Below are 68,064 nucleotides of genomic sequence, written 5' to 3' on the forward strand. Positions count from 1 at the left end.
GCAGCGCACGGAGGGCTTCTCGGTGTGGGAGCTGCTGCAGCTCAGCCAGCACGCGCTCTCCTCGGCGTCCTCCCCGGCCGGAGCCATGCACGCCCTCGCCGCCTCGTCCAAGCCCCCGGACTTCACGGACTTTGAGAATGCCTTCTGCAAGGTGCGGCCACACGCCACCACAAAGGAACTGGACACTTGTACAGAGTGGAGCAAGATGTACAGCCACTGAGGACGCAGCCGGTCCCGACACTCGGACTGCACTACGCCCCGTCTTCGACTTTGACACGGCGAGCCTCGGGAATGTGTTGTTAATTAAATGCAGATTATGCAGCCAAAAGAGCCAGAGGAGAGCTGACGACGGTCTTTCACTGGCAGAAGCATGCCGCGGCGTGCTGTTTTTGTTTCGCTATGAATACCCACACCATTATTTTTCCCAAAGAAGACAGCGACGAGTCGGCCTTGCGGAGTGAGGTAGTGCATTAGTGGTTTGGCCAATGGGAAAATCAGATAGCTATTGGGAGACTCTCAGAGATCCTGATTAGCCTTGGTCCAGGACAAAATCAATTATTTGTTGCTAGGTGACGTGGTCCAAGATTATGGATAATCAGGGTTTGGAAAATCCCCCCTTTGGCTGCTACTCTCAGGATCCTATTTATTACCATGTTATCCTCAATGTCGGTTCGCTCATTGGTTTGCCACTAATCATCCAGTTCAAAGGGCTCGGGATCAGCGGCGTCTCAGCAAACTGCAGTTTCTTTTTGACCAAATAAAAAAAAAAAAAGAAAAAATTGTCAAACCAAATACAAGAAGCATTGCTCCAGTTGTGTGAAACAAAAAAACGGACCGGTCCTCAATAAAAAAAATTTAAAAAATCACAACACGTTAATGTTGCTGATAGCTTGTCACCAAATCGAAACACAAACCCGCACAGGACTTTGGTTTGTTTCCACCTGCAGAAACTAACTCTCACTTCACACGGTACGCCCATAACCTCTAATAATCTCTATTATTCACATTCCACACCAACCGCCGACGGATCCACTCGTCATCCAGCTCCCACGGCATGCCCCCCCCCCCCCCCCCCCCCCCCACGCCTTCACCCCACCCCCACCTCCCCGCCCCCACCCCCACCGTCACACCTCCTCTTTTTGTTCTCATAGTGTGTAGTCTTGTTTGAAATGCTCAGGAAGAATTTCTTTACCTCAGAAATATGAAATAAAGAATGTATGTAATCTTAGGGTCTTAGTAGAGAGTTGCGCGGAGCGAGATGTAGGCGCGAGGAGAAAACCCGACAAGTCTCGTAACGCCCGCCGCAGCCGGGCGTTCGCTTCGGGAGAGAAACTTGAATATGCTACAAAGAGTAACATTGAATGTAATTCAGGTATTTCAAAGGATATTTGATGCCATAAATCCATGTATTATTATATATGAATATATAAATAAGTTTTTTTTTCTGTTCTTTTACCCTTTATTTTTATTGTAGTTTATGGTGGAGTGATGATTGTCTTCAAGAAATGCTATGTAGATTACAGAAAATATTCCTCTTTTGTTGGACAAACTGCTTGCGAATCTCTGTATCATGTGGTGTTTACATATCCTGTTGTTTGCATGTCTGGTCTTTATGGTTTTACCGCTGCGAGAATAACATTTGATGAAAGAAAATGTTGTTTTTTTAAAAAAATGTAAATATACACAATCACGGTGGATATTTGAGCACAAAGTACAAAAAAGTTTAAGAAGTTTTCACGTGTAGCTTTTTAACAAACTCCCAAAGTCGACGTGTACATAGTGTGGATGAACCCAACATGGAGACAATCCAACAACAACAACAACAACAACAACAACAAAAGAGACGTGTGTTTTCCATCAGTGCTGCATTAACGAGTTGGAAAAATCTCGTCACACTGAGGCTGTTTCCACGGTCACACACACACACACACACACACACACACACACACACACACACACACACACACACACACACACACACACACACACACACACACACACACACACACACAGTGATGTAATATTTCCTCTCTCTCTCGGCTGCCCTCATCATTCTTTTTCTCTTTTTCTCTCTCCCCAATGCAATCTCATTAGATTGGATTGCCTCCTGGCCACAAGCCCCAGCGGCCACATGGCGTTGGATCCCCCCCCCTACCCCCCCACCCCACCCCCGCCCCCCCTTCACATTTTTTTTTTTTTCTTTCCTCCTCCCCCCTCTTTATACCGACTCCTCTGGAGTGGAAGTGGTCTGATTGATGTCCAGCAATCCTCCGTCGCAGCGCAGCCTTTCCTCTCCAGCTGGTGGCTTCAGTCACGCCGTACAGCCAGATCAATCAGAGTGACCCCCCCTCCCCTCCAACCCCCCCACCCCCGTATCCCCCCCACCCCGCTGTGCACACTGATCACAAGCCCAATTTATTCACCTGAAATTACACAACCTGCGCCGTGTCGATTCCTCCTTTCTGACAGTTTGTCCAACAAAACAAGTTTTTTGGGGTTTTTTTGTTTGTTTTTTTTTCTTTTGTACGTTTCGATCTGTTCTCACAGTAACTTTGTTCTTCGGTTATTGTACATTTTCTGTAACCATTTCTACCTCATTTTTGCGGCATATTGTACATGAAAGTATTTATTTCATGTCTTTTTTGATGTCTGTTTTAAAAATGATAATGTTCTTGAACTGTAATAGTCTACCTCAGAAGAGACTGTATTTTAAGAGAAGAGTATCACAATATTAAACAAAATTTGTCAATATTGCACTGTGGTTGTTTGGGTCTGTTAACCAAATCTCTAGTGCACAAGGAGACGTGATAATATAGGTTTCTTTCTTTTTCTTGCAACAGTTTTGCTTCAATTGATATTAAATTGTGTTTTTAGGTTGCATCTATAAAAAAATGTGATCATTTCTACGTTCAAAACATATAAACCCCCTAAAAAATCTGTTTAATTGTAGAAATTTTACCCTCGAGTTACAATAATTGTAAAAAATAATATCCTTTAAAATACTCAAATTCAGCAACTTTAATCAAAATACCTTCATCTTCATTAGCAGGTTGCCAAATTATGACATTTATGAGATTAATGTCATCTAATGAAAATTAATGATCATATAATAGATTTAAATTGATATACATGCACTGGATAGTTTCCCCCGTGAAATAAACTCAATAATGGAGTTTTTGCATTAATTTCAAGTGATACTAGGATCAAATGTGCTTAGAATGACCAGTATTCTCGAATAACCTGTGAACCCAAGCAATAGTACTCAATAGTTGAGGTCTGTGTGAATGCAGGGCCTCGTGTCTGCTTTTAAAAAAATTAACTATATCTTGAGTTTTCATGACGTATGAGCTGAAATCAGAGAATCATTATTAAAAACTACAAAACTGAATCAGTTGCTATTGCTGTTTTTGTTGTTTTTAACAGTGATGATAATAAAGATGATTCTGACAAACAATGAAAATATATATATTTTTTAAATATTTCAGTTTGTGTGTAAAAAATAAATCAAGAGTGAATCAACTGACTTATGACATTTGAACTTTATGAGATGTGTTTTATAGATAAAATCAAAGACGTGCAACATCCTGTGTGTGTGTGTGTGTGTGTGTGTGTGTGTGTGTGTGTGTGTGTGTGTGTGTGTGTGTGTGTGTGTGTGTGTGTGTGTGTGTGTGTGTGTGTGTGTGTGTGTGTGTGTGTGTTGCAGTGAGCAGAACAGGCCCCTGAGGCTGCAGACCCGCAGAACCAGAGCACAGAGGTCCTTCATCCCTGTCACTGTCTGTAAACAACAGGCCGTCCCAGCGGCCCGCCCGCCGCTATTTATGGCTTCTCCTGACATCTTTCAGAGTCGCAACCAACCCCGAGAAACTTCAGTCCAGAGAGAAGAGAAAGTTTCTGTGAAGCCCGTAACAACATCCGCAGCTCCAACGCTTCTAAACGTGGAGTTGGAAACATCTGGACCCGAATCCCAGCAGAACAATGTGCTGCTGCTGCTGCTGCTGCTGCTGCTGCTGCTGCTGCTGCTGTTAATGACCAGAGTAATTAATGTCTAATAATGATGCATCGCTCTGTTGGAAGCTCTGCCCGCCCTTCATCCTCCGCTGAAGGTTCGTGAATAATTTCACCCCGAAACAAACGAGACTCACAAATTCAAACACGCGGAGCGTCACAGGAGATCACCTAATGCCTGCATGCTGTTTAAAACTAAAGATGTTTCTCTTTAAAATACACTGAGAAAACTAAATAGTTGGACCAACTTCAATGAATTGCTTCAATCGGTAACATGTAATTACTAATTTTGTAATTCTTCATTTCATTCAGAAGTTAAAATAAAATAAGCAGCAACAAAACTTCCACTTCAACCCATTTGGAATGAAAAGGAGCAGAAGAGAAGATTAACTCTTATAATATCTGCCCCCTAGTCGCCTTTCAATACCTTTACCTCATGTCTATTACACAATGTTCAACGGTCTAGATATTTACAGAAGTTTTCAAGCATTCTATGTGCAGTATTTACAATATACACAAAAAAGAAAGATAACCATAATTTTCATATTTGCTCAAATCAAATATCTAACGTCTCATATTATTTATATTCAAATCTAAATGAGTCAAGTTCTTTCACACTAGATTGAGTTCAAAGAACTTGGTTAATTTAGATTTTACCAACTGAAGCAATTCAATGAAGTTGTGTCAGCTATTTTCTTTTTTCAGTGTTTACACGTCTATAGATGCCATTATTCTCATAAAACCTTTGTATGAGAGAGAATGAGTTTACAGCCATCACACGGATACAAAATATTCTACTAAATCTACTTTAAAAACAAAATAACGGGAACTTTTTGTATAATAAATTTATGTTAATCACATTAATCAAGCAACATTTATCTTTGTTTAAACACCTTGCTAATTGTTTTTACATAAAAAATGAAAGTAAAGTGAACTTAACTTTTATTTGTGTATATCTTCATTCTATCTGTGGTATTTGGGAACACAGATGTAGTACTATAGTGTTTTGAAATACTAAATCACACACAGTAAAGATAGAATTGTTATTTGTTTTGTGCATGAATTTTAAAAGATTGGCTCAGATTATTAAATTATTCATGTTCCTAAAAGAAAAAGGGGCTTGTATTTTGAACAAATATTTTTGACTTTAAAAGATACTTGATTTTTCAGATTGAGTGAAGTTAACTTTACTCCTCCTCACATTTATTGGTGGGAAAAGGCTCAAACTGTGTATTTGTGTACAAACTGAAGTGACTCCACCTCCGTCTCGTTTCCGCAGTCGGCCTCTGCGTGAACGACCGAAAAACACTTTGTCCTTCGAGTCCTGCAGTGAGTCCTGCAGTGAGTCCTGTCCTGCAGTGAGTCCTGTCCTGCAGTGAGTCCTGCAGTGAGTCCTGCAGTGAGTCCTGTCCTGCAGTGAGTCCTGTCCTGCAGTGAGTCCTGCAGTGAGTCCTGTCCTGCAGTGAGTCCTGTCCTGCAGTGAGTCCTGCAGCGAGTCCTGCAGCGAGTCCTGCAGTGAGTCCTGTCCTGCAGTGAGTCCTGCAGTGAGTCCTGCAGTGAGTCCTGCAGTGAGTCCTGTCCTGCAGTGAGTCCTGCAGTGAGTCCTGCAGCGAGTCCTGCAGCGAGTCCTGCAGTGAGTCCTGTCCTGCAGTGAGTCCTGCAGTGAGTCCTGCAGTGAGTCCTGCAGTGAGTCCTGCAGTGAGTGCTGCAGTGGGTCCTGCAGTGGGTCCTGCAGTGAGTCCTGCAGTGAGTCCTGTCCTGCAGTGAGTCCTGCAGTGAGTCCTGCAGCGAGTCCTGCAGCGAGTCCTGCAGTGAGTCCTGTCCTGCAGTGAGTCCTGCAGTGAGTCCTGCAGTGAGTCCTGTCCTGCAGTGAGTCCTGCAGTGAGTCCTGCAGTGAGTCCTGCAGTGAGTGCTGCAGTGGGTCCTGCAGTGGGTCCTGCAGTGAGTCCTGCAGTGAGTCCTGTCCTGCAGTGAGTCCTGCAGTGAGTCCTGCAGTGAGTGCTGCAGTGAGTCCTGCAGTGGGTCCTGTAGTGAGTCCTGCAGTGGGTCCTGCAGTGGGTCCTGTCCTCCAGGAAGTCAATCATTTTCCGTCTCCCTGCTGATTGGAGGTAATTGGGCGAGCAGAGGTTGTAATTGGATAATAAAAGATGCTAATGAGTCGCTGTCCTATTTACTCACACTGAGGTGGTGGATGGGTGCAGGTACTTCATGCACACACACACATACACACACACACACACACACACCCACACCCACACACACACACACACACACACACACACACACACACACACACACACACACACACACACACACACACACACACACACACACAACCAATGACAGAGTGATATTGAAAGTACCTTTCAGAATAATTAAAAGACATACATGTTAATTATCTCGATATTAACATTATTTATTAGGGTCTTAAAGGACTCAGAGTTATATGAGATTAACTGGACCTGTAATGTATTTTAGAAAATGCTTTTATGGGATTAATTATGTTGGAGGTGAATTGTTATTCTAAGAATCGGGTGTTTGATTTATTTATTTATTTTTATGGTTGTTTCTTTTAAATTTTTTACCTTTAATCCTTTGTTGGAAACTTACAGAAGTACTTGGAAATGTTAAATCTTGAGTTTTGCTCAGTGTTGGAAACTGAGTGAAACAACATTACTTTAACATTTATATGCTCTATTGCCTGTTTAACAGAGTAAAAATCACATGTTTCTAAATAATACAGGGCTTTCAAAAGACCAAACCCGGCCCATAAGAGGCTCAAATCCACCAAACAAATTGAAAAACTTTAAAAGAAAACATTGATTTAAAAAGAACTAACGTTTTAAGAGTAGCAGAAAAAGCACAAGTCTGAGCTCCCAGCTGAGATATCAGTTATTCTGCTGTGAAAGATAAGAAACCAGCATTCGCCTCAAAGTCCAGCCCAGTCAGAATGAAATTGGACCGGACGCTGCCTCTGAACTAAAATGCGTTTGAGACCAATATATTGTATAAATATTGTATTCTTTACTTAAAATCAAATAATGTCCGTGTGTAAATGCTTTGGGATTATGTTCAACTGCTTAGCAACTGTTGCTGTGACTTCTACTTGCATTCAGAATGGAGCCGAGATTGTTTAGGTAGCATATATATATATATATATATATATATATATATATAAATATATATATTTATATTCAATGTGTACCTTATATAAGGTACACATTGAATATGTGTACCTTTTACCAAGTACTGGTCCATGGGTCCATGGAGAAACCCACTCTGGTTTCTCCATGGACCGACCGGAGTGGGACTTAAATATGATTCATGGACCCTAAACCCAACCCCAACCCCAACCCCAACCCCAACTCCAACTCCAACTCCAACTCCAACTCCAAACCTAAACCTAAACCTAAACCTAAACCTAAACCTAAACCTAAACCTAAACCTAATCCTAAACCTAACCCTAACCCTAACCCTAACCCTAACCCTAACCCTAACCCTAACCCTAAACCTAAACCTAAACCTAACACGAACCCAACCTTGACTCTAACTCAAATCCTAACCCGAACCCAACCCCCGATCCCAAACCCAAACCCCGACCCTCCTCACCCTGTGCCTGAATAAAAATGTGATTCATGGACCCTAAACCTAACCCCAACCCTTAACCCCTAAACCCTAAACCCAACCCCAACCCCAACCCCAACCCCAACCCCAACCCCAACCCCAACTCCAACTCCAACTCCAACTCCAAACCTAAACCTAAACCTAAACCTAACACGAACCCAACCTTGACTCTAACTCAAATCCTAACCCGAACCCAACCCCCGATCCCAAACCCAAACCCTGACCCTCCTCACCCTGTGCCTGAATAAAAACAACATTTGCTTTCCTGTATTCCAAGAGTCAGGATCTAATCTGTCGGGAGAAAGGTTGTGTGTACACCGTTGGTTTGAGATCATGTTGTCGTCAGTCTCTAGTTGGTGTTACAGTCTAAATAGTTTTTATACTAGTAATAGTAGTAGTAATAGTTTAATTTCAGTGCACTAACCCTATAACCTAAATGTTTAATGTACATTACGCGCTGTAGACAAATTAACAATCTCCACTCAATTTAGCAGCAGCTTGAAATCTAAAACACAAATAATTAGTATTTTCATATAATGGTGAGTAAATTCAGGAGTCAAGGAGTTAAAAAAAAATGCTTTGTATCTCAGCAGTTTCTAATTTTTCTTTTCATATTAGGCTACAGTTAACCTTCAAATTCACAACAGCTATAAAATAAATATTAGGAAATTCTAAGTGTGGAGCAGTAAGTTTAAAATAAAAATAATTATACAAAAATCACCTCCAATCATATTTAGAGTGCACGTATTGATTCCTATTGATTGTTCTGGAACAACCTGGAACAAAGTTATCAGATGAAAGTGGTTAAAGGCAAAACATTTCTAAAGCTGCCGTGACAAAATCCTGGAATGTATTTATGGAAATAACCTGAAGAAGAAGAAGAAGAAGAAGAAGAAGAAGAAGAAGAAGAAGAAGAAGAAGAAGAAGAAGAAGAAGAAGAAGAAGAAGAAGAAGAAGAAGAAGAAGAAGAAGAAGAAGAAGAAGAAGAAGAAGAAGGTGTGTTTAGTGAATCTCATTTGGCTGCCGGCCTTCCATCGTCCGGGCCTTGATACTGACAAGGTTGACATCAGAGGAGAGCTCTGACACCGGGTGAGTTAGGACTGCCAGCTGTTAGCAATCAAGTCTATTTTGAAGTCAGGGACACGCAGACCCCCGGGGCCAAAGTAGCAACAAGCCCAGCCCCTCCAACCCCCCTCCACCACCTCCACCACCACCACCACCACCCCCACCCACTATCCACCCTGCAACCTCCAAGCCCCACAGATAGCCGGCACATCTGTATTGGTTCCAGATGTCTCCAATGGGGAGTCCTTTACCTCGGAGAACCCTGAGAACGATGACGGGCCTGAAGACAGAGAAACACAGTGTGGATGTGGAGGAGCTAGTTTCAGTTCAGACTTTCTACATATTGTGAGAAGTGAAGCAACAAAGCTGCAAATAAATAAATAAATGAATAAAGAATCCTGCCGATGAATGAATGAATCTAAAACCTGCATCAAATACGAACGAACATGAGTCACAATGGAGGCGCTCAGGTTCCCTGGGAGGAGAATCAAACCAGTGCGGCTGCATTGTTTCTGCGCAAGTCAATCGAGAAGTGGCAGGAAATTGGACGTGACAGGAGGAATGTCCCGGTAAAACATCTTAACCTGACACCCCCCCCACCCACACACACACACACACACACACACACACACCACTCAAACCAGATCGCTGGGTAAATAAATAGATAATAATATAAACACTGATCGGTCTTAACAGACAAATAAAAGTTGCTGTGAGTTCAGCAGCAGAAGGTGATGTGAACAGAAGCAGGAGAGGAGGATTAACACCTCCTCGCTCTCTGGATGTTGATCTGGAGATGAGCTGGGGTCTGTTCATGGGCCCTAATTTCAAACAGACCCTGAACAAGGCGAGGACTCGCAGGTCGATACTTCCCCCATGTGGTCGCTGCGCGACTGTACCATGAAGCCATAAAAACAACATCCACATGGAGGTTCACGTCAGTGCACTCTGTAGGAAAACTCCAATGTTTAACATTTCTTTGAGTCTTTATGTCACATGATGTCGTATCAGCAGGAAGCGACTGAGCCGCAGAGAGAGCAGGTTTAGAAATGATTAAATAGAGAAACTGAATACAATTCTATGCACCTTCCTTCTTAGTTATTCTATTTATTCTGCTCTTTAAGCATTTTATTTCTTTTTTAGTGAATATCTCTGCTACCGACTGGCTGTCACCAACGAAGTTTCATTGTTTTTATCACAATGACAAATAAAGTTCTATTCTATTCTATTCTATTCTATTCTATTCTATTCTATTCTATTCTATCAATAATTGAAACAAAAGAGCTTTCAGGGGCAAGAAAACGCACACATTTTACACATAAATCCTCACATGGCAAAAAGGAAGAGGCTCTGAAACATCTCCAACACATTTCTGACCCCTGGCGGTCACACCTGGAATAACACCCACCCCCAAAAGAAACTCAAATGTTTGTTTATATTTAACAGTGACAGGTTCATGGAGCCATACAGAAAAGCCAAACAGCCACATATGGCTGCAGAACTAGTGGGTGGAGAAGAGAAGTGGGAGTTTGGAGGTTTGAATCCCGCAGCGATCAGGTGTGAGCCCCTGAACAAGACCCAAGAGTTAGTTATGTAGTCTTTACAGCATGTGATATGTAATATTCTGTCTTTAAACACACTGTTGTAGAGGTCACACCGCTCTGACCTGTGTGAGGCTGAGAGGAGTCATAAACTCTGATCTGAAAAAGCCCCAGATGTTATTCTGGTGGTTGTTGTTCCCACAGAAACTGAGGAAAACTAAGAAAATGAGAGCGATCGGTGAGAGTTCTGATTTCCCCTCGGCCCAGTGACTTGTGTTTGCACCCTTTGTCCTCCTGTGCATGATGAAACCATGACTCATCATCTGTGGCTCATGTACAGTAGTAGAGAGTCAGTAGAGACTGAGTCGCCTGGTTTAGGCCCAAACCGGTGAACAGTCCATTGACTCACGCGCTGTAACTTTCACTCTAAAAGAAATGTGGTGTCAAGATGCTGAGGAGTTTGTTTGGGCTTATTTTATTACCATTATCTTAACAAAGCAGGTTTTACTTTCTTTAGTCTCCTTTTTAAGATGTCTTATAATCCCTGTGTTTTAATCTTAATCGGTCGAGATCAAGATTCTTATAATCACTTCGTTTTCGTATTTCTTTGTAAAACCCTGTGATTTGCCTTGTTGTGGGCCATATGTTAATAATAATAATAATAATAATAATAATAATAATAATAATAATAATTAAAAAAATAAGAAGAATAAAAATAAAAATAAGAAGAATACGAATAAGAATTTAGAAAAGTATTGATGTCAAAAACATTTTTGTCAGTTTAAGTAAAACAAACCACATAAACCACCAATATTGAATTTGTTAAACTTTCTATTCTCTTTGTTGGAAATGCTTCAGGAGAAACATCGCAGACTATTATTGTCATACTGAGACCACTTTGGACCAGGTCCAGATCGAAATCCACTCCACCTGAATTTCTCCAATCTGGAGCAGATTATCCTACAGAGGCTAAACATTCACAGAAACACAGTTTCGGTTTTGTGGACGAGTTTTTCTCCTGGTGAAAGCTTTCGGGAAGTTGGATCGGAAGCTCGCTGGTGGTCGCCCTGAGGAGCGCCGTTGCCGCTGCCATAAGCAGATATCATATCACCAGCCTTCTTCAAACTTACTGGAAGTTACTCTGCTGAAATGACTCAACATTACTCCGCCTACAGCTATTTTCTGCGGAATTGTACTCAAACCCGCCTCCCGTACGTCTGCTTATAGTTCGGAGGCGCGCGCGCCACGGACACTTTACGCGCAGTTCACTTTGCGTCCATCCGATTTGTTTCAGTCGCTCAGCAGAACAGCCGGCAGCCGGGCTGGGGGACACTTCGCTGCGACCCGTTACGTTATTTCAGTTTTTGCTCAGTAACGTTGCCACGTTACTCCGGGTCATGTGCGGACCTGAACGCGCTGACAGGAAATAACGCGCCGCGCGCAACAGGGAAGTGAGTCTGCGAGGTTCGAGCCGTTCGCCGCCCGCTGCGCCTCTTCAACTTCACTTTCCTCGACTGGACAAGCTCCTGCAGCCTCCTCAGGACTCGAGACGTCACTCGGTACCGTGTCGCGCGATGGGGGCGGGAAGTGACCAGTAGGATGGCTGGACGGACGCGCAAGTGCTGAGGAGGAAGAGGAGGCGCACGGAGCGCAGCGTCCCTTCATGTTTTGATCTCTTTCGTCAACCAAAAGGTAAACTGAGAGTTTTTCTGTTCTTATATTTTTCTTTTTGCGCCGTTGTGTTTAAATTTCTGGTCGTAGTTTTGCGAGGCCTCGTCGAGTTGTGAGGTTGTTGCGCAATGGCTGATGTTTGTTGTGTTTGGTTCAGTTAAAGGATGTTGGCCTTCAACTTGTCACCACATATTGCCTTCTGTTGCTTCCTCCTCTCGCTTTGATTGTAAAAACTACTTCATTGCTTCTAAAAACAACAACAACAACAACAACAACAATTAAAGCTGCAAGCAGCCTTGAATCCAATATATATTTCAAAATTGCGGACTTCCTGTTCTGTTTTTCGTTTGTATATAAGATACTTTTTTTTGTGCGTCTTGGGGTGTTACATATGTGTACCGACTTTTGTAGGTCTAGGTGAACCGGATCCGGGAGGTGAATCTTTTAAATTTCCCAGGTGGCGCCTTTGAGTCTTTTTTCTGGTCACATGTTTGATTCCTCCAATTTTTCGACTGTGCAAAGTGTCGCAAAAAGTTCTGTATGTTTAGGCCCTCTGTACGCGTTTTCCCAAAGTTTTCCCAAGTTAATATTAATAATCTTTACAATTTCAATAGGGTCCTTCTACACTTTCAGTGCTCGGACCCTAAATATTACACTTTTGTTTGTTTAATAGGGTCAGTTTCTCCAAACATGTATTTATTATTCATCTCAGCAGCTTCACCAGCCATATCAGATTTGTGTTGGTATATAACATGATGTAAGAGTGTGTGATCATTGCCCCCTGAGCAACAGGATTATTTTAAATGTAAAGAAAGTGTTTGACTTTTTAAAGTTTTAAGAGGAAAATATTCTCTCATATGAGTGTTGACTTCATAAAAAAACAACAAGAAATCCCAGAAACAAGAAATTATCGTCAAAGCAATGCTGTCAAGGTGAGTCGGTAAAAACACCCATGATGCAACAGCGTCGCAAGAAGTTTTTTCTACTACATTTACTCCTCATGTACTACTTCATTTTTGGGACCAATTGCTCGGTTTACTGAAAATACAAAAAAAACCAATCCTTTAAAGTTTAAATTTCAAGGTTATTATGACACTCTTGTACCGGCGACCCACTCAGGATGAAACTGCAAACTACAGTCACATTAAAGCTGCACCCAAAATTAGCAGGTTGCCTGGTCAGTGTGAAAATAGCTTTTTTAAGTCAGTGTCAGTGTGTTTGGGTTTTTGGGGTTTTTTTTTTATTCATGGGTGTAGATTTATATCAGTAAGTTCAGTTCCTGTGGTTTAGTCATGCTGTCAGTCTGTAAAAACGTGCATAATGCAACAGTTATAGAAGTTTTCATCACGTTTCACTGTTTATTTTTTTTGTTTTTTTTGCAAAATGATCAACATTTTAATCACATATTACAATATAAAGTAAAAATTTAAAGATTATTATGACACTATTTTACCAGGCCAGATTCATTTGCATATCGATTAATCTGTAGATTATTTCCACAGTTATTTGATGGACGCGGCAGCGTAGTGGTCTGATTGAACTTTTACTGTGGAACTTGAAAACTTTAAGTTCGAGTTGAAGTTGGACAATGGTTTTGTTATTAGAAACTTTTTGAAGACAAAATATTTTGACTTTTCAAGCTGATTTGAACCCGGTTGAGACCGTCTCACTCATCAGGTCCACGACAAAGTTTTTAAAAAGGTGTAGTTTTCATTTTGGGCCACTAGTGGGTGCTGTTGTTTGTTTTGGTAACACAAACAGTCAAAGTGTTATCTTGAACAGGCTGGACTGGTAAGATAATAGCGCGATAAAGTTTTTCTTTTCTTATATGTAATGAAAATGTTGATATTTTCGCCAGAAACAACCAATTAAACAGCGACGTGTCAAGAAAACCTCTCCGATAGCTGTTGCATTCTGCATGTTTTCACAGACTCACCCCGACAGTGAGATGAGCTCAGTGTTGCTTCTGCTACTTGTGGGAAATTTGCTTGAGAAAATATAATCAATGTTTTCTTTGAGGTTTTTCCAATTTGCTCGGCGGTTTGCAGGATTGGAGCCTCTAGGCAGGCCGAATGAAAAAAGACGTTTACAATGACATTCTCCTCTTCTGGTTCCTGAGAATGAACCAGGAACCAAAGATCTTCTTTGGTTTGGCTCTTAATCAGGATGTGTTTTTCCCAGTTTACCTGTTATTCTTCTTTTGAGACACAAGTTTTCTTCCTGTCGGTTTATTGTCAGTCCGGGACCGTTTAAATTAAACTGAGAGGCTTTGGCTGCTTGTTTGGGAGTCTGGCCTGATGTCACATCCGGACTCCAGCTGCTCCAACAGTTTTATTTGTTTGTTTGTTTTCAAGAAAGCTTTGCCAACGAGCAGATAAAATATGTGACAGTGTCCTGTGTTGATGATATTTAAACATGCCTCAGCTGTCCAAACCATCCGTCAGAGGATGAGAAAAGTCGTTTGAAAGTGAAGAGAAACTCCAGATTAAAGTTCTGATAGTTCTTACAAGCGTGTGTCATAGTGAAATGTTTGCTTTAAGTCACTTTCTCGGATTAGTCTTGAAAGTTGCAGCATAATGTCTGAAAAACGAGTCAATTCTCTGGAGTCTTGACGTATGACCCACTGTAAAGGGGAAGAGCGGGACACTTTCCAGAACCTTCATGAAGAGATCTATTGTTCGCTCATAAACCTCATTGTGTTTGTTATAGAAAGCAGTGCACTCACTTTTCACTGCAGATTCTTGTGAGGTTTCTTTTTGGGCGGTGGGGGGGGGGGTTACTTTACATTCTGACCTGGATCCAGATCTCACACCGGTACTTTGTTCCCCCTTTGATGAATCGTCCGCCTGACTTTCAGCCTGTGTCCGGCAGAAACAGACTGTAAACACGTGGAGACCGAAGACTTTAAATAACTGAACACGTCGCAGCTTTCCCTTATGTTTGTGGAGTGAATTCCAGAAGGCTTTTAAATCCTGAACTATTATCCAGGGGGATGATTTTGGCAGACGACGTTCTTGTTCTCCCAGAAGATAAATGAATGTCCTTGACTCTGGAGTACAGAGAGTCAGCAGAGGGGAGCTGGGGACACAATCCTTTCCAAATCTATTACACTTTTTTTTTTTTTTTTTTCCAGTAACAGTTACACACAAACATGAGATTCATGCCGAGCGCTGGAGAACTGATGATTGATTTGCAGTCGGGGATACAGGAACGTTCAGTCCTGGTCCTGGACGAGTCCCGTCCTGCAGGTTTTAGGTCCCTGCAGCAACACAACCGCTTGTAATGTGGGCTCTTTCTTTTTCTTTTTTTTCTTGACAAATATGACAATTGGCAAATTGGTTAGCAACTATGGTGATGTTGTCATAGCTTTATATTTTGCCAAGGAGTCTATAAAAGGTTGCCAGATCTCAGTAAATTTGTCACGTTTGTCTGCAACAGTAAACCGAATCCTCTCCATACGCAAAATATTTTCCTTCCTTAGGAGCTGGGAGACATTGTCAACTTGTGTTCAAAACCATGAACACAAGTTGTTTTTTTTGGAGTTTTCTTTTTTTGTTCTCTTGCCGAAGTGTCCTTGAGCAAGACACTGAACCCCAATTTGCATCCATCGGTGTGATAGCGCCTTGCATGGCCGCAGCCTCTATTGGTGTGTGAATGTGAATGGGTGAATGTGGTTAACGATGTAAAGTGCTTTGGCAACTGCTCGCGCAGTTTACTTGAAAACAATAGCTGTGGTTACATGGACCAAAAGTAATCTGAGTAAATATCGACCAGATAAATTTTGCACCATATAAACATTTCAGTGTGATTACATTTGCAGCATTGAAATTAGGATGCGATCGTAGGGGGTGGTGGAATCCCGTTTTTGATCCAACAGTAGTCCCATGTAAACGGCACATCAGTTGACTTCCTACAGTCGGAGCTTTGCTTTGTGTTTTCGTGCCTGTGATGTCATGACGTGACCGCGTACACATGCCGGGCAGTGGGAAAGGTAGCAGAGGAATCCGTGCCCCATCACGCAACCCTGGCTTGTTTCAGTTTTTAAAAAGTGTGTTGCTCCAACCAGCCAATCAGAGATCAAACCCTATATGGTGTCATTGGGGGTTTAGCCAATCCCAATCAAGGTAGGCCCTCCCTTTGACTCCTCCCACAATTAGGAAGCTCTGCTCTGGCACATGGCACCATGAGAGGAAGTACTTCCCCCTCTTCTCAAGATGGGTATGTGTGGGAGGAGCCAGTCCAGCTCACACAGACACAGCAGATTCTGAATGCAGCTCCTATGATCCAATATCAAATGGAGGAAAATCAAGGAAAAGCTGGATTTGGTGCAAGAAACTTTGAATACAACATTTTTGGACCAACAAGAAACCAGTTCTCAGTTTCAAATGAGAGTTTGTTTTAAACCCAGATATCGAGATTCTTGTGGTGACATGATCCATCTCCGAGCCTTTCTGCACTCTAAACCTGTGGTGAAGTTCTGTTAAAGACCAAACACTCGTGTCATTAGTGTTTCAAACTCAATGGAGCCTGGAGGAATCACTTTGGGCGCTATTGAAACTGCGGTCTTCGGGTAATCGATAGATCTATAACTAATAATGTCATCGGCATATTGCTGTACGTGACAATTATCTGTGGGTTTTCCCTGGAAACAGGAGCTTGGTTTGAAGTAGCACTGATGTAGCCCGGTGACTGGTTCAAGACTTGGTTCCTCCAGTTTGAGTGCTATTGTTGCTCAGTGTTGCACCGGTGTCACAATTCAGCCGGAGGACTTTTCCCATCTTAAAAATGTTTAAATCGAGGAGGTTTCCCAGCAGATCTCACCTGAACACAACGTGAACCCAAGAACCAAACAGAAAGCTCAAGTAATGAGAGTCAAATCAGGAACAAAGAAAGTTTATCGTACAGGATGATACCCAAAGGAATGTTTGTAAAGATTGTAAAGGCATGAATAATACAACAGCTAGATGAGAGGCTTCTTGGGCATTTCACTGTTTTGGTTTCATTAAAATTGGATTTATGTTAAGATTGTTGTCATTTTTTGGGACTAATTGTTTGGTTTTGTAATAATATAGACATTCTCATTTAAATTTAGATTTTGTGTTTGACACACTGCTTTAGACAAATCCTTCTGTGTAGTTGGCCTGGGTGATTTGGCCTAAAAAAAATACAAAAGATTTTTTTTAAAGAAAAATTCGAGTTTCGATTAGATTTTTTTTTTTCTCAATGCACTTAAAATGACTTCCTGACTGCTCTGATACACGGTGATCTTGATCATCAGCTGATTACTCACACCATTGTTTACTTATACAGCCTTATTTATCTGGTCAGAATGAATATAATTTTGCAAAAGAAACAGAATGAGAAAAATCAATAATCTATATATATTTTTTTTTTCTAAGTCTAATTTGACTTTGTGTATACATCCTAACTGTGAGTTGGTCTGTGTTATCTTTGCAGTCCTGTTCGACCATGGCCCAGTGGCTCCACATGACCCGGATACTCCAGTGTCTGTCTAATGAGACAGTCTGCAGCCTCTATCATCCAAACGCCTTCCCCATTGAGATGAGACATTACATGGCCGCGTGGATCGAGAGCCAACAGTGGTATGACACACACACAGCCCGTCTCGTGCTCTAACATAATGCTGTGTGTTCGTATGTAACCTTCCAGTCGGGCTGCGCCATAGCAGCTGAACATGCTATCGTGATAACTAAACACTGAGGTTCTGTATTTGAGATTTCTCACACGACTTAGTTTTTCTCCTTGATCGATGTGGTTTTGTGTCACTGACTTGCTCATGCAAAGACCAGAAATACGATGAACAAAGATATAAACGCAATATTTTCCTTTTTGCTGCACTCAAAAGATGTTTTTTTTTTTTCGATGCAAACAAAAGGTATTTTTCTCTCCAATGTCGTTCTCACAAATGCTTCCCGATCTGTGTCAGTGAGCACTTCTCCATCCACCTTGCTGTGCAGTAGCATATCTAGGTGCCTGTTAGACAGCGGGGATTATTGCACCGGTTTTCCACAATAAAAGCCTTGTGAGTTCAGCTCATGAAAAATGTGAGCAAAAAACAAGATGTTGCGTTTATGTTTTTTTGTTCATTGTATGATGTAGTTCGCAACGCAGTCCACATTGACACATCATTTACTGCTCAGCCAGTCGACTGCCAAGTTTTCATAGTGAAAGAAAACAATAAGTGTTCAGTGTGTGTGTGTGTGTGTGTGTGTGTGTGTGTGTGTGTGTGTGTGTGTGTGTGTGTGTGTGTGTGTGTGTGTGTGTGTGTGTGTGTGTGTGTGTGTGTGTGTGTGTGTGTGTGTGTGTGTGTGTGTGTGTGTGTGTGTGTGTGTGTGTGTGTGTGTGTGTGTGTGTGTGTGTGTGTTCGTTCTCAGGGAGGACTTTGCAGAGGATAAGCTGGAGCAGGAGGGTCAGGCCCAGGCTCTTCTGGACCAGGCCATCAGCACGTTGAGGCTGGTTATAGATCAGAACGACAACGTGGTGGACAAGATGAAGCTGATGCAGATCAGCAGGAACATGGTAGGGACAAACAAAACAAAACAAACTGGGACGTCATCAAAAGGTATTCGACCCACAAAAACATGTGTGGGATATCGTGGATGAAACCGGGAACCTTTTTGAATGTTTCTATTTCCTTTGTGCAGTGGAAGGAATTGTGGTATTTTGGTGGAGTGTTGCTCCGGCGGAGACGATGGCTGGAGCGACACGCATAAAAGAGAAAAACGTTGAGACGATAAGATCATTATTTCTACTGTTAAAATGTGTTTAAACTTCAAAAACAGATTTGATATGCAGCAGCTTTCAGTGTTTACATCTGATTGAGTTTTCTCAGTTGATGCTGAGCAGCTCTAATGATCAAACCAGAGAGAATATGAAGTTTCTTTGTTTTCTTTTTTTTTCAAGTGGAAATATGTGTCTTCATTAGAGCACGTGTGTCTCTGTTGTAGGAAGTGAACACATGCAAATCCATTCTGTATATAATGAGACAAACCGTTTGCCTTTCAGGCGATTTTCCAGTCGCATCCGCTGCAGTTTGCAGTGATGATCCGCGATGTCCTCCGGAAGGAGCGGGTCCTCATCAGCTCGGTAATACGCTCCGTCGTCACAGGTGTCACTCCAGAAAGCTGTGATCACGTTAACCGGGATGAGCAGATCTTGTTATGCAATGTTCGTTACGGATTGTAATGGGTTTCCTTCTTAATGATGCAAAATAAACTAACTCCATATGCAGTTCCATTTTACATGAATTCTAATCAATAATTCCAGACGGGCAGAGACACCAACATGCAGGACGTGGACCACCTGGTCCTGAAGGTCCTGGAGGTCCAGAAGATCCGTAAAGAGATGCACCAGCTGCAGGAGGACCTCAACTGGGAGAGGCAGAACTACGAGACTCTGCCAGGTACACTTACACAAGAGTCATAAAATCACGGTGTGAAGAGCAGCTGGCCTGTATCACACCCTGCAATAAGGAACAAAGGTATTTTGCTTTTACTTTTATTTTTTTAAAGGTGTGACCGCACCTTTGTTTGTCCGTCTGCCTCGTCTGGCATGTCGCTCTGTTTGCATGTTTCTTTCTTTTCTTTTGTTTCATGTTGTCCTGAAGCTCTCAGTCTATTAGTTTTTTTTGTTATTTTTGTTAATTGTTTTTAAAGAAAAGGGTTTTCTGTGTCCTGTGGTGCCAGAATCAGTCCATGAGAGCTGTTTGTGTTGACAGGGTCGTTTCAACAGAACGGACTGGACGCTCCCAACGCGGAAATCCAGAGGCTCCAGAAGCGGATCCAGCAGTTGGAGTTCAACGTGAACACCATGGCCACGGTGAGCCGCTCGCTTACACCACCGGCCCGACATCGCCGGCGCCAGAGGAGGAATCATTTAGCGAAGCAACAGAAGATCAGGTCTTGTTGGTCAAACTGAGGGCGTGTTCACGTTCCCCTGTCTGACCGGGACCGGAGTCTCTCCGGGGTAAAACCGTTTCGTCTGGGCGATGTGAACACGCCCACGAACCGGAGCGAACGAGAGATCTGTAAGCCATCTTCCTCGCGGGTGGGGTGGGAGGACGTGACGGAGTGCGCAATGCATTCTGGGTAGTAAACAAACAAAGCTAACAGCGTGAAGTTGGAAAATATCTCACATCGCCAGACATGCAGGAGTGAGGAAGAGGTAGTGAGGAAGACTCATTGACGTCTGGTCTGAAGACTATATATCGCGGTTCTTTGTGTGCCTTCGGTCCGGACCAATCAATGAGCCGTGTTTCTTCTTTACTTCCTCTCTGGTCAGTGTTTGTCTTGGGCGACAGCGCCCCCAAACCAGCAGCTGTTGTAATTGCAGGCGGATTGGTCCGGTCTCTAACGTGAATGTGAACGCCACCCGAACCAAAGTGAACCGAGTCCAGGACTATCCGAATGTGAAAGGCCCCTCAGGTTATTTGATAAATTCAGGTCGATTCATGAGCAAACAATAAAGAGACACAAAATGAAATGTAAACCACAGGAATAGAACTTACTGATATAAATCTATGACCATGGAAAAATAAAAAAAAGCCTTTTTGACACTGACCTGGCAACCGTCTAATCTTAATTCTCTCTTCTTCTTTTTTTTTTTGTGTGCGCAGCATTAATGTGACTGTGGTTTTTAGTTCAGGGGCTACAAACAGTCCAATGTCATCCTGAGTGGATTGATAAAAAAGCACCATAATGAGCTCTAAACTAAACCTTAACCTGTCTTCAACATTGTTGACTCGAGGTCAGCCGACTCGCCCAGCTTCAACTGTAAAAGTCGTCCGGCTCAACAAATGTCATTATGCTGCTCAGTTGCTGAGTCAAAAGCAGTCGTGTGTAAATTGAACTATCACCTAATTAGAGCTTGAATTCCCGCCTCCGGCCATCATTTGTTTGCACGTTTGTTCTCGAGTGACTGAAGGAACCGTTGTTACCTGCGGCAGTCACTGCCATGGCTTTGGCCTACTTGGCTAAAACAAATGCTTACGTTCTAAGTAGTCATTTCAACTTTGCCCGTTAAAAAACCGGTAAGAAAAATATGTGGAAAAACACGTTCTGATCGCAAGAAATTACTTGCTAAGCATTTAACTGACTGTGTGTGTGTTTGTGTTTTAATGGCGACGAGCTCAGAGAGCTGAAGCTGAAGCTGGTGTAATTCTTGTTGTGGTTCCGGACGCAGCTGCTGAATCGTTCCCACGCTGACTCGGTTGATACATCTCTCCATATTTGATGTGCTTATAAATTTGTGCACAAGGGGACTGAGTCTGCCTAATGGAGTAAAAACAAACATGTGAAGCTTTTTGTCTGATGCTGTGAACGTCCAGAAAGTATTTTTAGTTTGTGTAGAGGAGGGAAATATGTCTGCCGTGCCAATGTGTGTTTGTGTGTGTGTGTTTCCGCGCTGCAGCAGCGTTTCCAGCTGCTGAAGGAGTGTGTGGACTGTCTGGAGCGCTGCCAGACGCGACTCATCAGCCGGCTGAAGGCCTGGAGGTGGGAGCAGCACAAGTCGGCCATCGGGCTTCCCTTTGATGAAAACCTCAACCCCCTGCAGACCTGGTGAGGCCGACGCCCCCAACCTGCCCTGTGAAACATTTTTAATCTTCTTATTAAAACATTTGGGTTTTCTGCTGGATTAACCCTCCAGAGGATCACGCGCCTGAATCTTTGTCGCTTTACATGTTCTCATATTTTTACAATGCAATTGTCTCGATTTCGTGAAAAACACCTGAAATCAGTAGCTTGTATTTTATTCTTTAAAGCAGAGGTGAAACTGTTACTCACAGCAACGCACATTTAATCTCAAAATGTGTTCTATTGTTTCAGGATTGGATAACAAAACGGAACGGTTTCCCCTGTTCTTAAGTGTCTAATTGAAGCCTTTCAATTAACAAAAATTTTTACACATTTTAGTTCGCATGCAGTCCAATTTCACCTCCAGTGGGCCGGAGTGGTGAAATAGTGTCACAATAACCTTTAGATTTAAACTTCAAAGGTCAATATTTTCACACAACCAAACAATTACAACAGAAAATAACTTCAATCTCGACATAGAGTCAATTTTAATACAGAATACAGTGAAATATCCCAAAAACCTTCTATATGTGTTGCATTATGGGTGTTTTTCCAAACTCATCCTGACAGCGTGGCTTGGGGACTTAATGCCCGTCTGCTCTCTTTCATGGCAGCATCACTGAGATCTCAGCTCGGGTCTCAGTGTTGTGTCTTCTCGCTACTTTTTAGAAATTTGTTAAAAAATAAAAAATAAATCGATGTTTTTTACAGTATTGCTTGGTGGCTTGGCCGGATTGGAGGCCGGTTTTGGCCCACGGGCCTCAAGTTTGACACCCCTGAAATAAATACAAAAATGTGCGTGAAATGTCTCAACAGTTGTTGGATTAATCACCATGAACTGACTTTGAGGCGTTAACCAGTCTAACCACTGCTCCACCAGGCCTTCTTTTACTTCTTCATTTCATATATGCAGACGGAAATCAAACAATACAGGTATTATAGATGATCAGGTTGTCATTGGAATAACTCAGTAACATGATATTGTTTCTGCACAAACACGTCAAAGTTTCATCGCGACTCTTGTTTCTCAGGTGTGGGCAGCTGCTCGGCGTGAACGGAAACCTGAGACAGGAGCTGATGCTGATCGGCGAGCGGATCTCCGACCTCCAGGAGCGCCTGGGACGCCTCCTGCAGACCCTGATTGAAAGGTAGCGCAGCCGGAGAAACGGCCTCGCCTTGCCTTGCAGGTAACTCGCTGTAGCTAATCATTCGCCCGTTGAGAGGAAGTGAAAGGCGCCGGTGTGTTTCAGCTCTCTGGTCGTGGACAAGCAGCCGCCTCAGGTCATTAAGACGCAGTCCAAGTTCTCCACGACGGTGCGATATCTGCTGGGGGAGAAAGTGGCTCCGGGGAAGCCCGTGGTGCTGAAGGCGCAGATCATTAATGAGCTGCAGGCCAGGAACCTGTCCAGCGTGACGACGTGAGTCATGCTTCTGTAATTAATAAGATTTCATTTGATAAGAGAAAAATATGAAGATGTATTTTTACCGAGTTCCATTGAAGTACTTTTTAAAAAAAGTTTTTTTTTTTAATTATTCGTTTATTTTTCTAAATTAGAAATTTGTTCCCGACATGTCGAAAAACATATAATATAAATATACAAAATAAAGATACATATAGAAAGGAAAAGAAAATCTATTAGAATTTTTCTGCATACATACGGTACACACCTATTTACAAACATACACACATGCTTACGTACATATATGTAAAAAATCTACATAGATAAATAAATCTACATTTTAAGAATATACACGTGTAACACATATATTACTCACCGTGTATTTGAACCTACCTCTTCTCCAATGTTCACTAATCAAATTATATCATTAAAATGATATATTTGTTTTAAATTATAAAATAAACTAATATAATTATCCTTCTTATTGAAATAAATAAATAAACATTCTAGTTTTTCCTCTATAAACACGTACAGATTCCTTCACGCAGGTTCTCTTCTGTTGAGGGGAATAGTTGATGGTTAAATTTTGTTGCCAGCATGGAAAATGTTGCAGAACTGATCAACAACTCTGCAATCTTGGAGCACAACACGAGCAGCAAGAGCACCTGTGGCACCTTCAGAAACATGGTGCGTACCACCGCTCTCCAGCCGTCGCCTCGGACTCCACCACTCGTTCCACCCGCTTAACGAATCCGCCTCTCGTCCATCAGTCCATCAAGAAAATCAAGCGAGCGGACCGGAAGGGGACGGAGTCTGTGACGGAGGAGAAGTTTGCTCTGCTCTTCTCCGCGGAGCTCAACATCACGGGCTGCGACACTCCCTTCAGGATACAGGTCCGACCCTGTTTATTGTTCTGTCAGATCTGTCTCTGGTATTGACATCCTGTTTCTCTAGCACACACACACACACACACACACACACACACACACACACACACACACACACACACACACACACACACACACACACACACACACACACACACACACACACACACACACACACACACACACACACACACACACACACACACAATACAAAACTGAATACCAGAGTGTCATAACATATTGTGTTATATTCACAAAATGGACACAAACCATGACTCACTGACCGTGTGTTTGCCGCCTGCAGCTCCGGAGTCGCCGTTGACTCGAGCTTCACTTTATTCTATTAAATGTTTGTGTGATTATTTCATGCTTCACGTCCTGACGTCTGACTTGCACAGCACCTTCTGCTGTCTGTCAACTCACTGAATACAACATTTATTCAAAGTTTGATTGGATCTGCCGTCACTTTGCAGTAGACTCACATGCGTCTGGTTCAATATTAGATGTGTATTGCTGTTTTCTCATGTATATTTACCAGGATTTAAAATGCTATTTAGTGACAAAGATTGATCTGGTGCACAGGCGCAGATGTCAAATCCAAAGAGAAAAATCACTGCAGCGTTATCGTTCCATTATAACTGTAAAGCATTTACTACAAAGCAGTTACTGTGTCACTCATTGATCCAGCAATTTACTAATATTACATATACATACAAATAAACTTGATTTGGCAAACTAAACTTGAGATATTTGCATAAAGAAACCCCCCAAAAAACCTGATAAAAAATGGATGTGAAATAAAGAAAAAATACTGGCAACAAAAAAGGCAATTAATTAATATTCAAATCATACATTTTTTCTATATAAGCTAAAAAGGTCGCCACATAACATAAACTTTCTGAGCGTACGTTTTGTAGAGTCACCAGTTCTCTCCCATGTCAGATGAAACCTAAACAATTTCCATTTTTTTGACAGTGAAATGTATCAAATACTAATTTAGCCACTTCGAAACGTTAAAAACCTGCTGCATTATTCTCTCTGAGCTGAAAACAAAGTGTTGACTCATGCGATTGTTTGCAGATGATCTCTCAGCCGCTGGTCGTCATCGTTCACGGTTGCCAGGACAACAACGCGCTGGCCACCATCATCTGGGACTCTGCGTTTTCTGAACCCGTGAGTGTGTAAACCCCCGTTGGTTTCCCTTTTTTAAGCTGTTCCACTTTTTTACATTCCAAGGCAGCGTTTCAGTTCACTTTACTGGTGTGTGTGTGTGTGTGTGTGTGTGTGTGTGTGTGTGTGTGTGTGTGTGTGTGTGTGTGTGTGTGTGTGTGTGTGTGTGTGTGTGTGATATTGAGGAACAGAGACAGACCGTGGAAAATTATTTTGAATTATTTCCCTTTATGGTCTGTTACAGTCCGATATGTAACAACGACACGAATTGTTATAAAATGAAACGTAATAAACAGAATAAAACTTGTCAATAATGTAAAAGGATTTAACAAGAATTTGAACGTGATCTTAATATGTTTAATGCTTGTACATTATTTTGTACTGATGATTGGAGACATTGATTTTTTTTTTTAGAGAACAGAAGACTTTAAAACGACATGGGCAACAGCAATCATACATAAATACCATAAACTGTATATAGATATACGTATTAACAAATAGTCCAAAGTAACTTTCAGTGTTATTTAAATTGAAGCAGTTCAAGTCCAAAGTATAAATCGTTAACTCACTTTATGATGTAATGAAATTATTACAATATTAGGGGAAACATGTTTTAGGTCTTATGGCCTCATATTGATGAGGCTGACATGTCGCCACCAGCTCATGTTACTGATCTGATTGAATGTCTGTTTGAGAATTATTGTTGGTTTTCAGAAACAAACGACACAAAGAGGAAATATTGTGTTCTACAACTGTTTTCCCTTGTATTTTTATTGTTTTTTTTCAGCATCAAGGTACATAAAACCCTGTTTTTATTTGAGTAGCACAATCAATAAAACACAGATTGCAAAAGAAATAAAAGAAAGATTCTCAGACGAAGTAGGAAAAAATTCACTGAACTTCTACCTACTTTACAGTGTAGTGCAGCTTTAAATATGTACACACAGTAAGATTGAAGACACCTAATTCACACCGCTCGTTGTACATCGTGAGTTGAAAAACTGAAATGTAATTGAATAGCACTAAACTGTTGTCTCACAAAGAAAAGAAGAACTGAAATTAATTACACACGAACACACAAATGTGTGTGTGTAACAAAGGTAACAAGAAAATTGTGAGTAGAAACAAAACATAACAAAGCCTGGATGAACTGTTGTTGTAATGTTGAGGAGATTTCATATGGAAGTGCAAGAGAAAAATAAAGTCGGCTCACTTGATGCATTTGAACCAATTAGCTAAGTGGACATTAGTAACGTGTTCATCAGCTCTGTGGTCCGGGACGAGTTTCCTGTTTGTCTCTCTGGATGGTATAATGTTGTCCTTCTGACGGCTTTTCCTCTGGACAGAGCGTCTATATTCAATAGAAGTGTTATTAGTGTATAAGTGCTCTCTTATCACTTCTATAAACCATCAAGTGTGTGTGTGTGTGTGTGTGTGTGTGTGTGTGTGTGTGTGTGTGTCTGTGTGAATCAGATTTTTGTCTTCCAGTAACAAATCATTTTAACCAGGGGTCTGTAATTGCACACCAGACTCTTGGCTGAAAAGGGCTTAAAAACATTGTTTAAAAAAAAAAAAAAAAATGACACAGACAAGAAAGAAAATTGTAAAGGAAAAACATCCAAATTACTTAGAAAGGACAAAAAAAAAAAAAGGAAAAACAGCTCGAAGGATGAAAGGTTATTGCACGTGGCCCCTGACCCCCCGCGATCTGCATTATATTATAACAGTTCATGTCATTTAGTGTGTCTATTTTTAACATGTTTGAAAAAGAAACGCTGCTGCCTTCACAACATATTGTCTGTATTTTTACTTCAAAATTTGCCTGTGTGGCCAATCATTTGCCATTATTTTGCTAAATTCAGATTAATTGGCCGAATACTTTTCATACTTGTCATGTCCAACGGGGAAGCGTTTCACTTTCCAGCAGATCGTTGCTGTGAAGACAGTGTGACGTGCACCAGACCCTCATTTAAACACCCACAATATCAAACATAGCGATATTCTCAGTAAATCAGACGTAAACACTTTACGTACTGGATCTGAGTTATACGTCATGATCCATTCATGTTACCTGGCCTTGAGCGTCTAAAACATCTCCTGTAATTAAAACTCATTCGTCGCCCTGTCGTCAGGACCGAATGCCCTTCGTGGTGCCCGAGCGCGTGCCTTGGAGGTTGATGTACAACACGCTCAACAGTAAGTTCACCTCCGAGGTGCAGACGCAACACAACCTGGATCAGTACAACCAGCACTTCTTGGCCCAGAAGATATTCAACAAGCCGGACTTTAAGGAGGACTTCAGCAACATGATGGTTTCCTGGAGTCAGTTTAACAAGGTATACAGCTGTGTGTGTGTGTGTGCGCGTGTGTGTGTGTATGTCGACTCGCACAAATACACACAACCAGGTTGAAGTGAAGCCTCACAGAGTTGTCGGCCCTCACAGGAAGTCCTCCCGGGTCGAACCTTCACTTTCTGGCAGTGGTTTGAAGGGGTGATAGATCTGACCAAGAAACACCTGCGGACCTACTGGAGTGAAGGGTGAGCGGCTTGTTCTGCTGTTTTACACCCGCACGTCTTGACCTTTTGACAATCCTCCGCGGATGTGACAATGCTTCACTGGGTTTCGCCAGGCTGATATTCGGGTTCATTGGAAAGCAGCATCTTCACCTCATTCTCAAAGATCAACCCAACGGGACCTTCATGCTTCGCTTCAGCGACTCCGAGATCGGACGCATCACGATTGCTTACGTCTCCGCCACAGAACGTAAGCACACATATGCTCGAATGTGTAAAACGAGGTTCGGCTCATCATCGTTGTAGCACACTGACACGTCGCCTCTCCCTCAGATGGGGGACAGAGAATTCAGAACATCCAGCCGTTCACAAAGAAAGATCTCGAGATTCGAAGCCTCGCCGATCGCATCCGTGACATCAACGAAATAACCTACCTGCATCCCGAATTGCCCAAACACCAGGTTTTCAGGAGGTTCTACTCAGGTGAGGATCTTTATGCACGTAGGAAGCCGTCTGTTTATACGCAGAAGTAAAACAAATAATAAATCTGTTATTTGTATTTGGGTTTTTTTTTTATGCAGATCCGCAACCTCCCAATGGCGGAGATTACATCCCCGTGTCGCTCCGTCTCTCCATCGCTTCACCTGGCATGTGAGCAGAAATTTATCACCAGATATTTTCTTATTTCATGTGGTTACAGTGATGTGTAATTTTCACAATAAGTCACATCAGAAACGAGGTGTAATTTGAATGTGTGTGAACATTATTGCAGGAATGCGACGCCTCCAGCTGCCAACATGCTGCCGCCGGGTGAAAATTCTCTTGGTGGCTTTGCGATGTGAGCTCCACCTTTGTTTCTGTCTTTCATTCACTTGCCGGCTGTTTTCTCCACATTCATTCCAGTCTAGTTCAGCATATCTATAAAAAAGTGATGAAAACTCTACATTTTGACTCATCCAACCAATTTTACTTTAATACATTTTTTTAAAGGTCCAGTATTATGCAAAATTCACTTTATAATGGATTTCTCACAATGATATGCATCTAGCCTGTATATGAGGCCCCAGAATTAAAGAAAGACTGCTGATTTTCCCTTGATGACATCATGCGGGGAAATAACCACTCCCTCTGGTAGTGAATACTCACTTTGACCCTCCCACAGGGAGATAAAAACTGACTGATGTTCAGTGTAATATAAAAAAAACCTCGTCATTCAATGAAAAACACGCCCACCTCAATAAAAACCAGCCTACATCTCGACCCCCGCAGAAACGCATCTTAAGACAATTAAATACGTAACGAAGGACACGTCACAAGCAGACAGCTGCACTAGATAAACAAGGAAAAGACAATTAGGTGGAAACCTGCCCAATCTGGCAACACTGATCTTCTCCTAAAGAGCTGCATGGAGTCCGCGTGGACACTGGAACAGCCTGTTCTCGGTAGAACTCACTGGAGGGACAGGACCTCTGACATCTATAGCCTCATTTCCACTGTGCGATATGTTCCGGTACGGTTCAGCAAAGCATACCCAGAACCCAACTCTGTGCGGTCCCACCCGGTGCGTTTAAAATGTCGGCAGGGTTGTGAACGGTCGCGTAATGACGCAGGTATGTATGGAGAGGAGCGTCGGCACCCTGTCGGCACACCAGGGGGCAGTGTAGCGCCGACCTTTCAATAAACCCAGTTAACAAAACAGCCAGTGAGCACAAAGCAGAGTATGCACACAACAACGGGAGGGATTATACGGCCCAATATCGCTGCTTGTCGAGAGTGACCAGTAAGTCACTGACCAATCAGCAGACGACTGTGCTTTGCTCCTCAAAACGAGAACCGCTCTGTAGTGCTGTAGTGGTGACCAAAAATTTGCAACGCTTTGGTGCGGTTCTTTCGGTACCCTCCACAGTGGAGACACACGAGAACCCGAACGCCACCACACCCAGAACTGTATAATATGGGACTTTTAAATGTAAGAAAGTTGTCATAGATAGTTTTCTCTTTACGTCAGTGATATTCTGCAACGCTCAGCTTGTTGTTTTAACCTACTCTGTCAACTTTTACGACACTGACGTGGACTTTGGCTGTACTTGATGTCCACATACGTTTACAGGGACACCTCACAGAGTTCAAGCATGACACCGCTCCATGGGAGTCCTCCCAGTAGCTTCATTGTGTAAGTGTCTTCTATGCTGCTGCTTGAGTTTCACTTCCTGAAATATTTGGAAAGGTTCTGCTTTTAAATTGATTTGTTTAAAAAAACAAAAACAAAGTACCATTCAGAAACTTAACCAGTAGTTTTTTTCTGACTTGTTCATGAAACAGGGACCCTCCCGGCGCTGCTCCCAGTATGGCATCGCTTGAAAACGCTCAGTCTGGCTTCCCGGTGTAAGTTTTACCTCCACAGTTCTGTTTTCATGAGGCGGGGAGAAGGACATCTAAACTTTTGTGTGGCTACGTGTGAGTTCTTTCTGCCATCGTCATGGTTTGTGATCACTGATGTTCATATCAAGGTATTAAATTAAAGATACTGAATTTTAGTGGTTGAGGTTCAGGGAGAGCAAGATTGACGACCCCGCCACTTCCCACTGTTGGCATTTTGACAAACTCATTAGCGTCTGTATGAATGGCAGGAAATCTAAAGAAACACGACCGAAAAGAAGCGTAGATGGCTGTGAGGAAGAGGAGGAGCAGGAGGAGGAATTCTGTCGGCATGTTACAGGGATCCCTGCATGACCTCTGTTTTATTTTTCACCTCTTCTGCTTCTTACAGGCATCAGTTTGATCAGCAGTTCAGCCCAGACATCCCAGACATCCCAGACATCCCAGAAGAACTCCTGAAAAGTGCAAACACGAGTCCTGACTTCAGTGAACATATGTAGGTTTCATTTATTATTTGTTATAATTATATATATATGTGATAATCCTCCCGTTTTTTCTGCTAATGGGCTGTGACTTGTGTTTGTTGTCTAGTTCTCCAGCTGAAATGGTCACAGACTTCGATTTCATTTGGGAAACTCTGAAATCGTAGAGAGGAGACGTGAGAGGCTGGAGGAGCCGAACTCATCCCTCCTCCTGACTCCGTTTTCAACATCTGTGTGGATGAAGACTTGTTGGAGACTGATGGATTTCTGTGGGACTCCACACGTCGAGTTGGAGATCGTCTCAAGGACCAAAAAAAAAACCCAACCCAAAACAAGCACCTCGTCTCCAGCTACCAGACAGCATTTATTTTTATTTTTTAAATCTGACCGTAGACTTTCCGTGTGGCCTATATATTCGTTGTATATTCGTTGTGTTGTTCTTTCCTTTTTGGTGGCGATCTCCCGACAACACAAACACGAACATGAGCAGGTCTTCTTTGAGCTTGTGTTTGGTTTGGAGCTTCCTCTGCACTCCCGTCTATTCAGTACACACATTCCTCGGCCCACCAAACTTGCGTTGTGTTTTTGTTTTCTGTTTCCGCGACAGCGGTGCTCTACTAAAAACACAACTTTTGGAAAATGCTCCTCTCCGTGCGGTTTCATTACAGAACAAAACAAACAACGGCACCCACTAGTGGCCCATCAGGAAAACTGTCATCTTCAGCATTTCTGTCGTTTCCATCGTTTTCAAAACGTTGCCGTATAAACGCGAAACTTTTCTGAAAGACAAAAATTATACATTTTCACCTGAAACACTGTTGTGCAAACGGGAGTGCGTTAGTGTGTGTCAGGAAATTACACACTAACGGCAACATAGCTATGCAGCTCGTAGGAATATAAAAGTTAATGTCTGTCAATAGAGCCCTGTAAATCACACATACTGGTCAGTTAATTGTATTTTCTGAATAGTCTCAGTCCTGAGAGCTGCTTCACTCTGACACGTTACTCGGATGGTAAATACAGTATATAGGGTGAAGTAACGTCACTGTGGACTGGCACCACGTCGTTGGACACTCGGAACGCAGCAGACCACACTGACTGATGTGTACTGTGATGGCAGGGTTCAGTTGGTTCGTCGTGCGCAGTATGTTTCAGTGTTTTCAGTGTCTTGTACTTGCATAGATTGCATGGTTTAAAATGTCATTTTTTTATTCCATATTTCCATGCCCCAGTAAACACAGAAAGTTGATTTGTGATAAAACCATGCCAGAAAAGTGTTATTTAAAAGAACATGTCCTTTTAGTTTAGTTCATTTATGAACTTGGACAACTTTGGGACGATATCACCGAAATGAAGGGTTGTAAAGCCATCTTGATTATAACATTTTTGTTTATGTCTTGGAAACAGGTGAGTCAGCATTTAATTCACTTATGTCACAAACCTACCGACGCTTAAGCATTAAGAAGTGTAAGTAGTTGAGTGAGGCTAAAGAGAAAGGTGAATCAGCCCAAAGAGTCTAAAGAGTGAAAGTTACATAGAATGTGGCTTCATAGTGGACAAAGTTAGAGCTGAGGGAAACTGGCGTAACAAAGTGTGAAGCTTTAAGCTGAAGCGGCTCCAGTCCAGCAGACACTCCCGAGTTTATGAGGTTCCTTCAACTTTTTTTTTTTTTTTAATTCTGTTAAAGTGCCTTTATGTTGTGGGAGCTCGAAACGTATAAATCTTTCATCTGATTTGAGGAGAATCTGTTGCATGTGAAGGTTCATATAAATAAAGTATAATTAGCTTTCTAATAATCCTGACACCACATCCATCACTATCATTGTGGAGTTAAAGTCCAACGTGTGTTGAATCCTGCATGTTTGCGTCTGGGGAAACTGAAGCGTGTTTCTATTTTGTTATATTTTCTTCTTGGCATTATTTCAAAAAACTCCACGACGAGGTTACGAGTCGGAACTTTGAATTGTGAATATGGATTTCTTCTGTACATGCGTTTGTTGTTGTTAGTTGTAATCTTATTGAAAAGAAACGACAAAAATAAATTGTAAAGATTTTTCTATTATTATTTCCCCCCCCCCCCCCCCACCCCCCCACATATAAAAGATAATATATCAGCGGCGTTCAGATCGGGACATCGTGTCCGTTGTGGAGAAAGGCCGTTTAGTGTGAGTGTGTTGTTGTGTAACATCACAGGAAACACTTCCACAATCCATCAGCCAAAAGAGGAGACATTGCATAACTAGCATATTATATTTCCTATCCATCCAGTTTCAACAAAATGTTTTTTTCTTTTTTTTAGAAAAAAAAAAAGAAAAACTTTACACTGTACATCACAAAGCTTTTTTTTTTTTCTTTCTTTCTTGCTTTTTTTTTTTCCATTAGAAAACAAATCCTAACAGGTCCTTAAAAGGTAAATTCTACTCAACCACTGCCAGGGAAATCACACTGAAAAGAGGAAGCAGGGAGAGAATCGGCCCCGTCCCCTCCTCTCCATCCCAGCAGCTGGAGACGTCCCCTCGCTGGAGCAGATCAAGATGGCGGCCTCGTGAACGACGGGAGGAGGTAGGGTGGTGTCAGGATGGCAGAGAGATGAAGGGGTGGCGGGGGTTCAAAGTTCATTCTCTGTTGCAGACTGTATGGATATAGACTTCCTACCACCCTGTACAAGCACACTAAAGCTTTCAGCCGCCTCGCGATGGCCTCCTCTCTTCCTCATCTCTTCCTCATCTCTTCCTCCTCAACGTCGAGAGATTTCTTTTATTTCCCCAAAAGTCTCACTTGCGGAGAGACGGCGTCAGGTGTTGGCCAACACCGGCAAGAAGCCACCACACCTCATGCACTCGTTCATTTCTAACCTCCGGTCGATGTGCGCGGACCCTTCAGTCATGTCAAACAACACCATTCAACTGGAAACACGTTTCTGAAGACAGCTTGTCAGGCTGTTGTCGTCGTTTTTTTTTTTATCCAAACCAGCTATGTTACACCTGTACATGAACCCGGGGGAAATGCTGCTTTCAAAGGCTCGAGGACAAAAGTCATCTTCAATGCAACACAAATCCAGACCGAATCACCTGAACGTGGCTCATAAAGCAGAAGGTCACAGTTTCAGTAAAGCCGTTTCAATAATCCATAAAATATCTCATTTTCAGAGAAGATTGAGCTCAGAAAGGACTAAATAGATTCCTGCCTCTTTTATTGAACACAAATATCAATATATGTGTGTGGTTCACTAGATGAGACACAAAACTCTGAACTGTTGGAATTTAAACTACTTTGATTTCGAATATAAAACTGGGGGTCACATGAAACCGGTTGAATACTTGTGTATTGAACATTTGCGGTATAAGTAAGAGCGAAGAGAAGAAAAGGCAGCATCTTTCCCTAAAACAAGCTTGAATGGTAAATGGGGGGGAAAAAGAATGAAAAAAAGTGGAATAATACAAATTATTGTTGCGATCAAAAGTGAAAAATAAAAATCATTAATTAAAACTTAAAACAACCACACGAGCGTACACACACACGCACGCACACACGCACTCACATACAGCTAAAATAAATAAATAAATATAAGCCAAATAAATACTGGTAAAGTACAATAAATACATGTAATTTACCAAATCTTCATGAAACAAAACAAAACGTAGGTCAAGATCACGCTGGATCAAATGAAAAAAAAAAAGCATGCAGAAGTCCACTGTTCTACTGTAGCTTCACTCCTAGCAGACTACAAAAAAGAAAAACAGAGAGAGGGAGGCAGGGAGAGAGAGAGAGAGAGAGAAAGAGAGAGAGAGAGAGAGAAAGAGAGAGCGAGGGAGAGATATTGGCCCCTGTCCTGAGCAGTTACAGCCACCGGGGGTGAAGGGCGCCCCCACACCGCAGGGCACAGGGTGCTTCCTTCAGTGGCAAGTCTTCTTCTGACCCTCCATCTTTGTTCTGCACGCCACCGGCCGGGCGGAGGAGGAGGAGGAGGAGGAGGAGGATGAAGGCATGAAATCAAAAAGAAAGCTGGTTCGGGCTGCGGGTGACGCTGTGATTCGGCAGGTCCGGTTGTGGGTGCAGAGCGAGGAGAACGAAGGTGTTTGGGATTAAAATGTGAGCGGGGAAGTGGGAGGGTGGGGGTGGGGGTGGTGCAGAGGGAGATGGAGGTCAGAAGGCCAATTTTCTACTCCAAGCTTATAGGGCCTGCGTCTTCAGCTCGATGGGCTCCCCCCTGGTCTCCTGCTGGCCCTCGGCCTCGGGGGGCCGGGTGCCCTTCAGTGTGGCGAGCCTTTCGGAGAGGCCGCGCATGCGGGGGAAGAGCATGAAGTCGTAGAGCAGGGCGCCCAGGGCACCGCCGATCATTGGTCCCACCCAGTACACCTGCGACAAAAGAAGAATCCTTGAGTCCGAAAACTATGACTTTTACTTTCTTTTTTTTTTTTCCGGCTTACAATCGTTTGTATTTACAGATTTAAATGTTCTCACCCAGTGGTTGACAAAATTCCTGATCAGGACAGCCGGGGCAAAAGACCTGGCGGGGTTCATTCCTGCTCCGGTGTAGTACATCTGAGCAGCGGACGGAGGAGTTCAGGGTCAACATGGATAAATGTGGGTGTTAACAAAGTCATCCTGTGTCGCTGCGCCGGTTCTTACCCCGAGGAGATGCCCCATGAGCACAGAGAAGCCAATGGCGAGGGCAGCAGAGCCCAGACGGCCATTGCGCCGTTCATCAGTCACGGCAAAGATGCAGACGACGAGCTGGAGGGTGAGGAAGACCTCCATGGTGGTGGCCATGCCCAGACTTATACCTGGCTGCAGCTGCCGGAGAGAAGAAGAGACAGGAGGTCAAGATGTGACCAGATAATTCCAATGAAACGACGACAGCGCCTTCCAGGTGTGCGATCTTACCGTGTTCAGAGCCAGGTTTCCCCTCATGTTGGTGGGCGTGACCCCGTAGAGCACGGCGGCGCCGGCCAGCGCTCCCAGGCACTGGGCCATGATGTAGAAGAAGGCGCGGAACAGGGACATCTGGGAGCCGATCAGGTAGGCGAAGGTGACCGCCGGGTTGATGTGTCCGCCGCTGATGTGGCCGATGGACTGGATGAGGGTGGCGGCCGCCAGCCCGAAGCAGAAGGCAACATGGAGAACGTTATGGGGCCCGGTGGTCCAGCGCAGGGCCGCCCCCAGCCCGAAGAACACAAAAAACATGGTGCCGTAAAACTCGGCGAACACCGCTCGCCAGAACGACATCGACCTGAACTCCCACATGATGGAACTAGATTAACCGAGCAACTTCTACACGCAAAAAAACGTTGAGCTGAACGGAGAGGCTCCTGTGTTCAGGACCCTCCTGGAGAAGCAACACAACAAAAGACAAAAAGTTTTCTATCAGACGAAACGATGCTTCCAAAGCTAAAATCGACAACTCTCATAAAACTGCGAACAATCTGCAGCACCGCCTTCCGATTCCTGTCATACAAAGCTCCTGCATGGAGCGATGTGCCAGTCTCTGTGCATCTATATGCCACCCCGCGCTGGTGGTCAGTAGGAGAACATGGACAGACAAACGTTAAGCATGTCCTGCAGACATTCAGCCTCTTTACCAGAGCAGGGGGAGCCGGGAGGCCTTTTTATAACGCCAGCCGCCAGCCACACGGCGCAGGGGAGGGGTCAGGCACAATGGCAGGAATCAAAACAAGTCATTTAACCCTTTCTCCCAACCATCACTCTCCCCCGCTCCACATGAAAACATCAGGAGTCTGGAGGAATGGGAGTTTAGGAAGCAAACTGGTAGAGGAAGTTATTTATGGGAAAAAACAAAACAAACAAAAAAAAAAACAAACCCAGAAAACTAAAGTTTCTTTGCAAGATCCCTGTGTTGTTGTTTTCTTTTTCAAATGTTTCTACAGAAGGTGATGTGACATTAGTGGGTTCAAAACACGTCGGACGTCTTCGCCCGAGCACCTGTCAGAGGCGAACGGCTCTTAGAGGTGCTTTAACTTGAAAACCAAAAACACCAAAACCTCACATCCTGCGACTCTTTTCTAACCTGAAAATACTGAAAGCCGTTGTGTTTGGTGAACTGCTGAGACGAACACGACCGCAGGGTCACATTTTCTCATTTCTTTAAAAGGCCATCTTCAGATTACTGGAATCAAAGTTTGCAAAGCGGCCGGCAATTTCTCAATCTCTCCGCTCGCGCATCGGATTGGTACAAATTAACTTGGTGGCAGCAGAAGTGATTAGGCAGAGTTTTGCATTGTGTGTGTAGGTGGACGGGTTTGGAGGCTCAGGTTGGATAAAGCGGTGGAAAATCCACGGCTGGAGCGGGCCGGGCATCGTGCTGACCGTCGCAGCCAGAGGGACGGCCGCGGTCCTCTCAAAGGATTATGCTTAGCTCAGCGCTTTCTCCTTTCAGGCGTGAAAACAAAACGCTGGCAGTAACTATTTCTGCTACTTTCTATGATCTGTTTGTTTTACCGTCACTGTTGAATCGGTGGTCCCCCCCCCCCCCCCACACACAGCGGATCGGTTCTATATATAAATGAACATTTGTGCAACGCTTCAGATTGGTTTTGAAGCGGCGTCAAGAGAAAAAAACCAAAAGTGCAGTTTGAAGTTTTTATTCAATATGATGACCTCTTGCGAAGCTCGCCGAGGAGGATATCTCAAGCAGTTAGGTTTTCTTCATCCTGATTATTCTGACACTTTATCGGTTTGTCCATTGGGACATCTCTATTGTCGCGGGTATTACGGCCTTCTCATGGCTGCGTAAGCCGCCTATTATGGCTTTAAGCCCACAGTTTTGGAGCGGGTGATGAAAAGGTGCTTGCATTGTGCTTTCCTGTTCAGACTGCTGACACACACTCAACATGCAGCCCCCAAACAGCTCACACGCTGGTTTGCTGAATCCGAGCTGCACTCAACACCACCGCACAGTGGTAGAAAGCAGGTACTGCAGGGAGAGAAGCTTCAGTTCAGTCACCAACAGCATGAACAAGAAGCTTTTTCAAGCTTTTATTTCCTTTTGTTTTCAACCTGGTCATTGTTTTCAACACACCACATACACAGTGGTCATTCCCCATTTTATATATGGATTCCTCATGTGTGTGCACATTTAAAGAACTACTTTCACTGCTGACCTTTAACCTTTATAATCACTTTGAGATTAAAAGTTTCTACACTGGAATGTTGTAATCTACTTTAGTTGTCATAATAAATTGGTTTTTTTTTTCATATTATAAAATACAGTTTCTTGTGTTGTAGTCTGAGTATGAAGCATTTTTCTAAAGCAACGAACCAAAACACGAGAGTTCTATTATGAGACGCGTCACGCCTTCTTATAATCCTGAAAGTGTTCAACACACTGATACGTTCAAATCTTCACTTGTATATTCTGACAGTGTTATAAACGTGTGATTGTGAGGTTTGAGTAACAGCACGAATTGTGGAAGCAACTAAATATGGTCGTTCATATGGATAAAGTTCATAGTGGAATGTGAAAAGGATTTCTGGCACATTGATTGAAAACAGAAGATTCTTTCCAAAGGTAATCTGTCTGCTGTGGTTTTATCTAAAACGTGATTATGGAAAGTTGGAAGTGGTCCAGGGTGTCAACGGACGAAAGGCAGAGTAAACAATGGAAAAAACTTTAGTCCATCAGAGGGCAAACACACTGAGTCACTCACTGATATCCTCGAGTGATTTATGAGTCGTGGAATAATAATGTGACCTTGCTGAACTCAGTCCCGAGTGTTTAGAACTCTCCTCTCAGTAGACTTACATTTCACCCCATCTGTGGAACAAATATCGGAGATTAGCTCCAATAGTTTTTATCTGTTTAATGCAGATTACCAGTGAAATGTGTAATTTACTGTTAGGATCATCAGCTTTAGTATCTATGAGTTGTTTTATTAATTTTTTTTAATGGATTTCCATTTTAGTTCAGGGGCCACATACAACTCAATTTTATCTGGAGTCGGCCAGACTGGCAAAATAATGCCATTAAAAGTTTCAAATTTAAACTAAATCTTTTTTAGGATACGTGAAGAAGATTTATTTGCAAGACAAAAACTGAAAAAAAATGCCAATTTTAACTAAACTTTCTAGTGAAAAATAGTGAATTGTCCCAAAAACTCTTCTACAGCTGTGGCATTATGGGTGTTTTCACAAACTCATGGATTCAATTGTAAAAAACAAAAACAAAATTTGTTTTCGTTGAAACTTTTAGTTTTGTTGGCCCGGATTGGAGCCTGTTGCTGGCCGGTTTTGGTCCATGGGCCTCATGTTTGACACCCCAGAAGCATTTAAGTCACAGTACTTTACTATTGAGAGTAACCTGAATATAAGGCGCACCCACCAAATTTAAAAAGATTAAAAAAATATATATTTTTTTAAAGTGTGGCGTTACGTGATGCACCTGAACGCATCACCCACGTATTGGCGGCAAGAAGCTCATTAACACCTAAAAATCCATGAATTAGCGAGTCATTGTTTAAGTCACAGGGTACAAATTGTGTGTAAACATTAATGGCTTATAGCCCTGAAATGATGGAACCTCTTGTATGACTGGTTATCAAAACATGTCTCTCTTTAAGAAAATAAACCTCAATGATTCTGGAATAAACCAGGTTACTGTAGTGGGACAACTCCATGCAGCAGAAAAAACACTGTTAGTTCCTGGTAATTATTCATCAAAGTGATTGTGACTCCATTCACAACAGCAGCACGACAACAGTGACCAGTCATTCTTGCAAAGTTTATTAGAAATGTTGCAGACCCATGGCATGAGACAAATGCAGTAAGTGTTCCACAAATATCAAAGAGATCAAGCACACGATCCTTCACACTGAATCTCTCCTGGGTGACTAACAAACTCGGGGCTTCTGGCACGATTCTGAACCGCCGCCACAACTCCAGTTCGCAGGCTTTCCGTCGAATCAGGACTCGTATGTGGAAGAAAACTATGTTTTGTTGTTCGGGCTACAATGTATGTATGTAACGTTGTGCCGACTGGCACAGAACCAAACTCACTGCTGCGGACAAATGACTATATGGTGTACCGGTCCACTGCGATAAGCTCAACACAAGCTGTAAAGTTGCACAAGCATATTATTTTTAAAACGTGTTATTAAAAAAAACAAAAAAAGAAAAAAAAAGTTATTGTTTAATATGTGTAGATGTCGGCGTATGTCATAAAACAAGCAAAACTCCTGCCTTTTTTTTTTTTTTTTTTTTAAATGACCAAAATAAGTGCATTTTACAATACAAATATTAAAGGGGGGGAAATCTGTCGTTAAAAAAAACATTTTGTTGGAAAATAGGCATTATGAGTTTGTTTGTTTCCCATTAGAAATCACAACGTTGAATACAGAATCAGACATTGCAAGGGGAGGGGAAAAAAAAAAAAAAAAAAAAGTGTAAGACATCAGAACATCCCATTACAGTCGTTTAAGTCAAAGAACAAGAACATTTCATTTGAACAGAATTGTCCATGCAGAACAAAACAGCAAAGCACAGCACTGTACGTCGCGATGGATCTCTGTGCCGGTCTGTTATCCAACGGTCGCTCCCTGTCGCCCCCTGCAGGGGCTTCGCTTTGGAGGCTGCGAAGAGAGATCAGCTTCTCCTCCAACATGGCTGCCAACTCATGTTTAGTCTCTCTCTCCTTCCCTCTCTCTCTCCAGCAGACTCACAAGTTGTTTTGTTAACTACTGAGGTGGCGGCCATATTGGTCTACTCAAGGTCGGGCATTTCTGGAAAAGATAGAAATGTGAATTCAAGTCAGTTTGAGATTATTTATTTTTAACTACTATGTGAGCAAATTTTTAACCTCTGGATTTATGTTACTGAATTTGAATCTCGTGATCGAACCAGGAGGGTCAGGAGGGATCGCATCACTCCCCAATATCAGCTTCCTGTTAAATCTAGAAAAGAGCTTTATAGGTTAAAAGGATTTTAAACTCTAAACAACCAGGCTCCATTTTAAAGAGCCGGTGTCCAACATCACCCAGAAGAACACTTGGTTCTCAGAGTGCTGCCCCCTGGAGGCTGATTGGTTTTCTAAAAGTACAACGGGAGGCAGAGCTTTCAGCCATCAGGCTCAGCTTCTAGTAGAGGAGGCTGACACGTCTCTACTTTTAAAGTTAGAAGACTTTTCTATTTCAAAAAGCTTAAGAGTTAGAGCTGTTTCAGAAAGCCCTGGACCATTTTCTACCGGCGCTGCTTTAGGTCTATACTGCTGAGAGACTTTGGCTGGGCTTCTTTCCTTTCTCACTCTTGATGTTTCAGGATTAAACGTCACCAACATTCATCTCTGAACCCTAAAACATAACAGGCAATTTCTTCATGCTTTTCTGCAAATAATTCGATGGCAGCTTACTTTCGTTGTCGACGTCTGCAGATTCATGCTGCAAGACAAAAAAGACATTTCTCACTTATCCAGGTCTATTTCATAATTACAGCACAAACAGATCCTACATGTCATGATGAAATCAACAAACCTCCTCGTCTGCACCGTCTAAGTCCGGCAGGTCGTCCCCCCCCATGGTGTTCATCATCTTAGGAATACACGGAAGAAAATGCAGTCAGTGTTTCTTTAACATGCTCCGGCTTCGTTTGTGTGTTTTTGCAGCGTACCTCTGAAAATTTGTCAAAACTTGACAAGTCCTCCTCGGAATCATCTTCCCAGTCCTTCCAATTATTGAAATCCACACTCAGCCAGTTGCACTAAAAAAAAAAAAAAAAGTACATTCACATTGTTTTTTTAATCAACACATTGGTCCTTGTTCTCAGGTTTCACATGGTTTTTTTAAGGGTTAGATTCAAGATATACATCAACTAACATGATTTACCTTCGCCTTGTCTTTGGTAAGTCGTGGCCAAGACTTTCCAGCCTCTGCCTTTCGTAAACAACACAAGACGGACCGATCGGTGCGTCTGTGTTTGGAATCCTGCGTGACAAAGAGACTCTCAGAATTACTTTGAAAATTCCCCAATCCCCCCCCCCCCTGCCGCTGGATTAGAGCTGCTACCACACGTCTGAGGGCGACAAACTTACTTTGGGATTGATCTCTCCAAAAAGCTCCACCGGATTGTGGTGTTTGACATTGTCTGTTCCACTGATGCAGCTGTGAGGACAAACCCAAACACGTCAGGACATTATTTTCACGGCTGACAGTCTTTAATACTCGGCTCATAAATTAGACCAGCCATTAAAAAGCCTTTAGAAAATCTCATGTTATTTACTTTTCTTTAACTGGAACTATGATACTCAAACAAGACAAGAGATAATAAATGGTTGATTAAACACGTTTTCATTCAAATACAATCAATAGCAACAGAAAATCATTAAAAAAAAAAAAAAAAAGGTAACTATTCATTGTGTCTGACATTTAAATTTAATTTAATTTAAAGTAAACATGTAGGTTGATTTACTATATTTTCATTTTGGGATTAAAATCCAAACAGAGCAAAACCAAAATGTTTAAATGTGTACAGTGGTGCGATGAAAGCAGAAATGCTCCGACTCAAAAGCCTTGCATACTTCGCCCTGACGCACCTCAAAGGTCATCCATGACTCCAGTCAAACTAGTTTGTCATGAATGCTGGGAAGAGCAACAGCTGAAATGTTCCCAGGGCGTTACTCGTACAAAAATGAAACTAAAACAAAACACAACTGGAAGAACAGTGAAGACCCGCCCCAAAACCTGTGTAATAGAAATACTTTCTTATTCCCAGAGAGAAATTCTTTGTAGACGACTGGTACAAGCATAGAAAAATTAAATGAACTATTACCGCTTACTTTTTAGACACTTTTATTTAAATTGCTTGTGATTTATATGTTGCTGTGATTCCATTCATGTGTGCATCTGTGGCGTGTGTTATGAATGAAAAAAGATCCGTCTCTGTGTGTCTATGAACACAACAAACACCATTTACAAGAGGAGTTAAAGAGTTCTATGGCCACAGGAAGGAAGGATCTCCTCTGGTGCGTAGTGTAAATGTAATCATTAAATTCAGTTCATGAAGAATAAATTAATGAAATTATTTATGAAGTCACACGTGGATATCTTTTCTTTTGATCAAATTAATGGGGTCACATTTTAGCTGGATTCAATTACATCAATGACTTACACATTTTCCTGTGTGCCAACTGTTTGATTTAGGTCAGTGTTTTATGAATTTTATGTCATCATACAAACTATGATATTCTGTAAAAAGCCAGTGCACTTGTCAGGGGGTGAGCATGCTTTGTTGGAAGACTATGGCCTCAGAAGCATTGCACTAAGTGTCCTTATAACTTACCTAAAAACAAACTTCGTCTTGTCAAAAAGCACTTTCACATCTTTGCTGTCCTCCACACAGAACTCCACAAACACGGAGTCTCGTCTGTCATACCACTTGGCGGTCGCAGGCTGCCTAAAGTCCGTTCAGGGAGAAAATGGAGACAGTCAGAAGACTCATACTTCATTATAATCCCACAGATTATCCAGCTTGTTCATTAACATGATGGGGATGTGGTGTTCCGGTAGCCCACGTGTGTGTGTGTGTGTGTGTGTGTGTGCAGGACATCTGAGGTCACGCTGACTAATACGTCACTCTCATTCATCACAGATCAACACGCAATCCCCCATCAGTTCACCTTTAAAAGGTTCACATTTAAGATGGATTAATCCAGATGATTTTACACAACAAACTGCGCACACACCAGGATAATGTGAGGAGGTGGTTATAATGCATTGACAGACGGCTTCACAGATGATATGAAACAAAAAGTGGCACATTATGCTGGGATGATCTCGTGCAATAGTAATAATTAATTGAAGCATCTGGGCTGGCTGACATCAGCATTAAGTGAAAACTCCGGTTACAACATACAACCTTGTCACGATAGGCGACATTAGCACTGCTAGCTGCGGACGACTGAGCTCCATTCAAAAGCGCATCTTGAAGCTCGCAAACGACACGAGTAGAGTGAGTGTCACTGCGGGGTTAAACGAAAGACGAGCGACTGGAAGTCATCAGTTTGTGTCGGTTCGTGGTGCCATTGTCGTTAATCGAGGCTCCGCCGCTGAAGCTAACTCGTGTCTTAGCACAGTTAGCCGCCGTTAGCTCGCTGATCCGCATTATTCCACAAGACTTGTAGCTAGTTGGCAAGGAGCGTTAGGAAGAGAACGGCACTTACATCCTTCAGTGTTTTAGCAAGTAAAACGTCCCTCTTTGGATAAAGAAAACACTGCAACCTAGCTGCAAAGCCCGGTAAAATAGTGCAGTGAGTGACTCCCGAAATAGTTAACTCAGGTTTACAACGTACGGTTCGACTAAACATCGCGAGATTTACTCGTTCCCGCGAGACGTGAAGTGTGCACGCGCAAGCTGGAACGGCAAGAGAGCTTTCTGGAAAGCTTTGGAAAGAGTGTGGTTATAATAATAATAATAATAATAATAATAATAATAATAATAATAATAATAATAATAATAATAATCATAATAAGTCAAAACACAAAGTATAGATACATACAAAAATAAAAAACCTATATACACTAATATGAATTTATCTATACTGTATATACACCTACATATGTAGGCATAACCTTGTCAAGGAAAATGTAGGAGTTGTCCAATGGTTGCTATGATAATATTTCCTGATCGAAGCCAGGTCACATTGTCCTGTTTGCACCAGAAAATATTTGCCATGGGTCCAAATGCAAATCCAGAGAATAATTTTTTATTATGGCCAGACTGAATACCAACAGATGAACTTGAGGGGCATGCAAAATTGAACAAATGGAAATTTGACACTGATCTATATTTTTTAATTTTCAGTCTACTGAGTAAAAATAAACATGCTCTTATGATGTCTTCATATTAAATCATCAACAATAATTTCATGCTTTTTCCTTTTTCACATTTCTCTTTCTATTATCTGTTTTTTTCATTCTACTTTTATTAATTAGAATTTAATAGTTTCCTGGTAAAAACACTCAAAATCCCTAACCTTATAAAATATTTATCAATTGCATTAAATTGTCTAAAAGGACTCAATAAAGGTTTAATGATTATATTAAGCTTTTTAACAGCATCTTGAGCAGCTGAAATAGTGAAAAAACAGAACTTTTTTCATAACTTATTTTTTGATTTATATTTTTACAACCCAAAACATAACAAAATGTCCACACATTAAAATAATAATTATTATCTATACCTGCATTTTCTGTTAAAATTACTTTCAGGTATGAATTACTCTTACAAAAGACAGACAAAGGGAACAGGTGACAACAAATATCTACTGTATAGTTTGTCTTAGCACTACTTTAACATTGTTATATCGTTTTGCAATTTCTACAGAAAGGTGCCAAAGCAATCAAAAAAGCAAAAAGAGGCCTGCCTGAGTGGGTTGTGGTCATCTGTGTGTTTGTGGTCATTTTGTATTTCTTAACTCTCTTTAGAAGTTTTCTATGGTTTCTGCTGCACATTCTTTATTTGAACTACATTGGTTTTGTAATGTCATTTTAGAATCCCCAGCCTGTCAAACAGGCAAAAAGGAAATCAAACCCTCTTCAGTTGTGAGGGTGGGTGTGTGGGCAGGCTGGGAATTGCCCTGGAGGAATGTTTCACCATTACAAAAAAGCTTGTGGTCATTTGTGCCTGTTTTCAGAAGTTAGATATCCCTTCCTGGTCATTTTGTCTATTTTGTAGTACTGCTATGCAGTAATCTGTACTTTTTTGGGTAATTGTTGGATTTTGGTTTGTTGTTCTTGGTAGTTCTGTGTCCTTTTGTGCCCCTAATATCAGGCTGAGAGCATTTCTGAGTTTGGAGACGATGGAAAAACACACGACAGCAACTCTGTTTTTTTTGTTTGTTTTATTATCCAACAGAGAGGAGCACAAATAGGAGTGGTGGAAGCCAAAGCATCTCCCTTCACAGCTTGCGTCTCAGCCCGCTTATTAACAGATGCCTCTCTAGCGTTGCGTTTGGCACCAACCTCAGAACGAACCGCAGATTCTTTCGTTCTAAAACAAAAGGTGTCAAACGCGCCCGTCCCGATAATGTTTGACTTCCAGCGCATTTCTTAGAGAGTTAAAGCTGGAGCCAAAGCGCATGGAAACAGAATAACGACTGTCGGGGGCCGACAGGGGAAGCGCCGGCTGATGGAAGTTTGAGTGCTGCTTCAAGCAGTTGGCCTGTGACAAGAGAGGCTGAGAGGCGGCATCACCGAGATGAGGCTTGGCAGTTGCCGAAAGCACAAACACAACAATGGCCAACGCAGAAGAAGAGAGGGCCTCTCAGCCACACGAGTGGGGAAATATGTTCACTGTGGGTCCAGCCCACAGATGACACTGATGATAAAAGAGCTGTGGAGTCGGAAAGGAAGGCATGCAAACCTTTTGGACACTGAGGAGCTGACAGGTAACTTACCAGCTTGTGCTGGACGCTGACCTTCAGTGGATCACAAGAGGGAGCAGATCTTCAGGCCACTGCAAAGTAAGAAAAACACAGAGCCCGCGTAGCAGCAAGCAATTTGACATACTTGCTGTCCCGTTTTGAATAATATTAAAGTCAGGCGAGTACATTTATCATCTGTCCAGCATTAACTATCGTTGGTACAGATTCTCTGTCAATCAAACAGAACCAGCGCCGGCCAACAGCCTCAAAGCCGATTCAAAGCAGCCATCCATTTTAACAAATGTTCCCCAAATCATATTGTTTCCTTTATAAAGCTATATCTTTATCCTCGAAGGTTTTCACTTAAAGCCACTGATTCTGATCTATTCGACGGACGTTTTGAATTAGTCGTTATTACAGAAAAGGCTAAATGAAGTCCACCAGCGTTCTGCAGCTGCAGGCCGCTGCTTTGAACTGGATTCTGGGAGATAATAGGCCGTAACCCAGATGCATTACTGCGATTTTAAAGATCTCATTTTGTTTCTTCACTGTGGTCCACTCTACAAAGTTTTGCCTTTTTCTCAGATTTTTATGATGCCATTAATAAACATTTGACAGGTGTGCTGCTGACTGGATGAGCTTCACACGGCTGAGTGACGCAGACAATGTCTCCATAGGTGTTTGTGTTATTAAAGGAATGGAATAATCACCTCCTGAGCTGATTTTCAAAAGAAAGAGCTAAAAAAAAAAACACCCACTTCATTATTGTTTGTCACACTTTATTCTCTTTCATTTACAATGTTTAGTATAAACGTAATGAAGCCTTCCTTTTACATACCTAGTAATATTATCGCTCACTACACACTCGGCACAGACAGGAGAGCTGGAGAGCTTAAACCCGACAAAGTCCTCTGAAGCAATATACTATCATATCACACAGACAATCATATAATGTGGTCTTTACTAGTGGAGTGTTTCCAGAAAGTGTGACTGCAACACTTTAACCTACTGATTAGTTTGTTTTGTTTCCTACTAACTGAGAGGAGGAAGTTGGACTTGCACATTGTCGAAGTGGTTAATATTAGAGTTTGTATCATTTCCTTCTGTCCTCGGCCGTTTCCTCTGGTACTCCTCAGATAGTTCACACGTCGGGTCGAGGGGTGACAGTAAAATGCAGGTGTGACCGTCTGACTTCCTGTGACGAACCGTCGACCCCCGGAGAAGCTCCAGCCAGCTGTCAGGGAGCACTCCATCCAGCGGCTCCGCTGGATGGAGGGAGGACGCGTCGCATGACGTTGTTTGCATAAGCTGCTCAAACAAGTTGGTCCAAATCTCTGCCCCCTGACAGCCGAGGTCGTTTGTCACATCAGAAAATCCTTAATCTAACCAAAACAGAAGAGGGAAGAGATTAGAACATGAGTTCAGTGAACTCCTTCATGTATGTCTTTTTTAATTGTAGAGAAGAATCTGTGTTTGCATCTCTACATTACAGTCTCAGAGATTCCACCAAAATCGCCCTGCTGCTGGTCTTTTTATATATATATATATATATATCATCATCATTAAATAACCCGGAGGCTGAAGGAAACAAAAGAAAATGACCTTTGTAACAGTTATGAAAGTCAGTTACATCAGGCTTAAGGCTGAGTGGGAAATCAGGTTTACAGCCCTGCGCATGAGAATGTTTTGACAAAGTGATTTAAAGTTTTATTGCACAAAGAGCAAACTCAAGCCTAAAGAGGGTCGCTTATATCACTGCTTAACATTTCACAGTCAATTATCAGCGGGTTTTTTTGTGATTCCAGTCAATACATCCATTTTCCATTGGGTGAAAACAGTGAACTCGCACACAAACACAATCCCCCAGTCTATATTCATCCCCAGGCATTATAGCAGTGAAGTGACTCAGCAGACCGGTGCAGATTCATCATGGTTCAAGCCTCTTTTATATTTGAATTAAATTATTTGAATCATTTGGTTCTTTGTCAATCAGTCAATTATGAATGACGGATGGGGAAAGTCACAATTGTTGTATAGACTATATCATCAGATTTATTAAACAATAAAATATGATACGATTCCAGCAACATCCTGCAGCAAGACATGAAAAAAATGTAAAAGGGACTTGAGCAGGTTTGTGCATATAAGTGAAAACTAAAATGTGTTTGCCACTCCAGGTCCAAAGAGAAATACTTTTTCTTCAATTATAAACGTTTTCCATGAAGGATTATGTAAGTATTGCATAAAATGGAAACATTCTCAGGATGGAATGGCGTATTGTTAACTTACAGGTGAGTGAAACTGGACTGTGTGTGGTCCAGGAACTAAAATGTGTTTGACACGGCGGCTTCATGTCCTCAGTCGGAGGTCTGCGACCTTTATGACCAAAAGAGCCGTTTATGTCACTTTCCACCAAAACAAATTCAACTGGAGCGGCAAAACAGGGGTTTCCATTAAAATGAGGCTCACACAGCTTCCAACTTTCCACATGTAGTGTTTTGATATTTGTAGGAAAAACTGTATCTTATGTTGTCGCATTAATGATTTATGGTAAACATCTCATTACATTTTCAGCAGTTCAACTGATTTTTGCAGTTTCACCCTATTTTGTCAGCATTTTTAAAACCATTTATTTAACCATTTTCGTTCTTTTTGAATCAGTTTTGCATGTTTTTCACCCCTTTTTAGGTAGGTTGGTCATTGTCAGATAGATAGATAGATAGATAGATAGATAGATAGATAGATAATGTATTAAAATAGTTTCTTTAGTTTTCCATACACCAGTGTATAGACAGTACATAGAATGAGCGTGTGGTATGAAGCACTGAAGCACAGAGTGGGTATTCCCTGGACGGAGTGTAGGCTGTACTCTTGTGTGCACTTAGGGTGTGTTGTTCCCATTAAATCCGATCATCATCATCATCATCATCATCATCATCATCATCATCATCATCATCGTCGTCATCATCACGACCAGAGTATGATTCACAGCGGCTTTATAAAAAGCACAAACCACCATTTGTCAGCCGATCCCTGCCAGCTCGGTGACGAACTTCCTGGTCACATTAGTCGGAGCGGCTCGGCTCCTCTCCCGCCCCCCCGCCCCCCGTTAACGGGGATGTTCGCTCCGGAGCAGGAGGAGGAGGAGGCGCAGAGGACGCTGCTCGCGGGCGAGGAGGAGGAGGAAGAAGAGGAGTCCGGCATGAGGAGGAAGAGCCGCAGCAGCAGCAGCAGCCACCACACAGCTAACGTGCTGCGATCCAGATAGGAGGAGGAACTAGAAATGCTGTTTACTCCGCGGTGCGCCCAAGGACGTTAAACCAGGGAGGCGAAGGCAGACAGACGAGGCGCCGCCGCCGCCGAAGGCTGGACGCTTCTTGGATGGCGTTTCCCAGGGCCAGGGGAAGGGCTGCAGAAATCCTACTGAGATACGAGTTGGGGGATACGTTCGGAAATCATGTCTTGACTACAAAAGAGTAATTATCCGCCGATAAACTGCAGCAGCACGTCAGAGGCACGAGGCCTCCTCCGATGGAGCTCGGTGCGCGTTAATCCGGCCACAATCCTCCCTGACAGGCGGCGACGAGCAACGGCAAAGGGTGAGCTATGGAGGAGGGAGGGTGGGACACACACCAACACACACGGATCTGTGTGAGATTGTTTTGAAATGACGACGCTAAATGTGTGAGATTGAATCTCGGGTGTGTGTGTGTGTGTGTGGATGATTGCGCGCAGCGCCTGTTGGAAACGTTCGCTCCGGCGCTTCACAGCTTTTCTCTCCCTTTCTGCTCAACAGGACGCTCTTTTCGCAATTGAAGGAATTTATGGGATCACAAGGTAAAAGTGTTCTCAGTGTCCCCTCTCGTCGTGTGCATGTGGCTGTCAGTGGACCTTCCCTGTCGTCGCCTTCCTTTGTTTACAGTGTGAATCGGCCAACAGCTGATTCGCTGCCTCGTTGTTTATTTCTTTTGACGCAAATAGGAGATCTTCCATGCCACTCCGACGTGCACGCGTACCACCTGCGAACAGAAATAACCGAGTGTCGCGTTGCTTTTTCTTTTTCTGTATTTGAGAGGAGAAAGTAAAGCCAGCAGCAGAGACAAAAACACTCTTGTAGCCATGTCTGAGGTAAAGACGCGTCATTCCCCATAATGCATCTGGAAATGGGCTAGTGCAACTTCTCAGACTGGGTTCAAACACACACTTTCAACTGTTTTTATTTTTAATTTTTTTGACTGGTGTGTTTTTCTCTGCAGTTTCGTCTGATGAGATGAGTGTGTGCGCTGGCCAGGGCAGCGATGAGGTGCTGGTTTCGCAGGCGGTGTGGGATTACCTGGCTGCAGCCGGGCGGCCCTGGCTCATTGACTTCCAGCACAAGCAGGGGATGAGTGCTGGTATCATTAGGCGAGGGGAGAGGGGGGGCTGCTGTGCCGTGCGGCTTCAGCCGGTGGCCGGCGTGATGGATGGCCCCATCTCCAGTGAGACACGAAAAGCCTTCATAGACTTATGCCGTTGTGCCCGCAAAGAAATGAGCAAACAGGAGGGGGGATCCAAGAGGAAGAGGGCTCTGCTGCCCTGCGTGGGAGTCCTGGAGCCCAACGGCGAGGGGAGCCTGCTCCAGCCACCACCTCCGCAGCCCCGGCGCTCCCAGAGACAGCAGCAGAGGTTCAGGAAGCCGGCGGACGAGGAGGCCTGTGCCATGCTCCACGAGACGGCCTACAGGAAGGACCTGGACCCCAGCGTGGCTTCGCACGGCGAAGCCGAGGACAATAACACGTGTTCCATCTGCATGGGGGACGTGGTGGAAAGGACCACCCTGGAGAAGTGCGGCCACTCGTTCTGCCGCTCCTGCCTGGATCAAGCCTTCAAGGTGAAGAAAGCGTGTCCGGTGTGTCGGCTGGTGTACGGACAGCTGATCGGGAACCAGCCGGCCAACGGCTCAATGATTGTCGAGAGGGATCCTGATCTGGAGCTTCCTGGGCACGAAGGATCTGGGTGTATCTGCATCATCTACAGCTTCCCGCCGGGCCTACAAGCGGTGCGTCCCACAGGAGTGACACTTCAACAGCACTTTAAATCAACTCGTATAAAGTCCCTTTAATTTTTTTTACCCACTGTAATACCTGGTACACTTTAACTTTTAATTTAAATAAGAGAACAATGAAGTCACAAAACAGGCCAATATTTGAAATTAGTCAGCAAACACATCTTCTTTTTTATTGTTGTATTAAAATCATGAATAATCTAATTGATCTAGATAAACATTCAATTGTAAAAAGTGATTTATCGATGCCTTTTCAGAAGAAATCTGTTCTCTCACTGCCTATCAATGGACTGTTGCCATAAAGAACTACTTCAGGGCTTTTTTTTTTTTTTTTTTTTACATAAATTTAATCTTGTTATCTGAAAATGGAACAACACAGTATGCAAAATGTATTTTAGACACAAACCCTTTTTTGGTTGTGTTCTTTTGGTTGTGTTTTTGAAGGGAATATACAATTGTTAAATGTAAACAACCAAAATAAAACTTCATTTCATTTCATATATATATATATATTTTTTTTTCGTTCAAAAAGTGGCAGGTAAAGGATGTTGTAGTGTTTCTGTTTAGCCTAAGCTAAAACAACACAAGATTACAATAAGAGTAGTTTTTCTTTCCAGACTTGAGCCCAAAACCTCCCTAAACACAAATCAACAGATGTTACAGAGTTCAGTTTCCTGTGACCTAAAAAACAAACAACAAAAAAATGACCTTTTAGAGAGAAATTAAGCAACATCTGGTTTCCAAGTAAAAGAAAACAAGCATCTCCTACAATATTTCTGTGTTCATTTCTTACAGATTCATGGTTGTCCACTAAAACTAGTATTGGACGGCAATAACTGCTCGTATGAACAGTTATATCTCAAAATGCATCGTTAAGTATTGCGAACGTGGGATTTCACACTGTTTTACTGAATGCACCACGACATAAAGGATCAACTCTGCAGTGATGAAGGACAGACATGGTTGTTTCATGTTGCATTGATGTCATTTGTCCTCTTCAACACTGTCACATTGCCAACAGCCGGAACACCCCAACCCGGGCGTCCGGTACCCAGGAACAGACCGCGTGGCCTACCTCCCCGACAGCCCCGAGGGGAACCGCGTGCTGGGCCTGCTGCGCCGGGCCTTCGAACAGCGCCTTATCTTCACCATCGGTACCTCCATGACTACGGGCATGCAAAACGTCATCACCTGGAATGACATTCACCACAAGACCTCAATATGGGGCGGGCCGCGCTGGTACGTCTCCCCTTGTACAGAGAGAAGGATGTGACGGCCTTTTGCCGGCCTCAACAATAGAGCTAATAGACGTAGCAGAGAGAGGCGCTCGGCAAAGACTGACAGATCTAATCCGTCTTCCTGACGGCCGAATGTTATTGGTTGATGTCCTTGGCGAGATGAACCCCAACATGTGCACTAATGTTATTTTTTATTGTTTTTTTTGCGTTCCTCCTCCTTCCAGTTTTGGCTACCCAGACCCCACTTACCTGGTGCGAGTGACGGAGGAGCTCAGAGAGAAAGGCATCACGGCAGACTGACGGCGCCACGCGGGCAGATTCTTCCAGGACTTTGCAGGACTTCTCCGAGCGTGCTCGCGGCGGACATGACTCGGCTCCGGGCTGAGCTCTGAGACTGCCGGTCCCTCAGAGGACGGCTTAAAGACAAAGACCTCAGCAGGCAGGCTTGTAATGCTGCAGCAGAGCTCATATCGCCCCACTGGTCGTTCCTCGGTTCGTTCATATATATATATATTTTTCCTCCAGAGCTCAGCTTATCCCAGCGCTACATGTGGAAGAAAATACTTTTTGAGTGCAGTGCATTCTCGTAGTACTACAATCTTCGTTCTGTCACTGCTGGCAATAGGACTGATACCCGATGCAAGTTTATTTAAGAGTATTATGGCGTGCAGAAGTCATGGTACTTATATATTATTTAGGCAATCTAAGTTCTATGTTCTAAGGAAAGTTTATGTTATATTAATGTTTATTTCTTCTTCGGTGGTTACTTTTTGTTTCTTACAAGCACACATCCTTTGTTTGTGTCCCCCAGAACTCTTCTTTTGATAAGTCCGTTGATTTGATTGTTACTAATTGATAGTTCCGAGGACAGTGCTTGGTTCACGTGGCAGAACGGCACTGCTTCTATTAACGGAATTAATTTTCCGGAGTTATTGCAATCTAAAGCACTCACAGGCACTTTGGTAACGGAGTCCGTTTTTTCAGTGGAGTCGGAGTGAAGGGATCTCCGCTCGGGGGAAGCAGGTTTGCGCAGCCATCGGCTTTAAGCTCGCCGGCTAGTTGATGTCAAGAACTCTTCGTTTGTGTGATCTTCACCCTCTCTTACCCCGTTTTTCTTTTCTTTTTTTTTTTTTTTTTTAACCTGAATAAGAAGAATGTTGAATGATGTCTCATTGCAGCTCTTTTTTTTTTTTTTTTTTTAAACATGCTTTAGGACTTCCCACTGGGTTTTCTGTCACTCCTGTTATTTGAAGATGTCTCCCAGGTGTCGAGCCCATTACCTCAGTTGATAGTAAGACGCTTCTCTGATAACCAGATTTATAACGATGTCAAAAAGGAAGGGCACATAGACCACTTAAACCAAATGAAAGGCACAAAAGCTCTTTAAATATATCTATGCCTCCGTCCCTGTCAAACTCGGGAGATTGGCCTGCTAATCTTCTCATTCAAAATGAGGTAAAATGCTGTAAATTTGTTTAAACAGATTATCCAAGTTAAACGGAGAGAAGGAAAAAAAACAACAAGAAAGAAAATGTTGCGTGAACAATTGATCTAATTTAGGGTGGGATATCGATCTCATTTTGTCGTGCCTTTCTTGTATTCACTTTTGATAAAAATAAATAAATAAAAAAATCGAGCATGACGTTTCTGATGAATGGTGAGCAGTTTGGCATATTTTAGTGTTATTTGATAGCTAATCAGCATTATATTTGTAGCTGTACTATCTGGCTTTTAGTACAAAGCTACAGAAAATATGTAAACTAATTAGTCTCTTCTTCATAAACACTCTTGTCGTCCAAACGCGGAAAATAACCCCACCGAACTGGGAAAATCTGTGTGTGTGTGTGTGTGTGTGAAAGTGCTTTGCTCAGTGCAGTGACCTGCTCGGCTCGTGGCGCATTTACAAATGATTTGACTTAATCCATCCACGCAGCACTTCCGTTAAATATCCATCCTCTTTGTGTTTCAGTTAAGGGACCAAGCGAAATATTTTGAATTTTTTTTTTTTGGGGACACAGGATTGTAGTTTACTTAAAGCTACCGTGCAAACATTTCTATGCATTACATGGCTGAGGAGGAGCCAGGAGGGCGGACGGGAGGGGAGAGCTCACACACTACAAAACTGATTGTTATCGAGGGAAAACTTTGGGGTTTTGTTTTTCTAATTGTGTTGATTGGTACTTTGTTGATATTCAGAATAATGTGCTTTACATTTTAATACTTGAATAAAAGGTTATGTTTTGGTTTTGTGTTGGATATTCAATGTCGGCCCTCAATAAACACGGAGCATCGCAGGCAACTGGATCTCCATCGACTGATGAGTCATTGGACAGGAATTTCAGTCGTGGGGTCGAGTCGTCTCGCTGCAAAATAATAGCTAGAAAATCCACTCTGACACGCACGAAAACTGTGTTTCATGATCATCTGATCGCAGCTCACAGCGGTTTAAAATAACGACAGGCCACTGGTCTTTTCGCAGACCTTGTGATATTCAGTGCATGAAGCCACAACGTGGAAAGGCTTCATTTGTATTCAGGACTCTCCTCTCCAGGGTGTGTAATTGTGAAAACAGTGTTTTGTGGAGCTGCTCTCACAGATGCTAAGAAGGAGGCTGTGTGTGTCAAACAAAAAAAGGTCAGGAGCTGTTTGTTTTAGTTTTTTTTTTTCTATGTCACCTTCAGCTCATCCTCCTTGTTTATCTGTCGGACCGCTTATTTAAACTGTCGTGGGCAGTGGAGTCGCACTCACATTTCACTTCAGGGGCCACATAAAGCACAATATGATATCGAGTGGACCGGTAAGTAATTGCATTTTCACAACCAGAACTCTAACGCTTTGTTTTAGTGCAACAAAGTGTTAATATATCATTAAGAAGTTCACATTTATTGAACTACCCTTTGAAAACACATGACAAACCTGAAATTTGAATAAAAGAACTGCGATTTCAACAATATCGTGCCTGAGTTCAACGTGTGCTTTGCAACGTACAGCTCACAGTGCAGTTTTGATAAACTATTCACATCTTCGGGGATAAAACATTTTGCCACATATAGCTGGAACCCAAAAACATCGTAGGCTAGTTCATATCATGGTCAAAGTAAGTTGCCAAAAGTAAGAAATGGTCTTTGTTGTAGACACATTTCTACATCTGTGGCAATCTTCATCATATGAACTGATTCACCACATAATCCAAACTGAAGTGGAATGAAAATAAGGTTTACCTGTGTGCGCCCCTGGTGGTCAAATATATGTATTGCAGTTAGTCATCATTTCTCACAGCTGGAAAATTTCATCTTGCCGGCCGGATGTTTGACGCCCCTGCTCTAAAGGTAAGAAAAACAAACATTAATGCTGCAAGCAGCTTTGATCTGGACCTTGGACTCCAATCATGGCCTCTGGCCCATTTAAATTTAGAAAAAATAAAAATTTTGAAAATTTTAACAAAAAAGGACTTTTATTGTGAAAAATGTGTGTGTGGGGGCTTTTATTTCGAAGGCCAACCAAACTATAGCTAATCCCTAAATATCAGTTTTTGGTGTAATTTTTAATAAGTTTTATTTTGAAGGACTTTTGGGCTTTTATTTTGAAAGCCAGTTCACCCCTAGCCTAGCTATATCCATTTTGAAGTCAACATTGTAATTTCTGATAAACAAGGTCTTTTATTTTGAAGGAGTTTGGGGCTTTTATTTTGAAAGTCAGGACAAGCAGGTTAAGTGGTCACAGTTTGAGTTATTTCGGAGGCCTGGACTTTCAGGCTTGGTCCCTAAAAAAAAAAAAAGGTCAGAAACTTAAGAAAATCTGCATTACCATGTTTGTTTTGTCACGTTTTGCAGCCATCAGACAACAATTAGTCACAACACAGTTATAAATACAGTGGACAGGCTAGTTATTGAGGCAAATTGTGTTGATTTTTTTCTAATTTCATATCTATTGCTTCATTTAAAAAGAAGACACACTGAGTTTGTAACCAGATTGACATCAACATTTACTTTAGTCAACAGGGATAACTCACTTTTTAAATAGCCAACAATCAAAAGTAATGGATTATTTCAATACGTTTATAAAATATTATAACAAATTGCTATACTTTTTAGTGTTGAAAGTTAGCTGGGTTAACTTTCTTCAACACTTGCTCAGGTGGAATTGTTGGGTTTTTCTCTGTAAAAGTGACTTGAGATATTTGATGCTCCACAAATAACATTGACTTGAACTTTAGAATCTGAAGGAAGGTGTTACAGGTCACCCAAGGTATTATTTACTGTACTGTACTGTACTGTACTGTTAAATCAATAAAGAACAGTTGAGATAAAAGTTTTAAAGAAAAATATTGTTCATACAGTGGCCCAGAAGGGCAATGCTGTTGTGTTGTGACTTTTACTGTTGTGTTGTGGCTTTTTGTTGTTGTGTTGTGACTTTTTGCTGTTGTGTTGTGACTTTTGCTGTTGTGTTGACTTTTTTCTGTTGTGACTTTTTGTTGTGTTGTGACTTTTGCTGTTGTGTTGTGACTTTCTGCTGTCGTTACTTTTGTTGTGTTGTGACTTTAGTTGTGTGGTGACTTTTGCTGTTGTGTTGTGACTTTTTGCTGTTGTGTTGACTTTTTTCTGTTGTGACTTTTTGTTGTGTTGTGACATTTGCTGTTGTGTTGTGACTTTTGCTGTTGTGTTGTGACTTTTGCTCTTGTGTTGTGACATTTGCTGTTGTGTTGTGACTTTTTGCTGTTGTGTTGTGACTTTTGCTGTTGTGTTGTGACTTTTGCTGTTGTGTTGTGACATTTGCTGTTGTGTTGTGACTTTTGCTGTTGTGTTGTGACTTTTTGCTGTTGTGTTGTGACTTTTGCTGTTGTGTTGTGACTTTTGCTGTTGTGTCCTTTTGTTGTGTTGTGGCTTTTGCTGTCGTTACTTTTGTTGTGTTGTGACTTTTTGCTGTTGTGTTGTGCTGTGCTGTTGGCTCTTCTGGGCCACCGTAGGTTTATATTTAGAAGCTGTAAATAGATAAAAGTTGGTGTTTTCTCTGCATGTGTTTAAAATGGAAGTGAAATGTTTCTTTACTGTGTCAGTGGGTCATCATGTTTTAGATTTCATGGTTGGAGCTCCGTCAATAAATTAATTCAGAAAAAAGAAAATATATCCATTTAAAATGAGTTCAAGAGGCTGCAGGAGGAGAAGGGCGTCAGCTGAACTTCCTCTCACATGGAGGAGAATCGTCTTTCCTCATTCTGACATCACGTCCTCACACGGAAACACTCACACACACACTCTCATCACAACAATGGAGAAAAGGGCGGACAAACACTCCGAGCCTCAGGCCGCCGGCCCGGAGCTCTGCGCCGTGTGTCTGGACGTCATCCAGGACAAGCAGACCCTCCGGTGCCTCCACTCCTTCTGCTCCGGCTGCCTGGACTCGGTGTTCAACGTGAAGCCCGCCTGCCCGCTCTGCAACACCTACCACGGGCTGTACACCGGCACCCAGCCGGAGGGAACCATGTCCGAGGCCCGCATCGGGAAGAGCCTGCCGGGCTTCGAGAAACACGGCAGCATCGTCATCCGCTACAGCTTCCCGTCCGGGATTCAAGGGGTGAGAGACTGACCCGCATCCAGGTCACGTGACAGCTGAGTCATACACGTGCTTCCGCGTCTGAGTCACGTGTGTCCACCAGATGGCGCGCGCACACACGCTCTATCTATCTAGCTATCTATCTATCTATCTATCCATCTATCCATCTATCCATCTATCCATCTATCCATCTATCCATCCATCCATCCATCCATCCATCCATCCATCTATCTAGTCTGCAGTTTACATTATTTTTAAAATGAATGTGTTGCAGTGGTTAATGTGTTTGTGTCTAAACGAAAAAGGTCGTCGGTTCAAATCTCGCTGTGTGTGGAGTTTGCGTTGGTTCATTTGTGACTCTAAGTTGTCCCCCGGGTGTGAGTGTGAGTGTGTGGTTGTCTGTCTCTGTCTGTTTGTCCTGTGATGGACTGGTGACCTGTCCAAGGTGTATCCTTGCCTCGCCCTTCGTCGGCTGGGATCGACTCCAGCACCCCGAGACCCTCCACTGCTTCAGTGGTATAGAAGATGGATTAATGTGTGTATGAATCAAAACTTTCATCAGAAATCCTGATTTTTCACCTCAGGATCGTTTCCTTGTTGGTCCGATGCTGGTTTAAGCTGGTCTTATAATCATTTAGCAGGTATAGCTGCTTTATAAAGGTGTGATGCTGGGTTCATAGATTTGTTGGTCTGAAGCTGTTTTATGAAGCTCTTCAATCTCGACATGGACAAGGACAGTTTCTTTGTTGCTCCGCTGTTGGTTTAGCAGGTGTATTCATGTCCGTTGTTGTTTCTGCTGATCTGATGCTGGTTTTGCTGATCCATGAAGTTCCACTGTGGATGTTTGCTCCTCTTGTCATTCAGTTGGTTTATTATTTCTCCTGAATGGATGTTACACCAGTTAACTGTTGCTGTTTGCCATTCACCAGCCTAACCACCCGAACCCCGGGGTGAGGTACAGCGGCACAACGCGCATGGCTTTCCTGCCGGCCAACGAGGAGGGAGAGAAGATCCTGAAGCTGCTGAGGAAAGCCTTCGACAGGAAGCTCGTCTTCACTGTTGGACAGTCCGTCACCACAGGCCTCAAGAACGTCATCACCTGGAACGACATCCACCACAAAACCTTCACCAACGGGGGTCCGCAAAAGTACGTGCATCATCCACCATTTACTTTGGGGTTTTAGGTTGTATTGCGTTTTTTGGTCTGTCTTAATCTGTCGTCATATTGACTGTCGTGATTTAATTACATTGGAACTCCCATTGAAAAAAGTTAAGAATAAACAAACCTAAAACCATCAAATAATCCTGGCCCTCCTAAAATCAGATTGAAATACAAGACTAAAATGATCATTATTCACTCTGAACTGATGGAGATAAAGTGTGTAATAATTGTGCATTTGTGAACAAAAAAATGTACTTGCAAGTCCATAAATGTCCAAATATCTCCTTCGTGTTTATTCAACTTATTCAAGCAGCACATCCGAGCAATTAAACTTAAACAAATCAACATGGTTTAGGAAACACTAATCTGTAAAATCAGTTTTGCATTGTTAGTTGTCATAGTCATTCAAAACTCAATCATATAATTCAACACTAAAAACCTTTTATGCACAAATGACCTCTCATGTCCCATCTGCAATTCCTCTGCGGACCACCAGGGGGCTGCATGCTACACTTTGGGACTCCCCATGAAATAACAGCTTTGCTCTGTTTGACACCCACCTGGAAGCTTTTATCTGTGTTCCTATTTTATATAAGAAAATTAAACTTAATTATCGTTTTCTAAGTTGATTTGGGAGGTTAATGTGAAAAATGGAACTGAGCCACTGGGAGAGCTGCGTTTTCTTTTCACTGGATCCATTATGTGCCTGCTTGTCTGTTTTCCTGTCCCAGTTTTGGATATCCAGACCCAAATTACCTGTCGAGGGTTCGAGAGGAGCTCCGGGCTAAAGGAGTGACGGAGGACGACTGACGGGTGAAGACGCTGCTTCAGATAAAGTTAATACTGTGTATTTGAACTGCGGCCCTTATTTCCAGGCTGCACTTTTTGCAGTTGTGTTGCAGGGACCATCATCGACGCTGTAGGATTGTTGTTTTATTTTGTTTGTTTTTTCCCCAAAAATATTTCGCAGCTTTTGTCCGACTATGCAAAACAGAGTCATTATCCAAGAAAAACCAAACGACGGGACTGATGATAACGAATCAGTTCATTATAGTATTTATTTTTAATTTTCCACTTCTAATGTTGCACTTTTTTTTTTAGAATAACTGAGATAAATGGCTGCCTCGCTGTTTATTTTGATATTTATCTGCAGGAAACACAAAATCAATGAGAGGTGGATGATGGAGAGCTACTAAATTGGAATTGTGAGAAATCAGAGCCTTCACTTCAAAATATCTTAGCCTGGTGGTCATGAGTTTAACGGGTATCAACAAAGTTTTAAAAGATAAACCAATAGTGAAGACTCAACCAGGCTTCGTTACAAGCTGTCTTTATTGCTGAAGTTTGCACATTTTCCCGGACACGCACAAACACTTTCTTTTTGGAGATGTGAGAATGGCATGGACTAGCTGGAACCACCAGTTGGCGCTAGTGCAATTTCATGGATGCCAAGTGTTGAAGAAGAAGAGAAACAGTCATCAGGGATGAAAAAGTGACGGATAAAAGAGAGAAGGAAACAGTCATCAGGGATGTGGAGAACGGTGGGAAACGATGTAGATAGATAGAACCAGCAGAGGGCGGTAATGCAACTTTACCAATGCAAAGTGCCGAAACTTTAGAAGAAGAAGAAGAAGATTGCAGGGAACATGAAACTTTACTGGAGTAGAGTTTGCTTTTTTGTTCTACTCGTTCTTGTTTTCATGGCTTTCAGATGCAAAATGAGAAAATCCCTTTGGGTTTACTTATGTGAAATTTCCCAAAATAAAAGCATTTCTTTTCAACAAAGTCGTAAGACTCCCTGTATTCAACTTGGTTGCTCTGTCGGACAACCGGCCGGTCTGAAGGTCACCTCAGGGTCAAAGCCAGCGTGGACGGGTCTTAGAAGAAAAGCCAAATTGGCAAAACATTTGACGAGTTGATTCTTGGAGGTACGATAAAGAGGAAACTGAAAGTCTTTCGGGTTCCTCATCGGGTAAGCGTGATGCTCTGTTCGGCCGGGGCCAGTGTGAGTGACCTGATCCGGTAATAAAATGACTGTCTGCACACGGTGTGGCGGCTCTGTACTTCACCGTCTCCCAGGATCCTCTCTCTGGACGTGTGCTTCCATGTGCTGCCTCCAGCAGAGGGAGACGTCCTCCTCGGAGAAGACGCAGCGATGGCGTCTGCTTGGTATGCAGCAGCATCAGCACCACAGGCCTCGCAGCCCTGCAGCACCTCCCAGACCCATCTGCCACAGACGATGACTCGTGTGTTTCTACGCCGCCACGGGGAAGTTTTAGCAGCAGCAGCTTACGATGTATATGTGACTCACCTTGGTGTTACTACGTTTGACCCGTTAGGTGTATTTGGAGATCAGCTCAGTTTCAGGCTGTTTTGTCAACAGTGGCGTCGCTGGATGCAGAAATGTAACCCGTATTCCTGCCTCACGTGACGAGGCGGAGTTACCAGGCTTGGCCTGTTTCGTGTTGTGGTGTCAGTGTCTGGGGGCATTTCTGCGGCCTCGGATCTCAGGGCATCTGCTGCTCTCACAAAGCTGACCAGGACCCATCTGCTCAAAGTTATCAGCCCCCTCTCATCTGGGTTTTTGCCCCATAATTCATCTGTTTGTCCATTTGCATTTAGAACCGTTTGCCATTGTTCCTCTCAGTTCGCTATAACTGCCTCGTCCATTACATGTTTGCATTTCCTTTTTGTGCCGCGATAGTAAAACAGAAATCAACTGCGTTGGGCTGTATTTGGGTCTCATCATCATGTGACACAGTTTAATGGTTTTGCTGTCGTTTATTACCGAAAGAAAACTGGGAAACTGTTGCAGCGTTCTAAAATGTTACAAGGATAAAAACTGTGTGAATTAAGAATGGATGGAACCAACTTACAATACACCTACTACACCAAGAGGAAATACTGCATGTCTGCTATAAAACAAAATTCAGCCCAGTGGATATAACCTACATTCCCACATGAAACATTCCATGTGTATTTGACAGGATTGTTCCCATCAGAGGAGACGCTTTCAACAGGATTTCTAAAGTTATTTTTTATTTGAAAGCAAATGAAATTTGCAATTAAAAGTGAATAATAAACAGACATGTACTCCTGGTTACTGTCTGTGCTTTCAACTCAAAAATAAGGTCTTGGTTCACATTTCATATTAAAAATTAATGATTTTCTGCTCTTCTCTGCAGGTATTTCTCTTCCCTGTCAGTCCATCTGCTCCATATGGACATCAGGGAATATGGGCAAAGAATTACAGAAAGGCATCCCCCAGAGCTATAAATATGCATTAATGATTATGCAGAGTGATATAGTGGGTGGATTAAACATGCATCTCCGTGAATGGTCAGTGGCAAGCCTCCCCATAAAACAGATTGATGACCGAGTGGAAATAAGGTCTCAGTGTATTAAAATTGATGCAGCTGCTTTCTTTCATTTCCATGAAATGCTGCTTCACACTGTCGCCGCAGAGCAATGGGAATATTTCCGCCACTGAAAATAGCACGAGAGACCTTGTTGGTTTCATGTTTGTGGGGTGTGACTAGACGGCTGCTCAGGAGGGGCGTCTGAGACGCGAGCGCCCATCAGACTGGAGACGTGTAGCGTTTCCTGTACTCGAGATGATAAGAAAATCATTATGTGACAATGCAGAGCTGTTGTTTCCTGCCCTCTTTCCCCACTGTGCTCCTTAATTAGAGTGTCTCTGGTTGTTTGGGGGGGGGGGGGGGGGGGGGGGGGCTGGCACATCACCAGCCTGCCTGCCTGCCTGCCTGCCCACTCATCCTCTCATCCTCTGGTGCAAAAGCCACTCCGTCACAGAATATACCTGTGCTTGGGTCTCTCTCTCTCTCTCTCTCTCTCTCTCTCTCTCTCTCTCTCTCTCTCTCTCTCTCTCTCTCTCTCTCTCTCTCTCTGACACACAGTAATGAGGACCAGCTCCTCCAGACATAACCTAGTTTGCATCGCTTTGAAGGTATATTTTTACACCTTCACCCAGTTTTCTCCTCATAAAGTCAAAGATGAAGGTGATCTCAATGCAGTGAATTTGAATTTTCTCTTTTTAGGACTAAAATCATATAACAACAAACAGTGAGATTTGAGGAGGTGTGTGTGTGTGTGTGTGTGTGTGTGTGTGTGTGTGTGTGTGTGTGTGTGTGGTAAAGGGACAGGAGGAGGCTCCGGTGTGCGCACACACTCTCTTTGTGTGACAGAATGTCAGCCCACACCGCTGACATGCTCATTCACACTGCCTCGGGCTGTTTGCTTTAGAGCAGCAAAGTGAAGGTGGGTGTGTGGGTGCTTGTGCCTCTGTGGCTTTTGTCTGTGTGCCCTTGACTGCATCTGTGCATACAGTATATATAGATATGCACTAGTTAATGCATGTGTGTGTGTGTGTGTGTCTGTGTGTGTGTGTGTGTGTGTGTGTGTCCAGGCACTTTCTCTCATTCCGTGCTCTGATTCATCGCCTGGGTTACACGACTTTTTGTCTGCCTGATTTAGCAGAACAGACCCTCTGCTTTTCTTAGTAATGCTGACAGATTTACTGACTTACTCCACTGACAGGACACAACAGCCGAGCTGGCATCTATCGGGGTCTTTGGCCGGCTTGTCAGCGCCACAGATTGAACGCTCGGCTCAAGCTGTTCTTCATTAGCAACCGCCGAGTTTCTTGCACGATGTGAGGAAATCGGCTATGTCACTGATTATAGTGGCAAAAAAGAAAAAAAAAATCAACGGAGACTTGACTGTGTCTTCATTTGTGTATTTGTCAGTGCCTTATTTTTACGTATGTGTGCGTGTGCTGACAGATATGTATGTACACATGTACAATGCAATTCGTACATTGTCAATATGCTTGTTGTATGTACACAAAGAATCTTGTGTTCCTGCATGGACCTTTAAATGCTGTAAATCCTTGATCTGACTATACACACATACTCAACATAGCACACTTGCTGAATTTTTACTACACACGTAAAAATGTGATCATACACCCACAAATCTCTGAACACACAAACACACATTGATACGTACATACAAATCTCTGTGCACACAGGTCTAATATGCACACAAACGGAGATACAGACAAACAAAACTTACACACACACACACACACACACACACACACACACACACACACACACACACACACACACACACACACACACACACACACACACACACACACACACACACACACACACACACAAAAATTTGCCCATAACAGCCACATACATTTGTCCCCCGAGACAGTAAATTAAACTGTGTCTGGTAAACAGCTCCTCCCGGAGCGGTGCTCTTATCAGTTGTTTATCATGCTTATCTCCCAGATTTGTGGTCTTGTTGGTGTGAAATTGGAGTGTGCGTAACAGAATGAAAATATTGGACAAAAGACTCGAGAGAAATCTGCAAATAGTCGAGCGTTTCAGGACGTATTATTGAAAGGAGGAGTCCCTCGGCGCCGCTCCTGTCTGAGTACTCGGCCTTGGACGTCCAATATCAGGCTGCTTCGTGTAAAAAGCAGTTCACTCCGGCTGTCATGACAACTGGCATGGCCTTTCTGTCATTTTACACGCACAAATCTTTACCAAGGCCTCTTTTTCCTTTCAACAGCTGCCGTTTAAAGCTTCTGTTGCATTTGTGGCAAAACGAATTTCCTCTTTGTTGAAACACTGAAGACATCAATCCTCCACAGGTTGAAAATGAAGTTATCCAGCGACACTTTGTTGCAGCGAGATAATCGAATAGGTTTGTCTGCTGCAGCATGTCTTAATTCACACAGAGAAAAGTTCAAATGAATGAAAAGTCCAGTTTGTGATTTGGGCCCAAAAAATCTGCAGCGAGGAGATTTGACTTCATGTATTTACATTATAGCACCCAGCGGTGGAAGGATTTAGGTAATGAGTGTTTCATGTTGTTTTCCACAGACTGACGACATTGTAACATCAGGATTTGGAGAAATCGTGTGCACAAGCTGTTCACATTGGGAAAATGTAAATATGAAGATGGAGTTGTTCAGAGAAAAAAAAAAAATCATCGCTGCTCAACTGTATATTTTTTACATGGCCATGCCAAAGTGTTGTTTGGCTCACTTGATTCCACTCGCTGGCGGAGACGGAGATCTCATCTGCCAGCGAGTGATGCAACTGTTTGTGTCTAACTGTGCAAATCCGTGCAAAGACCCAGATTCACATCCCTGGAAAGATCCGTCTGAACCCGCACAGCTATCACATTTTTTAAAATATGTGCAGAGTCTTCCTTCTGTTATAACGAAGGCATCTTACACGACCCCGTTTTTCCTTTTCTTTTTCTGTTTTTGTTTTTGTCTGTTGATGTAGGGACGTCGGTCTTTGAGTGGGCTCACGGGGAGGTTTTTACCATCAGCCGATGGAGCAGCTGCACCTCACAGCAACAAACCGCTCACTCAGCAGTTTGGACGTGGAATCACAAGAGCAAACAGAGAGCTTAATCATGTCAGATAATTATAGCAAGTGTTGGGGATGATGTGTGAGTGGCAATTTCTACTACAGTAAATCATCCTATGATACATAAATCAGTGTGAGTCAGAGAGAGATCATGATATTTACAGCACGGCACATATTCTTCAGAATATTGTGTGCACAGTTTAGTAGATTATTCCATTCCGAGGCAAAATTAACTTAGTTATATCTTTAGGTATTGATTTAAAAAAAACCAAAAAACCCTCTGTTATAATATATTGTGATATGAAATAGAGTATTTATGATTTCCAAGTGAAAATTATTGGGAATGAACCGAGACAGGCTTCAAACAGAAATGGCTTGAACATGTTTTGAGATAAACAGAGTGTAGACCAACAAAGAAACAGAGATGGACTGAGGGTTTAAATATTGTGTGAGGCAGGGCTGACGAGACACAGCCAGCAACAATCAGGGGTCACCAGAGGAGGAGGAGCAACAGGACACTGAACAGGCAGTGAAAGCAACACCAGCCGAGAGGATGGAGATTGGGCGATGCACAAAAAACAGAACTATAAGAAGATGTTGCAGAAGAGTTTGGAGAATAATGATCCTGTGGAAAAGGACATGGAGATTGATGGTGTGACGGTAACAAAGGTCTGATATGAAAGTTTCACTCTCTGAATGGAATCATGACATCGTCCTCAGATACAGTTCCGACGGTCCCATTGGGAAAGTCCAAGCTGGAACTGAAAAGGAGTCAAAGAAAGATGGTGTAACCTCCGATTGTGGAGCATCAGTGCACATTCTGTCCTGGCAGTGGAACAACAGACCAGCGCTTCATCGTTTTACCAATCCAGTTTATGTGTTTTGAGGTCATGTATAACCGAATCACATGAGATTGTCGGAGGTGTTCTCTGTGTGAGAGCCGCTTCCGCATACTCAGCATTTTAAAATGCCAAAGTCGTCCTTTGGACAGTCGTCCTTTGTCTCCTCTTCTGGTCCTGATTTTCATGGACAGGGTGTCACAGGCTGTCACAGGCTGTGAGATTTGGTGCAGAATTGTTTCTCCCTTCCACCCATACATCCATCCATACATCCATCCATACATCCACCCATACATCCATCCATACATCCATCCATCCATACATCCATCCATACATCCATCCATACATACATACATACATACATCCATACATCCATACATCCATACATCCAGAGAGTGACAGGATGAACCACATTAGTTAAACACTACGTCGACTTGCCCTCCCTTAAGGGCTCTTGTGAACATCAGAGGCCGTGTCAGTGATTACAGAGAGACGGAGGAGAGGCTGAGCCTTTAAACCTCGTCTGTGTGGCATACTGATGCGTCTCTGCCTTGATGCTGACTGTATCACGGGAGAAAGGATCACAACTGTGAGATAGAGCGTATTTACTTTCCAAAGCCCCCCCCCCCACCCCCCCCCCCCACCCCACCCCCAGAGCAGCTGTGAAAAAGAAAACAAAAAAAACAAAAACCAAGGAATATGTGAGTCAAAGAGGAATAAGAAACAGAAGTGAAGAAGACACAGCCTTCGGAGGGAGGATGCAGACAGATGGCAGATGAAAATCCTCCGCGGGAATGTCTTTGGAGCCGATGTGTTGCATAGTAACAGACTGCATCCCTGTATGGAGACACTGTATTGATTAGAAACTTCCCTTTCATCTCAAAGTGCTTTATTTTCCCCACCTTGTTCAAAGGGAACGATTCATTCATGAACAACATAGAGCCTCAGTTATTTCATACTGGCCATCAAGACGCGTCTAATTGGATAATGAAGAGGGAAACTTGGAGTAACGTCGGAGAGAAGACTCACCCCAGTTAGACGGCAACATCAAACAGGAGGCTGATACCCGCCATCCTTATTCTCTGAAATATTTATTCAGACTTTCTCGTTACCAACAATACAGCTCTGGTGCGGTTGTAAGCGCCTCACATTTAATAAGCAAGAGCAGGTCTGGAGAAAGTAGAGCATCAAAGCGGAGTCCAGCAAATTTCAATCTCTTTGTTCTGAACAGGATGTTATATCATATTATTTATTTATGGACGTAAGCTGACAGGCGACGGCAGCTAATCTGGCAGCTAAACATAGTGTAATGAAAACATCATTAATATTGATATTGTGGCAGCATCACAATCCCTCGAATGGACCCGTTTCTCTTCTGTAAGTATGGAAATGTATGATTGTGGTGTTGTTGTTCCATTTTGATGAAAGCAGGGAGAATCTGTTGGGCAACTGGTGGGTCACATGTGGCGCCGTCCCTGTTCTCTGTGGAGACCCGGGCCCTGTTTACCACAACGTTTCAAGTTAAATCACATCGTTTTCGCGTCTTCATTTCAGAAAAGCTTTTAGTTTACGCAGCAATGTTTTGAAAATTATGTGCGTTTAGGATATGATAAATCAGAAATGCTAGAAATTATGTTGTTTTCATGTGGGGCCACTAGTGGCTGCTGTTGTTTGTTTGTTTGTTTGTTTGTTTTTTAAACCACACACACGTGCAGCAGAGAACAATAAACTCTAAAAATTGACAATGGACCAAGTTGGATTGTTATTACAGTGACCGTCGAAATAAAACTACCAAGTCCCAGGAGAATATGGACGGGGAGTCATGACGCTCTGGAGGAAACATTATTCTGATTGTCCATCTACTGAGCATGTGCAGAATTGTTTACTACAGCGCAGCAGTAGAGCATCTGCCATCTACACGGAGACTGAGCCCGAGTGTTTCCAGAAAGTTGCGCTTTCTCCTTTCTCGTTTACTCGACGGCAGAGTTGCACCGTTTTCCAAAATAAAAATTCAATAACAATGATTTCTTACTTTCCTTCCCTAAAAGTCTTCATAGGTTGGAGAAGACTGTCTGGAAGTAATAAAGATTTGGTTGATTGAATCTCTTGC

General features: G+C 42.7%; 5 protein-coding genes across 6 annotated transcripts in view; 3 read left to right on the forward strand and 2 right to left on the reverse strand.

Annotated features, from left to right (window-relative positions):
* Nucleotides 1-837, forward strand: part of fignl2 (fidgetin like 2) — a 14,883-nt gene extending 14,046 nt beyond the window's left edge. The window contains exon 3 of the mRNA XM_080468633.1: nt 1-837. This exon is cut by the window's left edge and continues 1,789 nt beyond it. Within this exon, the coding sequence (XP_080324759.1) occupies nt 1-220 (220 nt within the window). The 3' untranslated portion in view covers nt 221-837.
* A 10,604-nt stretch (nt 838-11,441) lies between these two features.
* stat6 (signal transducer and activator of transcription 6, interleukin-4 induced) lies at nt 11,442-32,381 on the forward strand. The gene is made up of 22 exons (XM_080468632.1): nt 11,442-11,927; nt 17,364-17,509; nt 18,302-18,446; nt 18,933-19,013; nt 19,194-19,329; nt 19,645-19,745; nt 21,336-21,484; nt 22,531-22,647; nt 22,750-22,917; nt 23,496-23,586; nt 23,670-23,792; nt 24,867-24,959; nt 27,089-27,292; nt 27,401-27,495; nt 27,588-27,721; nt 27,805-27,954; nt 28,053-28,122; nt 28,244-28,309; nt 29,582-29,644; nt 29,794-29,856; nt 30,242-30,346; nt 30,442-32,381. Exons 2-22 carry the CDS (start codon nt 17,376-17,378, stop codon nt 30,497-30,499), a joined length of 2,346 nt encoding a protein of 781 aa, XP_080324758.1. The 5' UTR covers nt 11,442-11,927; nt 17,364-17,375; the 3' UTR covers nt 30,500-32,381.
* Nucleotides 32,382-34,505: 2,124 nt separating this feature from the next.
* mipa (major intrinsic protein of lens fiber a) lies at nt 34,506-35,579 on the reverse strand (the record flags this gene model as incomplete). Its single annotated transcript, XM_080468635.1, has 4 exons — nt 34,506-34,691; nt 34,797-34,877; nt 34,965-35,129; nt 35,220-35,579. The coding sequence occupies 4 exons, from the start codon at nt 35,577-35,579 to the stop codon at nt 34,506-34,508; spliced, it is 792 nt and encodes a 263-aa protein (XP_080324761.1).
* Nucleotides 35,580-39,049: 3,470 nt separating this feature from the next.
* Nucleotides 39,050-43,661, reverse strand: ptges3a (prostaglandin E synthase 3a (cytosolic)). 2 transcript variants are annotated; one of them, XM_080468638.1, is made up of 8 exons: nt 43,498-43,661; nt 42,618-42,731; nt 41,371-41,440; nt 41,165-41,263; nt 40,950-41,039; nt 40,814-40,870; nt 40,693-40,720; nt 39,050-40,066 (listed from the first exon to the last, which is right to left on the reverse strand). In XM_080468638.1, coding segments are annotated over exons 1-8 (480 nt in total). In that variant the 5' UTR covers nt 43,500-43,661; the 3' UTR covers nt 39,050-40,046. The 2 variants fall into 2 exon arrangements, with proteins under 2 accessions (XP_080324764.1, XP_080324763.1); XM_080468637.1 differs by having other exon boundaries at nt 43,194-43,581.
* A 5,182-nt stretch (nt 43,662-48,843) lies between these two features.
* On the forward strand, nt 48,844-60,469 carry dtx3 (deltex E3 ubiquitin ligase 3). The gene is made up of 8 exons (XM_080468569.1): nt 48,844-49,298; nt 49,496-49,536; nt 49,956-50,737; nt 51,765-51,982; nt 52,206-52,272; nt 57,286-57,555; nt 58,464-58,681; nt 59,428-60,469. Exons 2-8 carry the CDS (start codon nt 49,524-49,526, stop codon nt 59,504-59,506), a joined length of 1,647 nt encoding a protein of 548 aa, XP_080324695.1. The 5' UTR covers nt 48,844-49,298; nt 49,496-49,523; the 3' UTR covers nt 59,507-60,469.
* The last annotated feature ends 7,595 nt before the right edge of the window (nt 60,470-68,064 follow it).

Source organism: Lipophrys pholis (assembly GCF_963383615.2).
Source record: "Lipophrys pholis genome assembly, chromosome: 8".
Classification (NCBI taxonomy): Eukaryota; Metazoa; Chordata; class Actinopteri; order Blenniiformes; family Blenniidae; genus Lipophrys; species Lipophrys pholis.

Excerpts from the sequence above, each read along its gene's own strand:
- stat6 (XM_080468632.1), top strand. The coding sequence starts at position 17,376 with ATGGCCCAGTGGCTCCACATGACCCGGATACTCCAGTGTCTGTCTAAT. Across the intron at positions 19,330-19,644 it reads GAACTACGAGACTCTGCCAG|GGTCGTTTCAACAGAACGGA; the intron begins GTACACTTACAC and ends TTGTGTTGACAG. Across the intron at positions 22,918-23,495 it reads AACCTGTCCAGCGTGACGAC|CATGGAAAATGTTGCAGAAC; the intron begins GTGAGTCATGCT and ends TTTTGTTGCCAG.
- ptges3a (XM_080468637.1), bottom strand. The coding sequence starts at position 43,246 with ATGGAGCTCAGTCGTCCGCAGCTAGCAGTGCTAATGTCGCCTATCGTG. Across the intron at positions 41,441-42,617 it reads AAGACGAAGTTTGTTTTTAG|CTGCATCAGTGGAACAGACA; the intron begins GTAAGTTATAAG and ends TTGTCCTCACAG. Across the intron at positions 41,040-41,164 it reads TTACCAAAGACAAGGCGAAG|TGCAACTGGCTGAGTGTGGA; the intron begins GTAAATCATGTT and ends TTTTTTTTTTAG.
- dtx3 (XM_080468569.1), top strand. Across the intron at positions 57,556-58,463 it reads TCCCGTCCGGGATTCAAGGG|CCTAACCACCCGAACCCCGG; the intron begins GTGAGAGACTGA and ends GCCATTCACCAG. Across the intron at positions 58,682-59,427 it reads ACCAACGGGGGTCCGCAAAA|TTTTGGATATCCAGACCCAA; the intron begins GTACGTGCATCA and ends TTCCTGTCCCAG.